General features: G+C 42.6%; 2 protein-coding genes and 1 long non-coding RNA gene across 3 annotated transcripts in view; 2 read left to right on the forward strand and 1 right to left on the reverse strand.

Moving 5' to 3' along the window:
- Positions 1 to 695: 695 nt before the first annotated feature.
- LOC119733954 (WD repeat-containing protein 17-like) lies at positions 696 to 44,483 on the reverse strand. Its single transcript, XM_038207320.1, has 25 exons — positions 44,307 to 44,483; positions 32,169 to 33,070; positions 24,124 to 24,535; positions 23,458 to 23,709; positions 22,060 to 22,370; positions 21,456 to 21,624; positions 19,652 to 19,743; positions 18,920 to 19,002; positions 17,189 to 17,275; positions 16,882 to 17,046; positions 16,149 to 16,301; positions 15,428 to 15,627; positions 14,343 to 14,476; positions 13,641 to 13,766; positions 12,521 to 12,679; positions 12,349 to 12,413; positions 11,230 to 11,569; positions 10,675 to 10,817; positions 9,276 to 9,387; positions 8,521 to 8,659; positions 6,822 to 6,924; positions 5,189 to 5,290; positions 3,653 to 3,763; positions 2,025 to 2,208; positions 696 to 1,528 (listed from the first exon to the last, which is right to left on the reverse strand). The coding sequence occupies exons 2-25, from the start codon at positions 32,280 to 32,282 to the stop codon at positions 1,409 to 1,411; spliced, it is 3,876 nt and encodes a 1,291-aa protein (XP_038063248.1). The 5' UTR covers positions 32,283 to 33,070; positions 44,307 to 44,483; the 3' UTR covers positions 696 to 1,408.
- Positions 44,484 to 55,698: 11,215 nt separating this feature from the next.
- LOC119734062 lies at positions 55,699 to 57,836 on the forward strand. The gene is made up of 2 exons (XR_005272023.1): positions 55,699 to 55,888; positions 56,463 to 57,836. It is a non-coding gene; the product is annotated as an uncharacterized LOC119734062 (long non-coding RNA).
- Positions 57,837 to 65,262: 7,426 nt separating this feature from the next.
- The window catches only part of LOC119733928 (retinoschisin-like), an 11,099-nt gene continuing 4,272 nt past the window's right edge, over positions 65,263 to 72,089 (forward strand). The window contains exon 1 of the mRNA XM_038207289.1: positions 65,263 to 65,308. Coding sequence (XP_038063217.1) covers positions 65,263 to 65,308 — 46 coding nt within the window. The remainder of the gene's footprint in view (positions 65,309 to 72,089) is intronic.

Raw genomic sequence — 72,089 nt, forward strand, 5'->3', positions numbered from 1 at the left:
TTCCTTGACTGTTAGTGAATAATAGTCTCAAGCATCCTGTGAAATCATGGCACCTGGGGTGCTGTCATTTTCAAGAAAAGTGGAATTTTTGTAGTCGGATGACCATCGTTGGGAAAAAGACTGACCGTTTAAAAAAAAACACTGCCCCCAAATTACCAAATTAAGTAAGTCCACAATTTGTTTGCAATCGGTTACACATCCATGAACGGCTGCAAGCCAGCCAGTCTGGTTCCCTGACCCGGCAATTCCTTAACATCTATAAATTGCTCCATTTCGTCTGAAGTAGGGTCAGGAAACCAGACTACAAGAACAGCACTTTTTTTCTTGGTTTTTCCAGCATCTATGAACACAAAACTTTAAACGTGTCGGTGTAACAATATTTCTATAAAACACTAACCCCTAAATTCATCAATTTCTAAAAAATACAGCAAATGTTGTATCCTTAAGGCTCTACTCGTTACTAAATCAGGGGTGTGAGTGACCACTGTTAAAAATAGCTGAAAACAGCTGAAAAAAAGGTATAAAAAAGCTTAACTTTGGAAATCTCCTATACTTTTGTACACAGCAAGTGAGGAAAAAAGCTGAAAAAAAGCTCAAATCCAAAACAAAAGAAAGCTGAAATCAGCTTTAAAGCTGAGATTTCACGCCCCTGTAAATGAATGTTGAACAAAGTCAAGTGAAGAAATTTGCTTTTCCACTGTGAGCTTCCACAGATGGGCCAAGCCTGGGCTGATTTCATGGGCCCCTAGCTGCTTATAATTAGGAGAAAATTTTGCTTTTTAACAAATTTTCTTATTGATCAAAAACTTAGCCTGGAACCAGTAACGACCAATGCATATTAAGGTAATCCATTTTGCCCCTGATCGACTGGTACCCATCAAAATGGATTAATATTTTCACCGGTTCTGAGCAAACTGACAATATAGACCGGTACAGGTCAGAGTGGGTTGCCAGTTGGACCGGTTCGTAGCAGATTGACTTCATTGCCCGGTACCCAAAAGAACAGATTGTTGGTTGCATTGGTTGATAGACTGGTACCCAACAGAACGGATTGCTGGTTGCATTGATTCTCAGCAGACTGCCTTGATAGACTGGTATCCTTCAGAATGGATTGATAGTTGCACCAGTTCCCAGCAGACTAAATTACTGACTGGTACCCATCAGAATAGATTGATAGTTGCATCGGTTCCCAGCAGACTGACGTTATTGACTGGTACCCATCAGAATGGATTGATAGTTGCACCGGTTCTCAGCAGACTGACCTGAATGACTGGTACCCATCAGAATGAATTGATTGTTGCACTGGTTCCCATGTTCCCTCACTGACTTGATTGAGCGGTACCCTTCACAATAGATTGATACCTGCGTCGGTTCCCATCAGCAGATTCACCATATTGACTGGTACCCATCAGAATGGATTGATAGTTGCACCGGTACCCAGCGGTGAGAAGGGATTGACCTTTGCCCACATCAAGGCATCGTTGAGAGCGATGGCGGACTTGCCATCCTCCAGGAAAAATACGGGACCCTAAAATAGAAAAAACAAACAAATTGAAGTAAAACAAAAACCAAATTAATTCTGAATGGCAGCACAATACATTGAGAAGTGTGACGTCACCTCCTCCCTAGTCAGACTCACTTTCCTTGACAATGGTTCACGCGCATCCCGTAACAACAAATTTCACGTAAAATACACACACAGGCATACTGGAATTTGTATCCTTGTGGTGTCATTTCTTTGTTCTCGTGTACTAAAGTTTAGAGTTTGGAAGTGTAGTTTCAAAATGCTCCTATTTTAACCAGAATTAATTTCCTGGGCTGGAATTCGGACTTAATATCCCTTACATAAAATATTTTCAATTTGCGACGGATAAACACACCTTGGAAATTCCTAGATTTTGAGTAAAATCACATCCATCCAATCCCCAATATAATTTACATAGAAAATCACATTCAAGTGCTATTGGCTGAATGGATATGCATATTCATATTATGTATTACATATTCATTACATTTGTACTGACCTGAATCCTGGCGCCCGTCAGGAGGGATGTGTGGACGTCTGAATGGCAGGGTAGCCGGGAGCCGGCCACCAGGTCGACGCCGCATTCCAGCTCAGTCTCCTCGGACCCGGCACGCTGCATCAGCGCACTGTAGATGGCCGCCTGTGCTTCGCTGGGTGGACTGGCGTCAGGGGAACCCAGTTTCCTGTGGAGTGAGAAGTGGACATTTGTTAAACATTGATTAAACTAGTGAAGTGGTTGTCTAAAATGTGCCTGTTTGGAAAGCACAAATTGCTTTGCCGCTGGTATTTGTTGCATGATTGCAGAGTTTTTGAGAACTTCTGGTGCAAACAACGCATGCGATTCAATGGTGTTGTTTTCACAGGTTGAACGCACACTCACGTCAAAGTTTGTGCCAAGTTTGAAGTTGTTTGGGCGAGTGGTTCTCAAAAAAAATGCAAAAAATAGCGCAGATATTCACCCCTACTGGAGAACGGTATCGCCCTGCAGTAAGGTTGCTCAGTCGACCGCCTACAATGGTCGCTCAGTCGACTGCAAAAATAATGTGCCCGTGCAGCCACCCCGTACGTGTACATACGGAAACATGGTATGCAGTGCTATTCAGCCATACTGGACAATGCTATCGCCCTACAATGCGCGTGCCCGTCCTTTTTGCATTGTTTGTGTCATATTGAGCACGCGCGCTTAAGCCTAAACATGACGTAAACAATATTGAAAAGAACATCAGTGCGCAGTGGTCTAGGCTATATACTGGCACGTTTGCCTCAGAAAATATTACTTTTTTGCAGCTTTTTCGAGAACCGCTCGTCCAAACCACTTCAAACTTAACACTGCACATTATGTGGTCCCGAGCAATACACCCGCCGAGTTTCAACTTCACCCGGTTTTGGAGATAATCGACGTACAGACAGCCAGACAGACAGAGATTCCTGGAATTATAGTAAGGATGGTTGGCTCACAGTGGGTCGTTCCATAAATTTGGGGTCCAATTATTTTTGTGGCCCTGTTAACACTGATAACAGATTGTTATAAATTCAGGACACATTGATAGAGTGATAATGATGTAAAGCAAAGTACCTGTCGAACATATAAAAAATAGTTTTGAAGTCAATTTTAATGATACTTGCACGGCAAATTACACAAGTCAGGTGTGACAGGGACACAAAAAGATGTCACACTTTTGGACCCCAAATTAATGGAATAACCCAGTGTTTTAGACAAGTCATTTTCCCCTGAGAACAGTATGAATGGACTGTTCCAGATTTGGCCAAGCTGCATGTCCAAACATGGGCCAAGTTCGGGCAAGGACCATTAGTCGACTAGTGGTTGATTTGTGACGTACCTTACGCCTGCGCACTGATAGCGACGTGCGAACGTCTCTAGTCAAACGCTGGTCAAAATGTCATCGCAAAACTTCTGGATCCTGGCTCTCTGCTAGCGTTTTGAATGAGCGCGGCTATTGGTTACCAGCGAAGCAACCAACCCCAGTAGGCTGGTTCCAAATAGTCGACTAGCGTAGTCAACCACCGTCGACTAGACAGAGTTCGGGCAAACGTTAGTTAACCATTGGTCAACTATAGTCCTTGCGCGAACTTGGCCCAATTAAGCATGGTAGTCATAATTCGTACCTTTCTTCATACTGCCTTTGCGCTGTCCATGCCTCCAGCTCATTCTTCACTTGTTCCTCAGATAGCGGAACGGCAACCTCCGCGTCCAAGTCTTTCTTCGTCAACATGTGCCTAGAATGGAGTGGACAAAAATCCACAGAATTAAGGGATGTCGTGAACTTTCATTTAAAGTTGAACAAAATTTGACTGTTTTACTCTTCCTTGGTGCAAAATATTGCACAAGGTTTTTCCTTTAAACCATAGCCAAGTTCGCACAAGAACCACAGTTCGACCAAGTTAGCCGAACTCTGTCTAGTCGACGATGGTTGGAGTACTCTAATCAACTATTCAGGACCAGCCTACTGCGGCTGGTCACGCCACGATTTATAGCTGGTTATCAATAGCAATTTCCATAGCATAGTGCCAGGGGGACCAACTATCAACAAAAATGGCGGAAAACGAAACTGTGAGTGTGCAATTTAATTTTCATTGCACAGTTTTTCCATGTTAGTTTACGATTATGTCACTTTTGTCACCATTGTACAATAATACTGGCGATAGTATGTAAGATGTCCTAAACTATCCGCTCCGTTCACAAGTACCCCCTCACTGTCAAAGAAAGTACAGTAGGGGGTGACCAATGGACGCCATCTTGCCTGATTGCAATTTTGCCACGACGCGCGGCCGTACCACTGCGTGTACATAGTACAAATACCCTGGTGTACGTGCGTCACAAACAAGGAATGGTGCGAGTCAACCAGCTAAATGTCCTGCCCATGTGACGTTGTTGCTAGGTAAAAGGGCGCCCTCTTTGCTGGCGCACAGAGCCTCTACACAATCACTATTATTTGTGTAAATAAAGAGAAACAAGTGTTGAATAATTGTGCGACCATCATTTTCTGACAGTCGTTGACATGACAATAGTTAGACAAGAGTGGTTCGCACTTCAACTTCAGTGCGCATGCGCTAGGTACGTCACGAACCAACCACTAGTTAACCACTGGTCCTTGCTCGAACTTGCCCCATGCGCTTGCACATGTGATTATTACAACAGGGCCCCAACAGGGAAAATATTCACACACTTAAAGCTATAGTCCATCATTTGCAGCCATCCGAAAAAGTAACTGGCGTATTATTGTTGAAAAACATACTTGGTTGAAAGATAGTACATGGACTAAACTCCCTGTGAAATTAATATTTCTGGCAAGCTATCATTTTGAAGTAATCAACGAAAGAAGGCCTTTCCAACGGTGCGTCTTAAGACGCTGCAATTCAATAAAACATGATTCAGCAACTTTTGATTTGAAATTGAGATCCTAGAATGTGGTTTTTCTCGGAATATACAGCTGAAGCTGAGCTGAAACTTCATCAGGTTAGTTGTTCAGTATCCTTCATTAGATTTTGAACACTTTTGTTACTTCAAACGAACAAAATGCACAAATTACAAATGATGGACTATATCTTTAATACATGCAGAGCCCCCTCTATTGATTTCTATGGCAGAGTGGCAGTCAATTCTGCTGCCATTGGTTAAGTGGCGATGTTCTCCAGACTTACCTGGACTGCCGTAGGAGAGGCAGGACGATGCTGTTGTAGCCCCTGCGTATTGCTCTCAAGGCCCCGAGGTAGTGGCTCAAGAGCAGTAACTCAGTTCTCTCTCTGAAACAAAAGATATCCATAATCCCGGTGAGAAACCACACAACTACAGGGTTAGTTAAAAAAAACCGAAACCCAAATGTCGGGACCATTGTTTTAGTGAAGTTCTGCATGTAGCACTTTCAAAATCTAGGATATGAAAGCCCAATTCATAAGCTTTCTTTTAGTACAAGAATCATTCAAATCACTCCTGTGCTTTTCAAGTTACGGAATTTTAAACACAACCACCATTTTAAGGTTCTGTCCACGGATCACAAAAAAAAGGTGTGCGTTCTTTCAGTAAAATGAAAACAATTCACACACATCCTCATGTGATTTCTTTTCGTTTTGCTGAAAGAACACTGAACTTTTATGTGATCCGTGGACAGAACCTTAAAACAGTGCTTGTGTTTAAAATTCTGTAACTTGAAAAGAACAGAAGTGATTTGAATGATTCTTGTACTAAAAGAAAGCTTATGAATTGGGTTTTCATATCCTAGATTTTGAAAGTGCTACATGCAGAACTTCAATGAAACAATGGTCCCAACATTTGGGTTTCGGTTTTTTTACTCAACCTATGCAACAGTTCAATCATCTCTCCTGAATTAGGAATATCAACTATTTAGTGACAACCACAAAACTCAAGATCAGAAGTATTGACTCAGGATCAGAAGTTCAGTTAATTCTCAGGAATAAGGTGTATAATTGACAAACTAAACAATGATGAAAAAATGGAGTTACAAGACACAGACTAGACAAATAATCAATCGGTCAAACTCTGACATTATGGACCAAATTACAGCCTACAGTCTTTGTTTATGAAAAGTTTGTGAATGGAGGCAAAATATGCGCAGTAATGTTATAGTCACGTGGTATCAGGGGCGGCGGAACCTGGGGGGGGGGGCTGGGCATTTGCCCCCCCCCCAGATTTCCCCAAGTGCCCCTTTTGCGGCCATAAATGTGCCCCCTCGCCTCGAGCATAAAAGTGCCCCTTCGAGATAAAAAAAATGCCCTGAAAGTATCTTTGTATTTCTGAGAAGTAACAATTTCCCAATAATGGTATAGATAGTTTTGATATAAACGAGGAATATGAAAACAAAGCCCCAAAAACCCATACAATACGCCCTGAAAATGGGCACAGGGGCACATAATGCATAGTTAGCATATAATCAGTTTAGAAGAGCGCCCCCTATGTTGGAAGATGGTACCATCCCCCCCCCCCCCTCCCCCCCCCCCCCAACTATTTGATTTTACGGAGGGCAAGTGTCCGGTGAAAAACACGTGTCGACCTTTCAGCACGGATGTACCCAAAAAAAAATGCTGAGCAAGTGCCCCTTTTGGGTAATGCCCCCCCAGTTTCAAACCCGTTCCGCCGCCGCTGCGTGGTATTTATCACAAAGTATGGTGTTCCATATGTGCCATCGGCGTCGCATTTTTTGGGCGTCGCATTTTTAAGCTTTGGCTGGGATCGTTTTGATAGATTTCATGCAAGACTTTCATGCAAGACGGCAAGAGCTTATCGTGCACGCGCATTTGTTAGCGTATTACCACTCACTTGGTAGCACTCTTTTGCAGTAAGACATCATTGCGTATGTTGGTCAGTAGCGTGATCATTGGCAGCACGTCTTGTAACGTCCAATTTCTTTCACACATTTTATCTGCAACAGTGGAAATGTACACTTCTTTTACTGATCACATCACATCAAACTCGTGGAAAAAATCAGTCTTTAAAAACATTCAAATGCTTGAAGGTTCTTGCATTAACCCTAACTCCCCAGCCTAATTTACTAGGAACCATACCCATTCTGGCAAATTCCAACACCCACATGGGAAATTGTACACACAAATTGTTGGACTTAGTTTCTGGAGGTATGCCAACCCCAGTGTAAAAGACCATCAGTTTAGAGGTACTGTACCTATCCCAACAGATTTAAACAAAACCTGCTGTTGAACTTTGATGGGTTGAGTTCGGTTAGGGTTAATAATTATCCTCTTGAGTTTGACCATTTATCCAGAACTCATTGATCAGTTTTCTGTTCAAAGAACTTTGGTTTAACTTACTAAAAAATGCACATCATGTGTACAACTTATGAATGAATACAACAACTGCATACATTTCAAACAGCTTCTATATCTGCCATAACTTTTAAGTTTGTGATATGTATAATAATAATAATAATTTATATATTTACATTTTGCAAATTCCATATGAATATGATAAAATGCATCGCAATTATTATCTCTGTTCATCGGGCCATAAAGACCAGTTTTCTGCAGCAGCTCGAGATCAGCACAATTTGGTCTCTACTTTCACAGGTACCCATTTATACTCCTGGGTGGAGAGAGGCAATCGTAGTAAAGTACCTTGCCCAAGATCACAAGCATTATGCTCCCTGTCAGGGTTCGACTCAATGTACCACGGCACACAAGTCAAACACCAACGGACCACAGCACCCACATAATGCATATGATCTCAATATTGTCATACATAAACTGGAAAAAAAAATAATAACATTTTTTGACCACTTATAACAGCACAGTGGACTAGACACACTGAGTTTGTTTCTGCATTCAATAGGGGACACTGAACAATAGAGGACAATAGGGTCCCCAATTCCCGAGAGGTCCCCAATTTGGATTCGTGTACAAAACATATGGGAGGTTTTCCTAAAAAGTTAGAGTACAAACAAAAGAGGGACAATAGGGGGTCCACGATTGCAGGCAAATACACACTTTGTGTCTTACAGTCACTATGTGGACATGTGAACAAAAGATGTCCACATAATGCAGGTTGTGTTGACGTTATGTGGACTAAGCCGTGTCCACATAACGTTTCGCCCTCTCTGGAAAACAGGTTTAGAGGCATTTTCAGGTTAGGGTTATCCGTCGCAGAATGAAGAGAAACATTCAAGGAAATCAAAAAACAAAAATTGGGGGTTGAAAGAGTTTTCACAGTTTAGATAAAATTAATTTTTTGTACCAACTTTTCTTAACTACACGAAAACAAAGGAATGTCCACATAGCGTATGTAAAACAAACATGGGTGTGCATGCTTGTTTGCGCATGTATGGAGCAAAGTCCACAAGACTAAGTTTATTCTGAATGTGTACAAAGCCATAGCATGAGCGCCCGGCGTTGTCAGCAAAGCATTCGAATGTCCCTCCCAGCCCAGTGGTCTCCCCCAACTCTCCCTTTGTAACCGTTGAGGGGGTACTTGTGCACAGAGCCCATACACTCCTGGGTGCAATACGTACCAGTGATCTTGGTGATTCCCAGCTCCAGCGCCCTCTCTGGTGTCGTAGACAGGAGGTAGTACTTGACGCACTCCACGTCCCCATTAGCCTCCAACTCCTGGGCCTTCTGCGTGCATTCAGTGGTGCTGGGAAGGCCGGCCTGCGTCAGACAACATGCAAGAGAAAATTATAGCAATTATGGAACCAATTTACTGGATTTAACCTTAACTCTTCCAGGTAGGCCTACTACTAATTTCACCAAGAAGTAAATGCTGCTGAAGACAATGCTTCCAATTTGGCTGAATAACAAGTGGTCTGCGGACCGCATGTGTCGCCTTTTTCCGCGGTTCATCCCTATATGTTTTGAGTTCTTAAAAAAGTCAACGTTTGTGCATTTTTAAACAACGACCTCAAGTGACCCCTAGATGACCGTCCGGTCATACAGAATTTAGAACTGGTAGGTGTCTCCCAAAACTTTGTTTAGATCACACAAAAATGCTTCAAACCAAGTTAACATTACATTTGAAACTACATACGGAAAATGCTTCCAACATTTGTAGTCTCAAATATTTATACCTACTTACATTTAAATTTACCTAGGTTATGAAACAGCCAACATTTTTCACCTCTCATGCACACAAAAAAGTTATACTGCACCAAGGAAAATGCATGTGGTCGGTGATTACATTGAAGAGAACAGAAATCACAGTTTGGAATGCAGGTAGTCCTGTTTGGCAAATGATGGGTACTGTTAGCGTGGCTGTCCAATCTGGTACCTTTTGATGGAGGTAGTTGACCTCTGTAGAGCAGGACACGCAGCGTGCGCACAAACAAATCATCAAGTCTTCATGATTGGGAAGCGTTGACTGTAGGTCCAGTCCGAGATCCCTGAGAAATAACACAACAGGTGCAACTCAGAATACGTTATTTATTCTATTAACCCTTACGGAGCTCAACCCAAAACGAAAACCTTAGTGTCTTGCTACGATTCTGTTAAATTACTGAATCACACATAAGTGGCTTCACCCATCTACGGCAAACAAAATATGTGCGCAGTACGCCATTCGTCAGAAGCTGAATGGCGCGCCGTGCTCCATTCGAGCAAAATAATGGCGAGAAGAAATAATAGTGTGACATCACAGGAGGGTGTTAAATTGGGTTGGCACACATCCAGAATCATTACTGTTTCTGTGTAATGCCATACTTTTGCATTTCGTTACAAAACATACATACCTACATGGTAGTAAACTAAAAATTTACGGTATTTTGCACGTGTTACTGAGGCCGAGGCCTGGGGCATGTGATGTGTACTGCATACATTGTATACAGGTATAAACGCAATGTACATTGTATCACAGTCATGTGCACACAGTCGTGTTTTACTATACGCCTGAGGACAACCTATTGTGTTTCCCTTTGTCCCTGTACTTTAACACTTTCCCATAGACTAAGCACGTAAACGTACGATCGAGGACAGTTTCAAACAAAAGCATCGTCGTTCGAGGACTGAAAGGATCTTTTGTTATCCTTTTGTGGGTCTGTCCTCGAGCGTAATACAAGACAGAAACAAGTGTACGAGTTATACATAACCCCCGAGGACCGACACACAAAGGGAGAACAACAGATCCTTTCAGTCCTTGGGCGTTGGGTCTTTTGTTGGAAACAGTCCTCTATCGTACGGTTATGTGCTTAGCCTATGGGAGAGCTTACAGGGACAAAGGGAAACACAAAGCATTGTCCTCGAGAGTTTAGTAAAACACGACTGTCTGCAGAGTATAGTTGGTGCGTGCAGATCATGTAGCCTAAATGTTTCGTGTACGTTGGTAGACGAAAACTGGTAACCTATACATCCCCCAAAAAACTAAACTTCCCTTATCAAACATTAAAAAAATGTCCCTGATGACCTCTTTGTCTGACCTATAGTTATGGGGCCAAAGGTTAAAAATAGGTCACCTTGTAAAGAAAGCTCAAATGACAAAATTAGCGCTGTCAGCATGTTGGCCTTCGTCAAACACTAAAAAATGTCCATTGTGACCTCTCCGTCTGACCTACAGCTATGGGGTCAAAGGTACAAATAAGGTGAACACGCATTCGTTGGCCAGCAGTTTCCGAGATCCGATCGAGCTTGTTTTTTTTTTTAGGGACAGTGATTTTGAGATGCTGACAATCACTCACCATTTGCCCAACCTCTGACAGCGCCGAGTGAGATACTGCGTGGCCATGGCGATTAAATCCGGATGTCTGCTGCCCTCTAGTGCCCTACCCACACTTATTGCTAGCTCCAGCTCGTGTCCGCGGATCAGTTTAGACAGGGCACACTAAGGAGCAATGCAAAGAAAAAATAAACATGAATAGAACTTACTGCTTGATTTTGTGTACCAAAGTTTGTTCAAACTTGAATAATTAAACCGGAATACAAGACAATTATAGACCAGTTTCTGGCAATTTATTTTTTTTGCTGAGCAAATAGATTTTTGCCAGAAACTGGTATGTAACTGTCTTGTATTCCTGGTTAATTATTAAAGTTGAGTCTTTAGACACATCTTTTGTTTTCTTTAACATGACAGCATGCCAGAAAGAATAATGTCACAGGGAGACTATCTTTAAACCAAGTATGCATTTCAACAATTATTTTGTCAGTTACTTTTTGGATAGCTGCAAATGATGGAATGTACCTTTAAGTAACTATTTGTAGGACCCTATCACTCCCATAATGGCTATCCAACTCACCCTTGTATTTCCCACGGCAAGATGACAGCAAGCGGCCATGATAGGGTGGCCGTCCTGGAAGTACAGCTCAGCAAGCTTCCAGCTCACGTCATTCACACGTTGGACGTTTTCCTCCGTAGGCTCCGCTACGCCGTTCTGGTCCTCGTTTGGTATGCTCGGCCCTGCGCGCCCACTTGTCGTTGGAGCGATGCCCTCCTCGCACGCTACTTGTGCGACTAACATGGCATCTTTCAACTGGTTGTGCAAACTGAAGTAGTCGACCAGTCTTTGGATGTTTCCCGTTGCAATGTAATAAGGCACACAATCGTTGCTGCTCTCGGAGGCAAGAAAATTTGCATATCTAAATATAAAGAAGAAAATCACAAAAGTAACAATTAATGGTAGTTTTTTTATTTATTATTTTTTTTTTTTATTATTAATAGTAAAATATGATGAAACTGGTTACCTAAAATTATGTTTTAAAAAAAGGGAAGTTTTCTGACAATAATTTAATTTTATGCAGCACACTGAAATTCACTGTTGCATTTTTTTTTTACGCATTAAAGGTGTACCTGTACTGGTATGTCTACTTTTTCAAAGCCAAAACTGCTGCCTCTTTTCATGTGAAATTGAATGGTGAAATGGTCTAATCAGGAGAGTGACCTAATCAGGATAATAACCTAATTATGAAATTATCTCAAATTTCCTGTCCAATCTGGAAAATACCTCGGTTAATCCATACCCGATCATCTCCAGTTGGTTTGTACCCAAATCAAGGAAATTTATCACTTAGGTTTCTACCCCAATCGGGGAAATACCGGTATGTCAATTGGGTTTCTACCCCATCTTGGAAATATATCAACTGGGTTTCTATCCCAATCGTAGGAATGTCTCAGATGGGTTTCTACCCAATCTGGGGAATATCTCAATCGGGGTTTAAACCCCAATTTGGTTTCCATAAAAAAAAGAGACAATAATTTGGGAACACTTCTTCTATCCAACTCAGGGATCAGTGATTTAGATAGACCGATGTGAATCAAGCAACCTTTCATTACGCTTTAATAACAGAATGTAAAGGCAAAAAATAATCTGGTTAGAAGAAATCTGTCCGTGTCTAAAATACACTGAATACAAACTCACCTTTCTGTGAGTTTTTTCCAGTAGTCCATTGATACAGCGGGCGCGACGGACAAGGCTTTCTCCCACTGAATTGAATGCAAATTGAAAGCAAATTAGCAAGACAGAATTTGGAGTTGGTATAAAAATTTCCTATGTTGCTATCAAAAAAGAAAAAAACAAAAAAATGACTAACCTCGTGTATTTCCACCATGAGTTCACAGTAGCGCTGGACCTGGCCCAGTCTGATGTGGACGTTGGCCGCCTCCCGGAGTTTGTCCTCGCGACCTTTGACACCGGTCCCTGACGAGGTAGGGCGGGTCATCTTGACCATCTCCAACTCCTGGGCTTCTGACTAGAGGTCACGGAGAAATGTCAAAGGTCAAAGTTCAGAGAATGAAGGCATGCAGTGGGATTTATTTTAAATAATATCAAGGGTAAGCTAAGACAGGGGTTACACACGATAATATAACGGTATGGTAATGCTATAGTTGGGTGCAACCTTTTTTTTTTCTATTTGAGAAATTCTATTTTAATCTTTTAACTCTAGTTCAACAAAAATGAATAACATCCTTACTATTTTTAGACTTTTGTTCCTGCACACCATCTGTTCCTGCACAAAGTTTATACAACTGAAACCAGGGTTCGAAATTAGCGGTAGCCCGCTAGCCAAATGCTAGTCAGAACTGCGACAGGCTAGTCAAACTATTCCTTAAGTAGCCCGGCTGGCAAGTCAAAAAATTGGGATACGGCAAAGTTGAAAGGACAGGAAGAAATAAGTCATTAAATTGAGAAAGCAAATCTGTATCAATTTGAGTCTCCTGTTTAAGTTTAATATAAGTTTTTACCCAATGACCGCCACAAAATTATTCTAAAAATTGTCATGCTTGAACGAGTGATCGAGTTTCACAAGTCCACACGGAAGTTCTCGGAAGTGAGAGGTCAATCTTTGGCACAATATTTATCTTTTTTTTTAGTTTCCATAAAATTCCGAGAGTAATTTTCTTAAGAAATCAATGTACCAAAACTACTTCCAAAAACTCTAGACTTTTACATGCTAATTTTCCTTTTCGAGGGTCCCTGAAGCGCACCACCAGGGGCCAACTTTCAGGCTCTATACACGTTTTACATGTATGCACATTGCCGTTTATGAAACGTTCTCTAAAAGAAAAAAACATGCGGGCTAGTGAAAATGCCCGCGAGCTAGTTAAGAGCCTGTTTCAGTAGCCCGGCTGGCTAGCGAACAAGAAAGTTAAGGTCGACACCCTCACTGAAACAAGTTTTAAGGAATGGTCCACTGTTGAATGCAAACTCACAGCTTTGAATTTGATGAGATGCTTAGCGTGCATGATTCCTTTGCTGTAGTCGTCAGGCAGCAAGCTGTCATCTTGACCATTCAGGACGGACACCAACTCCCACAGGATTCGGGAACCACCCGGTGGCTGCGAGAGAATCAAGAGAAACATTCTTTAATTCTTTCAAAAATGCTTTCGTTGCTTTTTGTGCGACTCAAATACTTAAGCTCGCCAGTGTGTGTCTTCACGAACCTACGACCTACTTTTCAGGAAACGCCTGATTTGAATTTCATATTGCAACAGGTTTCATGATTTTATGTGTCGAGAACTTTGTGAAGCCAATATAGAGGAAATTAGAAGAACAAGATGCTTAGCCCAGAGTGAATCCAATGTTTTTGGAATTAATTCCAATCTATACGGGAGTAGCGATTTTGTTGAGAATCACCAACAAATTTACCCGGCTAAAAATTAGGAAAACCTCAATAATATCAGTAATGAATTACTGTTGTGATTCACTTTGAAGCATCTCAATTTAAATCTTTGAGGAACAAGAATCAGCTGCAACATTGTGTACTGGGAGTCAATTCCTCCACAAAAAAAAAAGGAGTGGAGTTACGATCACGATTTTGGAATCAATTTCGTTAGATTCTTAAGTCACTTAAGCCTGGAGATTCATCAAGTAGAAACTGTCGTATCTCATTGTTAAAAAGATGTAAAACTTACTGCGAAGAGATGAGAGTACCATCGTAAGGCCACATTGTGATCCAGGTCCCCCTTGTACTGCTCCAACTTCAGCCTCAGTTCCCGCGACATGCGGCCCGCCATGACGGTTGATGTACTCATTGCCATGGAGTGCTCTACAAAATCACAGCCACAAAAAAAAAAAAAATTAGGGGAAAAAATAATTTTGAGAAAATTGGTTGATATTCATGTGACAATTACTGAAAAAACAATTTGGTAAACCACTTTAAAATGATGCATGTTCTGAAAAACACAGCTAGAGTATTTGGCAAAAAAAAATTAAGCTGACAAAAATTTTCTAAATATATTTAAAACAGAAAGCTCTGAATTTTGGGGAAAAAAATGTGATGCGAATTTTTTTTTTATTATTTACATAAAAAATTATATCATTTGAAAGAAAAAATTGGAAATGGTTGTCTCAGCTTACTTTTCAACTGCATCTTTAAAGTATACAGTGTTTAAACGTCACGTCGGTGAATGGCAAAACCTATAATTTGATTTATATCGCCCCGACGCAAAATTCCATCTTATAATGTGCATCTTTAAAGTCAGAATGATCAACTTAAAAAATTCGCAAAAAATTTCCCTTCCCTGCCTTCTAATGTCAAACTTCTCCCTTCTCTGGGCTTACTGGCGAAATATCTTGTAAATACATCACAAATTATATCAACTGATAAAAATCAAGAAAATTACATTAAAACCAATCAACCTCAGCTGAATTTCAAACTTATTCTTAACCAGTTCACGCCGGGAATAATTTGACAAGAACGGAACGAGGAGCAGGATTACTTTTCACTCAACCTCAAGCCAGGCGGGTTGAAGCCATCAACCTTGGGCAGTACACTCATATTTCCAGCCTCGCTCGCTGCGAGTGGGTTGCTGACAGATATTTCCGGCCTCACTCCCTGCATGTTTATCCGTCATCCGTTCTGAATACCGCAAAACCTTTGCAAGTATACACGTCATCCGGCATGAACTGGTTAAGGTTGGAATGATGGACCAAAGAGATTTTGCCAAAAATTCTCCCCCCCCCCTACAAACCCCTAACTCCTCCCCTCCAGGCCTACCTGCCGTGCCTATGACCTCCTCTAATGGCTTCCTAGCGATGATACTGAGTTGCAGTGTGGTGACCAGTGGGGCCAGGGACCAAATCCTCAGGGTGGAGTCCCGTGAGCAGGAGGCCAGGACAAACGGCCGGTTTGGGTGAGAGGTCAGACCGTAGACGTCGGCGCCGTGGTCTAGAATGTTGTCTAGGCAGGCTCCGTCCCTTAAGAAGAAGAAAAAAATTTGAAAAGAGAGGTTTACTAACTCTACAAATTGTCAGGTGACAGCAGGTAAGCTAGACTACCTCTATATTTTTAATCTTTAAGGCTTTCTGCCCTTCTGTTAATGTACACACGAATATTATATGGGTTTGTGTGCTACCAGAATGAATTTGACTTTGTGCTCAGATAAAAAATTTCGCTAAAAGTACATTAATTTTTTTTTAGTCATTTTTTTTTTTTGGGCGTTATTGCCTCAGGATTTGCCTTGTTTCCAATTTTGTGAGGAAAATGCACGAATACCAAAATTGTGACCTCTTCGATCTTCAGGAATAGTTTTAAAGGAGAAACATTGTACAAAGAGCATTTCTTTGAAAGACGGGAGTTCAGTGGTCAATCTTTAACAAATAAAGTGTGATTGGAATTTCTTTATTGAAAAGAATACACATTAAAAGGGAATGTCATATTTCAGCCCATATTGAAATATCATATACCCCACTGTGTAGCTGAATAGTCTGGTACCCACCTTGTATCCCAGACCCTTATTGTGTAATCCCAGCTTCCTGATATTAATAGGTACGGGATCTCTGGGTTCCAGAGCAGCCCTCGGACTGGTGCCCCGTGTCCTTCCAGTACTATGACACAGCTGTCTTGGGTGTAATCCCATACTCGTATCGTCCTGGTTCACAATGGAAGGAAAGACATCAAAGGGCAATCAAATTATCAATATGTTCTGGTTAAATGTGTCCATCAAACTGTGGTTTGAAGAACAGCAACACAACATGCACTAAAAACATTAAGTCTCTTTTGGAATCTATTAATGAGTCATTTTTTTTGCAATGTACCAGAAAACTTCCACGTACTTCAAACTGTCTTGCAATTTTTTTCAAAATGGGGGCATTCAAACAAGGATTACATCATTCGGTTTTCAAAAGATAAGGATGATGTTCGCTTATCGGAGAGCCCATCGATGTTATCTATACCCGTTCCTTCACGTACATGAAAGAACACCATCTTCTAGTTGTCGCATACGTTCGATGTCATGTGCAAGTCCTAAAAGTACCCACAAGAGGCAGGTATTTTTCAAGAGTTCTGATGCAAGACTTTCAAGAATTCGTATGAAAAACTGCAGCTGTAGCTTGTTGAGAATCTACGGTGTTTGGAGGATAATTTGAGAAGAAAAAAAAAATTGCCATGTTCTCAAAATTTAAGTCAGTAGCATGTACGAGGAGCACTTTCAGAAAGATAAAAATTCTTACCCATCATCCGACCCACTGCAAAGAATGCCCTCTCGAAGTGGGGACCATTTCACGTTGAAGACTTTTGCAGTGTGGCCCAGAAATGCCTTTAATGGTTGATCGGTTGCCGTGGCGATGTAGAAGACTCGGACTTTGCCATCCTCGCACCCTGTGGCAATCATATCCCTGAAAAAAATTTCAAATTAATTGATGTTTAATAATTCTACGAAATTTGCCCCTAATTAAGCACATTACTGACAAATGAGAAAATGAGAATAACCAGAAACTAATTCACAAAAGACTTTTTGCAATGAAGTGCTGGACTTACTTGTTATTGGGGCTCCAGTCACAGCCAAAGACCGAGGCAGGGTGTTTGTACTTCTGTAGCAACTTGCCGTCTGCTTCTCGAACGATACTAGGAATAGAACAATACAATTTTCAAATAACAAACGGCTTACGGGACTGCGTTTCACGAGATGAGTCTCAAGAGTACTTCTTTCATCCTTGCATTATTTTCTAAGACATGAAAAGGACGGTGTAAAATTTATGAGTCTTGTTGTCTGCCCCCATGGGGCCTTATTCTTGAGTTGGCCATTTTTGTCGAGTTCAATGGGATGGCGCCAGACTATTTTATTATGCAGGCACAATGCAGCCTTATTTTACTGTCTTTTTTTTTTTTATCTGGCTTTAAACATTAGGAAATTTTAATTACAAATTTGAAATTATTCATTGAAGCAGACTGGAATTAATTAGGAATTATCTTGCTTTCATTTCTCTTCACAAGTTCCAAAAAACTAAGATTTTACCTCACTTTCAATTCAATATACCGACTCGTGCATAAGGCCCAGACTATAATTCTTAGTTCTGCTGCTTTTACTTTGATTTTGTACCAGCATTTGGCATAGTGTGAAAAAAAATTGAAACTTGAAACCAGTCTAGAAGTGAGAGCACAATAGTGCCTCGCTAGTTCGCATGCAGATCTATCATCCAATACAGTAAATTCTGGCTAAACCGACATCGTACAACTCGTCAAATCGCTCAAGTCGGCCATCTGACTAAAGTTCGGATTGTCCGTAATGCATTTCCGTTGATTTTTTATTTCTAAGTCGGCTTTTATAAGTCGCCATTTCGCTCAAGTCGTCGTGTTACTCTCGGTCCCCTTTCCATAAAAAGCGTTACAAAATCCTTTGTGTATTAGTCGGCATTCAACAAATCATGCATTGGCATCGACTTCCTGTACTGCGGTTGGCAAAGTGTCGAGTAAAAAGTGGTTTCGCACGGCCCGTGATCGCTGCATGCATCAGTGTTGAAAAAGGGTGTCCTACTGTATACCACTACGGGGCGCTATTACGGATCTTTGCTGCATACATCGCATAATATGTGCATCGTGAGCATATCAGTACAAGTACCCCCTCTAGGCTGTACGCATGCGCTCTATTAATTTTGGGGGTCGTCTTATTGAATGACTAGTGCTGCAGACAATGCGTGCGTGGTATATACCAGACCACGTATGCATTTAATTCGTTACTGTGCACGTACACATGTATTGTGGTCTCCACTATCAATACTCCGAACGTGATGATGCAATTTGAGGATTAATTTGCTGGATTCAACTCAAGCATTAAGGAGATAATCCAGGTTAAATCGAAGCCAATTAGTGCAATGAATCATGTGTGCAAAAAGACCATTCATATAAGTCGGCAAAATGACGACTTATAGCATATATCGGCATTCGCGTAAGTCGTCACAAATTCTCGGGTCCCGAGAGTGCCGGTTTAGCCGGAGTTTACTGTAGGTTACATGGTTCTAAGAACAAACTAGAAGTGGTAAAGAATGTAAACTCTGCTATAATCCTCAGTATACTCTGATATCCTGGAACTCAATTCTTATCATAATGATTTTCTTCTAGAGGTAATCACTTCACATGGTGAACTAGAAACGTCTCTAAAGTTGAGTGTCTACCAGGAAGTGAGAAAGTTAAAACGATAGACATTTTTCCAAAGAAAACCGTGCAATAATGAGGAAAATAGACCCATCGACATTCAACTGAATGGTTTACCAGTAGTTGTCCCCTCCACACGAGGCTATCCTCTTGGGATCCTTCTGGTTCCAGGCCACAGAGAACACGCTGTTCTTACCGTGCTGAAAATTCAGGGGAAAAACAACATAACAGACTGCTTTTGATGCCCAAAAGGGTCAAATTAACCCCTACGTTTTGAGAAATAAGATGCCTGTACAATTTATAGATTTTTTTTCAAAGGCAGAATGGCAGGAACCTTTTTTGGAGAGACCCCAGTAGAATTTTTAACTGTAAATAGAAACAGTCTCGCCACCCATTCTCATCTTCTGCCAAAGAGCTACTGCAGGATTTCTCAAAAGCAAACACGGCATCCTGGGTTGCAGACAAATGGGAGCACTCATGGCAAGGATCCACTACGCGCCTACATCAGTTCATCCAGGACCACACCAACATCAGTGGAATGGATCTAACACGCAAGGCTTGGACAAGATTAAACCGCCTTCGAACAGGCATGGGGCGCTTCAGAGCCAACAAATGGGGCCTCACGGACAGTACCAACTGTGAATGTGGGACTGCAGACCAAACTGTAGACCATATTCTATCTGACTGCCCCATCTACCAAATCGCCGCATGGTGCAGACGGTCTAACTAACTTGGACCAGGAGACCAAATTGTGGTTGACCCAAATGCAAGCTGATATCTGAACTGTCTCCCCGACAAATGAAAGAAGAAGCATAATATGAGTAGACATTTGTGAACTTATTCACCAACCTCCATAAACCTCTTGAGAATTCGCCCTTTTGTCAGGTCCCAAATAAAGGCTCCGTTCTTAGACGTGGCTGCCACAATGCAGTTCAGATCAGCTAGAAAATAAAAAGAACAGCATCTCCTAGAATGTGCTACTGTTAATCAATTAATTGGATATTCCAATGGTCTCGTGGTCTGGGTATCTGAATCTGAGATTCGATGGCTAATTCTGTAAATTGTGGATTTGAGTCATGTCTGTTTTAGGTAAGGCTTTTTTATGCAGTACCTCTTTGTGCTAAAATGACAGCATGGAGTTTTATACCAGGAGTTGCAGGTGGTCCAAGAAATGTTTGATGGGCACAATGAGCAGGGGTGGGCTTTGGGTGGGGTTTGGTTGAGTTGAGTTGGGTTGTTAGGTTTGGTTTGGTTTGAGTTGGGTTAGATTGAGTTTGTTTCTGCATTCAATAGGGGACGTTGAACAGTAGAGGACAATAGGGTCCCCAATTCCCAAGAGGTCCCCTATTCGGATTGTGTACAAAACATATCGGAGGTCTTCCTAAAAAGTTAGAGTACAAACAAAAGAGGGACAATAGGGGGTCCCGATTGCAGGCAAATACACACTTGCGTGGGTTGGGTTGGGTGTGTCGGACAGGGTTTGGTTGGGGTGGGTTGGGTCGGGTCATGTTGGGTTGGGTTGGGTTGGGTCGGGTTGGGTTGGGTTGGGTTGGGTGGGTTGGGTCGGGTCATGTTGGGTTGGGTTGGGTCGGGTTGGGTCGGGTTGGGTTGGGTTGGGTTGGGTTGGGTTGGGTCGGGTCATGTTGGGTTGGGTTGGGTCGGGTTGGGTTGGGTTGGGTTGGGTTGGGTTGGGTTGGGTTGGGCTGGGTTGGGTCGGGTCATGTTGGAGTTTGTTTCTGCATTCAGTAGGGGACACTGAACAATAAAGGACAATAGGGTCCCCAATTCCCGAGAGGTCCCCAATTTCCGATCCTGTACAAAACATATGGGAGGTCTTCCTAAAAAGTTAGGACAAACAAAAGAGGGACAATAGGGGGTCCCCGATTGCAGGCAAATACACACTTGCGTGGGTTGGGTTGGGTTGGTGGGTCGGGCTGGGTTTGGTTGGGGTGGGGTGGGTTGGGTCGGGTCATGTTGGGTTGGGTTGGGTTAGGTTGGGTTGGGTTGGGTTGGGTGGGTCAGGTCGGGTTGGGTTGGGTTGGGTTGGGTTGGGTGGGTCGGGTCGGGTCGGGTTGGGTTGGGTTGGGTTGGGTTGGGTTGGGTTGGGTTGGGTGGGTCGGGTCGGGTCGGGTTGGGTTGGGTTGGGTTGGGTGGGTCGGGTCGGGTTGGGTTGGTTTGGGTTGGGTTGGGTTGGGTCGGGTTGGGTTGGGTTGGGTTGGGTTGTGTTGGGTCATGTTGAGTTTGTTTCTGCATTCAATAGGGGACATTGAACAATGATAGAGGACAATAGGGTCCCCAGTTCCCAGGAGGTCCCCAATTTGGATTCGTGTACAAAACATATGGGAGGTCTTCCTAAAAAGTTGAGGTACAAACAAAATAGGGACATAGGGGGTCCACGATTGCAGGCAAATACACACTTGGGTGAATTGGGTTGAGTTAGGTTGGGTTGTGTTGTGTAGAGTTAGGTTGGGTGGAAATGGGTTGGATGGATAATAACTTTTCACAAAGTATCTCTGTTAAAAAGTGTCACACTAATACCCATTACTAAGCAGTTAGCCTTATTATCAAAACAAGAGACAATATTGTTAAAAAGAGAACTTTCTGTTTGAGCATTTATGACCTTTGACACTGCTCACTAGACCTGTGACCTCACCTGGTGCCCATGACAAGCAATAGATGACCCCTTCATTCCCGGGTGATGTTTGGACAGCAGTGAGTGTGTTGACGTCCCAGACTTTCATAGTTCCGTCAAACGAGGCAGTGGCAATCAGATTGGCGTCATCTGGCTTGAACTTGCAATCAAAGATCGTCTCTACGTGACCCTTCAGGAAATTGAAATGCAAAACTGTGTTGTTTATCCATTGGCCTTTATTTTGAGGTCATTTTAAGACGTTGCTCCCTGTACATTTTTTTATCTCACTAATAAAAAAAAAGCTGTGGAGAAAATTTTCCAGGCATTTTTTTTTTCCTAATAGAAACTTTACTCAGGGAAATCCAACGGGGAAACTTTATCGGCTACTGCTTGCCTGAATGGGACTGTTCACACAACAGAGCCTCCAGGTATCACTGAGATGAAATTAACCTTCCTCTAAATTTATTCTGAGATTATCGATTAACGAAATGGTGCAAGACTATTTCATATTGACTACAATGCTTGTCTCGTTTAAAAAAAAGTATTACTTGGGTTTAAACCACATCCTCCCATTGAAGTCTATGATATTCATAGTAAACAGACAGAATTAAAACAGTCTTCTTACCAGCTCCCTGAGAAAGTCCCACCTCCTCTTCCCAAAGTCGTACAACCCGACACCCCCGTCCAGGAATGTGCAGACCGCGTGGCCCGGTGGTAACGTATAGGAGTTCAGGGTGTTTGCACTCGGCGGCGGGGATGCCTGGCTGGTGGAGGAGACGTCTCTGTGGAGGGGCGTGTCCGATTGCTTGGAGGAGGTTATGTTAGGGGAAGTGCTGAAGACTTTGAGGGCGTGGAAGCCCATCTTCTTGAGACTGAGACTGAGGATCGGGGAGGATTTGGAGACGCTCCATAGTCGGAGTACTCCTGAGTTGGTATCTGATTGGAAATACACAGTCATACATGTTCAGTACATATGTGATGCTATCAAGCCAAATGAGTCGTTTGTTGGGAATTTTCATTTGGAGATACAGGCCGAAATAGGGCCACTTCATCACATCACTTCATCACATCTCTTGGTGTTCCGACTTCCATAATTTTTGAACTAAAGATGGTACCAGCATGCGGTTTTCACAGCAGTAATACTGAGATTGTGCTCTTTTCAAATCTGTAATAAAATTTTTTTTGACCAGGGTCGACAAACGACTCATGTAGCTTGATCGCATCACATATTTTATTAACCTTTCTAATTGGCAGTCAGTATTCAGAGCAATGTGTAAAACCCGTTAAAACCCCGCAGGTCAGTTTCGGGCGAAGAGATATGAAGTGCTGAAGTAAAGTCACACAGAGAGTCACAGCACAAACATCAGCACTGTGGGTGCGGAGAGTAAAGGCCAGTTCAGACTTCATGCAAATTATGCGAATGCGATGCGAATTTGACGTCACGAAGCATTCGCTGGGCAACTTCCCGAGAGTTGAAATGTGTTCAACTTTTGCGAATTCGCAGCGCGAAAACTTGCTCCGACGTCACAAATTCTTGTTCTCATTCGCAATGCGTGTGAACCAGCATTAACACTAACTCCCCAGCATAATTTACTAGGAACCATACCCATCCAGGCAAATTCCAACACCTACATGGGAAATCGTACACACACACTGTTGGACTTAGTTTCTGGAGGTATGCCAAACCCAGTGTAAAAGACCATCAGTTTAAGGGTACTGTACCTATCCCAACAGATTTCAACAACACCTGCTGTTGGACTTTGATGGGTTGAGTTCGGTTAGGGCTAATGACGCGTGACTGAATCTACCTGCTTACCCTGAGCTTAACCACCACAAAATAATTGTGCAGGGATTTGAGGTGTTATCCATATTCCACAGAAGATTACCTCTGGGTGCTAACTCTATGGGCAAAAGTTGCTTTGCAAAACGTGAAGGCTTGTGCAGTGTAGAAGACATGGGGGCCGCCTTTTTCAGACAAGAAATCTTTTTTTCTCTAGGCCTAAGGCTAAAACAAACTACACACCTCCTGTTACAAACATGCCCGGTGCAGAAGGCACCCACGCTAACGTCTTCACAGTCGCCATGGCACTAGGCAGCTCAAACTTCATGAACGCCGTCCGCGAGGCACCGTCGATCATCCGCACGCCAAGGCGCTTATTGGCCACCAGGAGGTAGTCGTCTGACAGGGGGTCCCACTCCAAATCTATCACGGGATCGTCCTCTTCCGAGCCATTGGTGGGCTCTGGTCTCATGACATGCTTGTAAAATTTACTACCTGAAGAATATAATAAATAAGTTAATCGACAAAAAAAAAAAATAGATAGAGTACAACCCATATTCATTCATTAACTCTGAACACATTTGGATCACCAAGTTGGGAAATTGATTGTAAAAAAATATTCAAATACAATAAGGCCAAAATTATCACTCCCTCTTTGGACAACAAAATTACTTCTACTCCAAAAGGCAGGATAGAGTTCCTGAATATTTCCCTAGCCAAACTTAGGGTCTCAAATTCAAATTTTAAACAGAGATTTCTTCTAACTTGAAATTGATTTATTTGATAATTCATCAACTACTACTGGACTATTGAGAATGTACATTATCAAGCCAAAAACTTAAGCATCAGTAACAAAATGCACTCTGAGACATCACTCTTTGAAATGACTACACATGCTTGTCTTCTCACCAGCATTGAGAAATGACAAGCTCCCGTCCGCGTGGCCAAACACGGCCTTCCCGATGCCCCTGTGGTGCCAGCGGAACTTGCAGACGTCCGAGGCGAACCCCTGAGCCTCGCGGTGCGGGGACAGCTCCCCTCCCCGGCTGAACGGCCACAACATGAGAGGCCCCCGGCCATGGATGAAAGTCAATGAGTCCTGCTCTAGCAGGCACCAGTCTATGCACTTTGGCGCGCATTTTGCGTACTCCACCATGGCTACCGTGCACTCTTGCGCCACGTCCCACAGGTAGAGGCGATTGTCGCAGCCCGCGCTGGCGAAGAGGTCGGGTCTGCGGGGGTGCCACCGGATGGCCGTGACCGTCTTCTTGTGCTCGGACATGATGGCGTGGAGCTTGAACTCGTTGAGATTACGGTCCAGCTAAGGACAAGAAGGAATAACGTCAATTACAGAGTGCTTCGAAACACCGGTATAAAGTGCTACATTATTACCAAGACTTGGGTAACCAAGTTGAGCTAGACCTAAAGTCTTAGTTTATTGAAGACATTATTTATACTTACATACTCCGCAACTCAGTCAGTCAGTCAGCATTAGCATTAATTTTTTCAAGATTGCTAGGGCAGTGCATTTATGAATAATTTACTATTCGATTATTCCAACTTGGACTTGATCGAGTATTTGAATATTCAATGTCACAATGCACTGATCAAGTTAAACATGCACCAGCCTACACTGGCCACCAATTGGGATTTGCGTGCACCTGCACTTGTCCACAAGTGATACGTTTATCGTGTGTGTTGCCTTTTTCCGCGGTCCCTATATGTTTTGTGTTCTTAAAAAAAGGCAAATTCTGTACATTTTTAAACGACCTCAAATGACCCCTGGATGAACTTTGACCTCCGATTTCGGGAGAGTTGTGCTGAACGCACACCCAAGGATCACTCCATCCAAGTCATTAAAATCCATCAAATTATGTAGACAAAGAAACATTTGAAGCATATTTGAAGCTAACATAAACACGAGCTGGGCGCTATGCACTCACTGTACTAAGAGCTAACAGCGACCTCACACGGCTCAGGTATAAACTATAATATGCATATCAGTTGGTGCCAACCGGACGTCTTCGGACAAGGGTCTCGTTATGGTTTTTCTTTATTTTTATCTGGATTTCCAGAATCTTTTTGCTTTATTTTGTCCCTGGATTATTTCCAGTGTTTTGAATGTAAATGTAGCCACACTATCAGGCTCTCTATCCATGTAAAAATATTGTCGTGTCAGTGCAACAAGGTCCATTGACTTTGTGTGTACATCCACATTATTTTAAGTGAGATATGACCTTTTGACATTCTGAAACTCGCGTTTCTTGTACAGCCCATTTTAGGAGATACGATCTTGTTGCACGGACACGACGATATGAGCGTCCATGATCAAGTACTGAATTAATCTCATATGTATAATTTGCATACGAGTCCGTGGCTGGAAACCCAGATAAAAATAAAGAAAAACCATAAGCCAGAATTGACGAACGCCCTGACCAAGGCTAGTACTTATGCTTAAAATTTGCGAAGGCAAAAAAAAGGGAAAAAAGAAAGAGTTGGTTGTTTGATTACATCTAATCACTGCCTGAAGCACAAGATAGAGACTGATCCCAGAAGATTGCCACAGTGACGAGACAATGTCGAAATAATAAAAATAGAATCCTTCTGCTTCCATTATTTTTACGAATCGACAACCTTCATTACTGTTTCCCTTTAATCAAGGCATGTTTTTTAAATTGTTTTTGAGGGCCAGTTTTGATAGATTTCGTGTCACAAATGAAAATAACTCGGGCCAAAAATACACATGTGTCAATACTCTATTTAATCCCCCTAATTAGTTTTTTGCAAAATAAACACAAAAAACCCAGACCTAACGACCCTATTTTTGAAAGGCAAGTAATTGGAAGCAGAAGTGCTCTTTTTCTGTTAGCCTAATCAGTAGCACAGCAAGAAATTCTTTCAGCATGTCAGGGGTTTTGTCAGGAAAATTCTTGAAATTTGTCTACCGGACAAGCAAAATTTAATAGGGGGGGGGGGGCTTTGACATTAATTAATGTTGCATGTAGGCGCACTTTAATTTATTCATGTGTGAGAAATGTGAACAAAACTGTACACTTACATACACGAACATACCAATATTTTTTAAGCCCCTTTCCAGCAAAATTTGTATGTACGTGTACTTCTATGTTTTGATTAACTTTTTGACAAACAATATTTAACATGTACAAGTGAATCTTCATGTACGGGTATGTATTAAAAACACTTATTGTCCTTAACATAATAAAAAGTGATTGTGTGTTAATGCATTTTCATTTTAATCTTCATAAACGTAAAATTTTTGTGTTTTTTTTTTCAAGTGTACCGGTACATTCCTGAGCCACAACTTGACACTGACTGCCACATCGTTCGCTCTTCTGACGTAAAAGCTCTAGGTGTTTGCTTGACGAACAAATAGACACTCGAGAAAATGATTTGCTCACCTTTGAAATGCAAGCTTGCTTTGGAATTGGCAAACAGATTGGGCTTTGGTCAGTCGAAAGAATTGCAGGGAAGATCCGTCTTTAGGTATTCGTGTGAAATAAAGGTAGAGTATATCATTTGCAGCCATCCAAAAAGTAACTGATGAAATTATTGCTGAAAAGCACACTTGGTTTAAAGATAGTAATGGCACTAAACTCCCTGTGAAATTATTCTTTCTGGCATGCTGTCATTTTGAAGAAAACACTAAAAGAAGGCCATTTCCAAAGCCGCGTCAATTAAGACGCATTTGGAAATTTCCTTTAGTGCTGGTAGTTCACGTTTAATTTGGCGAAGCCGTGAATGGTTGTGCGCAAGCATTGACACGATGCACATGCACGTTGTTGCTATTATTCGTCAGTTCAGCGTGTGACATCGCGTAGCTGCAATCAGCAGAATGAGAACGTGTCCCGGACGCTGAATTCGGGCGCAATTCAAAACATGACTAGGCAACTTTTCAATTGAAATCGAGATCCTAGAATATTGTTTACTCAGAATACACAGCATTCACTGAGCTAAAACTAGTTAGCTGTTGAGTACTCTTCTTAAGCTTTGAGCACTTGCTTGAAACCAAAAAAATGCACAGCTGACAATGATATCTTTAAGCCCAAATGCCTCATGAAATTGTACAAACGATTTTCTTATTTTTAATGAAATACTAAAAATACAAAATGTACGTACACATACTGGTATGTTTATGGTACATGTAGATCAATTAAGTTCAAGTATTTTTGTATAAACAAAAATACGCATTATCTTGCCAATAAAATATTTTAATTTCAGTGTTTTTGGTTAAAATTAAATATATTTTTCTTGCATCTACGTACGTGCACCATTAGCCCTTGTATCTTCTTTGTGCAAGGAGAGAAAAAAAAATGAAAAAAAAAAATGAAGGATTTTCGAGATAAGACGCTGATAAATGAAGCACTTGTTCCACAGAGCACACGCACGAAACTGCAGGCTTCATGCCGCCTACGATAGTGCAGCCTCTCATTTCAACTGCAGGCTCGCGCATCACAGGGCCCGAGTATTAAATTAAATCTGACCGATCATTCAAGCAAATAGGATTTCCTGAAATTAAAGGGTTGCGTGCTTTTTTTCTCATAATTTGTCATTGTGCTAAAAGCCAAGTCTATTTCATAAAAGACCTTGGATTTCATGGACTACAACATCCAAATGTCGTAAACAAATTAGTAACAAATTGGATACAAATTAGCATTCCGAATTTCAGGCAATGGAAAAAGAACTATTCATTTTGTTTTAAAAAACAATCTCATTTTGATGAACGGTTTATAGTCAATAATTCTTAATGTTAAACTTTGCACTACATGTTTATTTTTAATGTGCTAAAAGCTAAGTCTATTTCATATTAAGACCTTGGTTTTCATGGACTAGAATATTCAAATGTCATTAACAACTTATTAAAATATTTGATACAACTTTAATAAAATTCCCAATTTTAGAAAATGGAAAAACAAATTATGTTCAATCTTTTTGTTAATAATCACATTTTGTTGAACAGTGTGCCACAAGTCAATACTTCGTATTGTTTCATGTGCCTGTACATGTACAGATGTACGTACCGTACATTGTATCTTGACGCACATTACCATGACTTTACAATACATCAATTCCGTGTGCTCTAGAATGTGTGCAGGCAAAGAGTTCTGACGAAGTTTCCAAATCACTGAGGGAATTTGATGATGGGAATTTTAAAATAGAGCAGTGGCCCACCAAAGGGTGGGGGTGAGGGGGGGGGGGTGGGAGGGCTTGAGGACCCCCAGAGGTTATCAGTTTTTTTGGGGGGTCAATTTTTTTTGTGGTCCCACGATTTGACCGTGGAGAGGTATGTGGCCTATTTTCAAGTAGTAAAAAAGGGTGTAAATGGTGCCGCCATCGTTAAAATAGTCTGTTCCCCCCCCCCCCCAAACAAACACACACACACAAATTATTTTCTGCGGCCACAAATTTTCGGCAACATTTTTTGAAAAACTTCAAACTAAAAAAATTGGAAAAAATATATGTGCCCCCCCCCCCCCATAACAAATCCTGGGTGCGCCACTGAAATAGAGCACCTCTTTTGAGATTCAAACTGAGATGTCAATTTTTTTTCCAGACAAATGTACTTATGTTGGCAAAGGTACATGTAGATTATTGTGAAGTACCTAGTTATGTACACTGTACAATCGTAAACATTGCCAGCAGACTGTACAGAAAACGAACAAGAATATAACCCCTAGATCCTAGGGGGAGGTACATGTACATGTACTGAACAATTGTTACGTGTACAACATCAATTTCCCATCAACCCCGTTTCCATGGTTCACTCAAGCTTGTTTGCCCTCACAGAAAACCCTTCAAACACAAGCCCGCTATACTATTGGCCTTGATCGTACACAGTGATCAATAAATTTCATACAATACGCCAGTACATGTACATAGTCGGCTGTTCATATTTGTGTATGATGTTATTGAACACGCATCCCCTGTATGTTTGGCGTGTCCTAGCAACCACACATTTTGTGGCAGGGTAGGCAACGATTGTCCCTGACCCCAATTCTCGGGAGAATAAATCTGTCCAACAATAGATGTGGGCACACCTGGGAATCAAATACAAGGTCTGATGATAAGAACAAACAGGATTTTTTTTGCACTCACAAAGCCACAATCTATGTACATGTATGTATGTGTACCGGTACTTTACAGTACGTCTCATATGCATGTAAATTGTGTCTAATACATGTTATGTCCACGTGTTTACAACTAATTCCCAAGTGTATTGTGTGAGAAGAATGCGTATAGCTGAAACAAAAATACTTTTCCACCTATGTCATTGCATATATAAGTACCATACCTGTACATTATGTGCATGACATTACTGCATTCCATCATCATTAACCATTCATAAATACTGTACCTAAGAGAGTTTACCCATTGCTATTGGTCGAGAGCCCGGGGGTGGTTTTAAACCGCTGGTAAAGCACCGCTGTGTTCTGCTCCACATCGCCCAGGAGACTTTTAGCACTGCGCGTGCGAGGCACATACAGTACCATAGACATGACCAGAAGGGTGTTTCACAAAAACATGAAGCAAATGTGTTAAGACTTAGTTTGACTTTTTGACCGAAAAAGGTATTTATAAATGGGAATAAATACATGTATGCGCTTGGTCAGTTTTAAACAAGGACGTTTAAAACCGGCTAGGAGCATTGTGGTGGATAATGTACCGGAACCCCTCATGAAGAAAATGCGTTGAACTTATTTTGACTTTTTGACCGAAAAAGGTATTCATAAATGGGAATAAATATATGTGCTTGGTCAGTTTTAAACAAGGACGTTTAAAACCGGCTAGGAGCGTTGTGGTAGATAATGTCAATGTCCCTTGCCATTGGCTCCGGCCATTATCTGCGTCCAGGCCCCTAGCCGGTTTTAAACGTACATGTACTTGTTGTAAAACTGGCCGTGGGCCATTCTTTGGGCCATGCTGTGGAGTGCTGTGGCCTCGTGGTTAAGGGCACTGATTGGTGGTCTGTGGGTAAAGCTGCAGGCCATGGGTTCGAGTCCTGGCGGGGTCATGGTTTGTGTGCCCTTGAGCAAGGCACTTTGTCACTCATTGCTTCTCTCCACCCAGGAGTAAATGGGTACCTATGAGGGCAGTGATGGTTATTGCGATTGAATTAGCTTCCTTGCGCCTAACAGGCTGCATCGAGCTGTATACTCCCCAGTGCCCAGGGAGCTGAATTGGTATATGGAATGTTTAATTGGCCCAATGATTAGGGGTAATAATAATGTAAAGCGCTTTGATCTTAGTTAAAAGCGCTATATAAGAACCTGTTATTATTATTATTATTCTTTGGTCACTGTGTGATGTAAACTTGGGCTTGCCTGATTTTTAAAAGCTTTACCCCTAGTTTACTACATCTGAAATATTACTTTCACAGATTCATCATGTTAGTACTTTTTACTCCCTACCTCAGAGTATAGTTTTTACTTTCACAAATTGTGTCAAAATATAAGGAGGGGTCATCAAAGTCTGATCATGTGTGTGACATCAGACGTAAAACTGTTATCCGGCCCACACCGGAAAGTTCTACTTTGGAGTACATGTAAGACTACTCTTTTGTGATTTACAGAATGCATTAGCAATGTACACCCTCTGCTTTAGTTTTACTACATGTAAATGGGTATTGTTCTGTGGTAACGTGTGTGACATTTTGATCGGTCACGTGTGTGACATTTTGATCGGTCACGTGTGTGACGTTTTGATCGGTCACGTGTGTGACATTTGTAATTTACATTATGCTAGTTTATGCACGGAGAGACCAACTTATGAAACTTCTTAAGGAATCTGCATCTTTAGCAACACTTTAGTGAACAATAATCATTTGTACATCACATAAAAGACTTTTTTCCCCCAAAAAATTAATTAGGTTCAATTTCTGAAGAATCTCCCCAAGCACATGTTGAATCCCCTTAACAAATCAGACTTGATTTCATGACTTTTAAGCACAGCTTTAACAATCTTTTTTGTGGAATTGAGTACATGTAGGTTCGATGTGCATCAGACTTTGTTCCTGTTTGCTATTGAAGTTTGTTCCCACTTCAGTCAGTGCTATGTATGCCCGCTTCAAGAGAGTTCAAAGTACTGTACGTTGCAAGCTAAAAGTAATTATTGTTCACAAGTAATAAAGAGCTACTTGTACAGTGTTCTCCTGAGTTTGAAATTGGACACAAAAAGTGCTTGGACATACACGTAATCAAACAGCAAAGCTAATTATAATTTGTAGCAGCACACGTACAATGCACAATTTGATAGAGCGAATCTGTTATTTTGAACAAATAAGGAACATGTTGGTAAACGTCTGATGCACGTATAGTACATGTACATACTTCCAACCTTAACTATATTCCTTGATACTTAAAGAATAAAGGGTATTGTTTTCTCCTAATGAATTTCCAATTTGTGTGTTAAAAAATGCTTTATTCCCATTTGGGCGTCAGCAAACATCTGAAAAGGGGCTTTCATAAAAATAAACCCGCCCTGCGAGAGCCAATGTTTCTTGTCTGGCAGCCAATAATTTGATTTTTGGGAAGATATAATTCAATAAATAAATGTCAGTGGATTCTTTTGTTCCAAGTCTCAGTGAATAATAGCAAATGTAAAAAAAAACAAATCTATTTTTCGAGGTAAAATTAAAAAAAAAAAAAAAAACAACGCAGAACGCATATTCAAAATAGCTCCTTGGTTGGACTTAAACATTTTGGTGGAAATCTTAGTGCCGTGTCATACTTTCAAATTGTTTTTTTTTATAAACATCATTCTGTTTTTAAGAAAGCGAGTTTTGTTTGTTTAATGCTACATACATGTAGGTAAATGTAGTAATGTAGGTAAATGTAGTAATGTATTATAATTAAAGGATAGCATTTTGCAAACCTTAGGCCTATGGCAACCGTGTTCTTTTGCCGTCTTATTGCACACTGTTTACCATGTTTACCCACCTGGTACACATAAATTGCCAGCGTCGCACAATAGGCAAACCGGTCTCCGCTGGTAGCCACCACATCGCTGTTCCACGGCTGGCAGCCGGCCGACAACAGCCCCACTTGCTTCATTGTTGGCGCGACAAAGACGAGGTTACCGGTGATGCAACACGAGTGTTCCTGTTGCAACTTAATTGCTGCGCTTCATGCACTTTGTGTCGATGACGTAGAATTTTCAAGAAATACCCACACACAAATCCATTAAGTGTTCCCGCACGCGCGCCCGAGTGAAGACACGGCAAGGGTCTGTCGCTCGCACTCATCCATGCTTCTGCTTTTCTTGAATCGGTGCGCCTTCAGTCCGATTAAGCCTGATAACTGAAAATACATTCAAGCGCTGTGGAAATGCACCGAAAACAACCACGGCTCGTCTGGTTCGTTGGGTTCAGCAATTACAACAGGCTTTTTTCTTGTACTTGGGCGGACAATTTTTGGCTGCTGAAAATTGTTTGGCTTCCATCCAGGAAAGACCAGTTGAACCAATGTAATTAGATTATGTCCAACAGTTCGTTTAGATTGGAAAAATGGCAGAAATTCCGACAGAAAAATGTCAATCCACTGGAATGGTCAATCAGGCTTTGAGATTCCGTCTTAAAATCAAACTGATGTACTTCCAAAGCCTTGAGACATATGTCTCAGAGCTCAACAGCTGCGTGTTAAGGGCTACGGCTGAAATCTGTCGTGCTCATCAGTCTTCACAAGCCAGCTGACATAGCCATTAAAAGAAACTGGCTCCATTCCTTAATCAGTGCAGAGTACTACACAAATTCCCATAAGATTCACGATAGCCACACTTTAGGAGAGTAGGCGTACAGTGCTTTCCGGCAGTGGTACAATCTCCGGGAACAATCTTGGAACATCTGCAGAGCGAGAGAGAGACAGAAATTGAAAGACAAAAATAAAAATATCAAATTATAAACAGCAATGCGAGATGCACTCGAAGTGAAGTGTTCAATATTTCAATAAGCAAAGGATATCTCATAAAAGATTCAATGCGTGAAGTGCGATCCCTGAAATGGATTTTACTGTGGTCCGCAACGGTCTCGGTTTTTTTTCAAGTATAGGCAATGGTTTTCCCTTTCAAATAATTCCACTTTTGTGTGACATAATCCTGACTTCCGTTTCAAGCAACATCCTTTTGATAAAAATAAAATAGCTCTACATCGTACCTTAGGTGTGACATATAAACACCTGTCACAAAAAGAAATTAGGCAGTTTTTAAAATCATTCTTGTTTGCAACACACAATTGAATACGAGGCCTGCATCATTTTTGCATTCAATTGTGTGTTGCATTGCCCATTGAAAATCTCGCTAAGTGCAACTTTTACTTTTGAGGTTTCAGGAGCTTCAGCGCTTGCGCTCTCGTCATTTCTTACACAGTGTTCCCAAGTGAGGTAGCAAATTGAACTGGAAATTTTTGTGACAAAACGTATATTTGAGATTTTTTGTTTACCGAGAAATGTCCAAACTAGGATGAATATAAAAAATGCTTATATACATGTACTCTTTGTGTCCTTAGTTTCTTCTTGTTGTAGACCAACTTGTAAAGAACATTTCTCTATATTTCATCTCTTTGGTACAAAAGGGCTGCTCTTCCAATGCTCCATTATTTTGATCAGAAAGGGCAATCATAAATTCTGTCTGCTAAAAAAAAAAAAAAAAAATCCCCCCCCCCAATTAGAGCTACATGCACTTTGCGCAACATACTACATGTAGAGTGTGTGCAAACGTACACAACCCAAACATACATGTACAGTACATGTACATGAAGAAACTGTAAACTGAAATACGTGTGCAAGCACGCACTCCACAATGCATACCGGTACATGTACTGTACAATTTACATAGTACAATGCAAATTAACCTTTTTCTTTAGAATGCAACATTTTTCTCAGTGAAAAATAGAAGCATTCTTCAATTCATTGTTAATATAAAATGGTTCAGACATCAATTCAATGCTGTACTTAGGTCTCAAATAAAAACCTGGATATGCTTTGCTGAGTCATGTGTCTGTACATGTCTGTACGTGTATAACTTGTAATACGTGTATTGCATGTAAGTACATGTACGTGTTACGTGTAAGTACACAAAATGCTATACATTTCATAAGGTCAATTTTTAATCAACAGTATGTTTTCACCGTCGTGTAATTAAAAGTCTGTCAAATAAAAAGTACACAAAGTGATGTATAGGCACATATCGCCATTGCTTATCACTTACAATGATTAACAAAAGGAAGGAATGACAAATTTCCGGAAACTGCAGGCTTGAAAAAGTAGATTAAATTAGTGAATGATAGGGGAAATGTACACACGGCATATCACACAGGAATTTTGGTTAGGCCAAACAAAAAAATTGTTTTCACGGTAACGATTTCAAAATTATCCAAGTACATGTACATGAACTTAATGTTTGTCTTTCGGTCTTTTAAAGTTACACATATTCTTTGTTTACTTTAATAAAGTCAGGTTGGCGTAGCGGTACTTTCCTCGCCTTCCACCACTGTGACCTGGGTTCAAATCCCGCCTGGGCCAATATGTGGATTGGGTTTTCAGTCCCTGCCTAATTCCGTGGGTTTTTTTCAGAATATTCTTCTGTGCTTTTACTCCCACCTCTAAAACTGTAACTTCTTCTCATTGTCTTCTCTCCACAGGTTTCTTCAGGCTTGCGAGCTACAGTGCCTAGGGCGCTTTTGAGGAATCCTTGGTTTCATTACCAGAAATGATTAATAATAATAATAATAATAATAATAATAATAATAATAGCCTTAAGATACATGTACCTTTAACAATAGTGTGCTTAATTAACCTGTTTAATTGTCTAATTAACCAATAGCACACACACACACACACAGAGGGGCCTCGTAGCCGAGCGGTTAGAGCGTGGAGCTACGGAGTGGAAGGTTGGCGGTTCGAATCCCATTCGAACCAAAAACTGGAAAACTCTCTCTGACGACCCAACAGTAAAATGGGTAGGCCTACCTGATTCGTTCAGGGAAGGTAAGACGGCGAGAGGAGAGGACTGGGCCCCGCCACTCATATGCCGCGCCCAAGACACAGTGGACCTCTAACATCCCACTGCCCCTACGGCCAGTAATGGCTATGGGACCTTTACCTTACCTTTTACACACATACAAATTGCATCTAGGGAAATTCCAAATACTTTATTTGATATTTTGGCCAAATGTGGTGATAAAAATGTTTGAGTATCGTTTCGGTTTGCGGTAACACCATGTGGTAATAACTACTGCTTAGAAGATATTAGTTCTGAGAAGAACTTGTCAAAAATGTTTGAGGTTGACAATATGGCCACAAACAAATCCAGGTGCATGTAGGTCAGGTTACCTTAAACATAACATTTTTTTTCTTTGGCCTTAGCAATGACTCAAAACATGCACCCGGACTTTTTGAAGCCATCAATATTTGAACATCATAATTTATTAAATTTCGATTAGCATTTTCGGGCCATGGAACAGCTCAAAACAGGCGCTTGGATAAAAAGCTATATTTTCCATACCCCACCCCCTCCCCCCAACCCCAACATTATCAAATATTTAAGGGATCACAGCGTTGGGACTGATCCAATCAATCATCATCACTTACATGTAGTTTAATGGGTTTTTCTAATGATTTTGTTGAAAATCATTAACATTAAATACATACACGTACTAAGCAACTTGTAGATAGGATATGTACAAGGTACAAGTACATTGATGTGGTATTAATACAATACTTGAAGAAACAACTATCGATTTGGCAATTGTTTTTGTGACCAACCCAGGGTGGTGGGGCGTGACATGTTGTCTGTTGTTTCAATGTCAAAAATGAAAATGGCAGAAATGACGAATCTCGGTTTACTACATGTAGAGTGTAAGTTGACCTCGAAAAACTAAGAGATTTTACGAGAATACAGCACATCTGGGCACCGCGTTTAGGATCTACAGCGCCTGTACCGGTATTGTCCTATTTTTGGCCTTTATCTGTATCCTGACACTTCTGTTTTCGTAAGAACACAAACAACAACTCAATCCAACTATTCATCAACAAAGCCAGTAGGCCAGACTGCATGCATTTTAAGTGCATTCTGTCAAATCAGCACATTTGCCTAATTCATGTAAAATACAAACGATCCGACATATTGGAATAATTATGTGACCTCAATGGACAGAATTCCCGAAGGCTTAATGTACGTAAATCAATCTTAATGGCGTGAATGGAAGCCAGGATTGAGCGTTGAATGACTCACATTAGTTTTATCTCGTTAGCGGAGCCGACATCTGACATGATCAGGCTCCTAATTTTGCAAATGCACAAATCAGTCATAACGCAGTGACTAACAGCCCTGACAACCGTTCTACTCATTTTTCCAACTTTGACAAATTTCAACACAACTGTTATTTAAAAAACTTAGAAACCTCAGTATGACATTTTTCCTGTCCCTGTTACCTTGGTACTTTGTAATTTGCCATCGAATTCATTCTTTGTTTGAAGAATTATTTGTTTGAAGAATGACTTCAAACAATTTTTTGATTGTTGGGTACGTGTAGGTAGTTTGCTATTCATAATCACCCTTGGAAGTTGGAGGATGACTGCATTAATTAAGGAGTGCATCAGAACTATAAATTGTAGATGTCAAATGCAGCAGGGACAGGGGAAAAATGTGCGTTTTTCCAAAATAAAATTAAAAGAGGGGCTTTTAATGTTTGGAATGAGGTCCCTTTTTGGAAAAGTCAGAGACAGTAGTGCTTGACCATGTTGACAGCATAAACATGAAGACTATTTACCTCTGATTTACAAATTACCACTACTTACTACATGTAAGTGACCACCCAAAATTTGCTACAAATAAGCTGATCATTTGAAGTGCTATTAAGGAGAAAGTGTTTAAAAGAAACAACTGGAATGTTTCTAAAGAGCATCGACTAATTTTTGAAAATTTGATGAGAAATTTTGAACTGTATCTGTGCAAATAAGTAAAATACAGATTCCAGTCAAGGCAACACACAAAGATATGAATTTTATCACAGACCCTGAGTTATAGAAATTGTTTTAAGTTTCCTAAATTTCAGGGAGAAAGCGTTGTTGTACCAGTACATCATCTTTGGTCAATGGTATTGATATACAGCATGATGTGACATGCCAATAATAAAAAACCCTGAAAATGTTATGCAGTTGGATAGGTGAGTGGACAAAATGTTTTTCAGAGTTTGTTAACTTTAAAGAAATGTTAAATGTTCACTTGGTAATTTGTGAGATTTGTTAAAGTGCATGACGTTATTAGGAATACTCGGCCGATTTTGTGCCCAAATTTCCGGACGCCACCATTTTTGAATTTCAGACTAAATTTCTTGACACTAAAATTGTCCACAAGGATTCAGCAGCAAGCATTATCGAGGTTATAGTGTCAGTATTTAACTGAATGAATTTGAAGCTTGTCAACAAAGAGGTTTGGCAACAGTGCATGAGGACAGTCAAGGAAACGTCAAAGTGCGCCACGTACTTAGGGGACACTACAGGGTGGATTAAAAAAAAAAAAAAACGAAACCGAGATATTATTGCTAATTGGAACAGAAGTAGGGCACATGTGAATCAAAGGGAGATATCCTCTGTTAGTGTTGAATCTCCTCTTTAAAATGACACCCTGATCATGTCCTTACATTCACGGTTGACTGAGCAGTGACCAATTTAACGAAAGGGTCTATTTAGAGACTTGCGCCACTTTTCATGGTGATACATGTATCTCTTTTTTCCCCCCACCTGCCTTGATTGGCAACCATAGCCTTTCACTCTGTGACAAATGACACAACACGAGCCACAATTGAAAAGTGACGCAATTCTCTAAATAGACCCTTTCATAAAATTGGTCACTGCTCAGTCAATCATGAATGTAATGACATGATCAGGGTGTCACTCTAATTAAAGAGGAGATTCAACCCTAACAGAGGATAACTCCCTTTGATACACATGTGCCCTACTTCTGTTCCAAGTAGCAATAATCGGTTTCGTTTTTTTGATCCACCCTGTATACATGTACATGTAGCACACATCCATGTGTAATACATGTACAGTAGTAGTGCTGTGGCATTCTGTGATGGTGTCAGACAAGCGCTGGATCGCTCGTAATCATCCTCCGAGCGAAGAGCGCTGGCTAGATCAATGCATGTGCTTAGTGCTCCGGCGTGCATGCGATTGGGTCGGATACGTACATGTATACGTCAACGGTATCGGCTGCGCTGCGCTTTTGAATTAAAAAAACAAAACAACAGGAAACAAAAAAGGAAGTACTTTGGTTATTTCAATTTCCTCAAAATACTGCGTTGGGAGAAAACAGAAAATTGATTACAATCCTTAATATTTTTTTCCAATTATCAAAAATCTTGCGTCAGGAATAAAATAACCAAAATTTTCTCATTTTGTTTTGTTTTTTTCTCTAAAACTTAGAGGCGGCGGGTTCGTTACCCAACAAGTTAAAAATTGCTGGCCTTGGTGTTAAATTTTCACTACAGTACGTGTGATAATGCGTTCATGTACAATGTACATGTACACGTATGGCACCAGAATGGCCATACATGTACCTGCACAGATAAAGTTTGTACCGAGTTTGAAAAATTCGTCACCGTTTTCACGAACAGCCAACATATCTCAAAAATTACAATTTTTCGATTTTGATTTGTTTCACTATTTTGCTTTAAACATTGTACTTAACCATTTTGACATGTTTCCGTAAGCATTAATGCTTACATCATTAATTTCCAAATTAATGATGCAAGGGGCAGGTATTTCGAAAACTGAGTTTTGCATTTTCACAAAGAGCCACATACATTTTGGCCCCTTGAACGCGTACAAAACCTATTGAACAAAAAGGGCCAATATGTAGGAAACTTGAATTTTCGTTTTTACGAAGAGCCACATACATACATGTACATTGTATCTTTGTTACATTCTCAGCTGCACGCACGTACACACGCCTGTCCCTTCCATATGGAAAAACACAGCAAATTTTCTCCCAAAATTCCTAAACTTTTTCATTATATTCTCAATTTATCATTTTTCCGAGCGTGAGATGGGGAGCATTTGCCCTAACCCCCCCCCCTCCACCCCATCAAATTAACAGCAATATGGCACCTCTTTTTCCTTTTTATTTTTTTTCCCGTTTTTCGGGGGGGGGGGGAGGTAAGTGCCCCCCCCCCCTCGCAACGCCCATGCTGCAGTCCAATCACTCTAATAACAGTAAAAGAAATATCAGGGGGAAAAAGGGGCCGCCTCTTTCCTTTTTCCCGACGAGAAAATTTGGATGAGAAACCAACAAAAAAGTCGGATGAGAAATGCATTACTCTGCAGTCCAATCACTCTAATGGCAGTAAAAAATAACAGGGGAAAAAAGGCTGCCTCCTTCCTTTTTCCAACGAGAAAAGTCGGATGAAAACCTTTTTTTTTTACTTGGCCTCCAATATGGAGAAACATGCACAATGTACATGCAATTTGCATTATGTGTGTAAAAACTGCAAAAGTAACTTCAGCAAGACATAAAATTGAACACTTGCAACAGTTTGCAAAACAAATTAATAACCCCCTAGGCCCTTTTTGCTAGGAACCATCTCCAATCCTCTAAAATTCCTCCAAAAGTTTGCACTTAAAAGTTCAAATGAAGGATACCCAGCGCCTCAATCCTTCAAAACTGTCAGAATGCATTCATCCTCAATCCTCCAAAAGCCTCCTCTTCAAACACCATTCATCCTCAATCCTCCAAAATCCTCCTGTTTCTCAAACACCATTCATCCTCAAAGTTAAAAGTACACCAAAGTTATGGGGTTTTTTTTTTTAAATGTTGCAACCTGACGTCAGCAGTTGTGTACAAAGTCTAAGGAGAGTCAATATTTTTTTTAAAAGTATTTCCTAACGAAATTGGAAATGTTTCTCAGTCGCAGATTCATGTCTTACACCATTTTTGCAATGACTGACCTTCGTTGAGATGATATACATGTATGAAGAAAAAAGTGGCGTCAGGTTGCAACATTTTTTCCTTTTTTTTCCTTCACCTGTTTTTTTTTAATACATTCTGTTACAATAAAAATTTGCCAAATATGCAATCGGCCCCAATAAATTTACATGTACAGTGAAACGCTGCTATAACGAACACAATGGGGTACACAGAAAGTGTTCGTTATAGCGGTTGTTCATTATAGTGATTGTGCATTAAAATAGAATTCACTATTTCCGGAGCCCGTGGGGACGTTCGTTATAACCAAATGTTCGTTATAGTGGTGTTCGTTATAGCGGCATTTCACTGTATTTGGGAAATTGGGACAGTACTGGAAAACGTATTGGCACCACCAGGCTACATTCATGTTTGGGGCAAAAATGACAATATCAATTCATCTCTCTTATACATACCTAATTCCCAAATTACTTAAGGCTTTTGTAACATCGAGCAATTTTTTTTTCACTTAAATATTGACTCTAGTTTTATTATAACACCTCTCACACAGATTCTGTATCTTGATTGGCCGAGAGCAATTTGCATGGCATTCGCTTTTTTTGCTATTTTCGCTATAGAACTGCTGAAAAAGTACTATATGCGTAGCAACTTAAGTACATACACGCATGGCAACCAGTATGCATGGGTGCAAACGCATGTGTGTGCGTAGGGAGTTGTGCATAATTTCTTTTCAAGCGCTAGCACTACTACAGAACTGGGTTCAAACATTTCGTGAAGGGTTACTTTGGAAAAGTGTGGTACACTTTCAACTAATTTCATATTGAAATAACTATACGGTAGATAGTACATTTTAATTGTATTTAGATTAAATTAATCACTTATCTCTTATAATCAAGCAGAATATGTGAGTAAGGCGTTATAAAACAAAAATTGACTGCTTTCACTCGTGGTGTAGTAAAACTGGCTTCCCTTGGTGACCCATGGAGCATTTCGTTTCCTTCAGCTACGCCTCAGGAAACCAGAACGCTCCAGGGTTCACCTCGGGAGGCTAGTTTTACACCACTCGAAGCAGCCAATATTTGTATAATATTCAACAACATTTTGATACGATATTATGACTTTAATACACACCCATAATTCAATGCAGTTGTGTAGTACTGCAAACTTGTGTGCAAATGTAAAGGAAAAGAGTAGAAAAGTAGAAAAAGAGTAGCAAGGACTACTTTAAAGGGAATATACAACATTTGCAAACATCGAGAAAAAAAACTACCAAGTTTTTGCGAAATACCTTAATAGGATGTTGGTAAATGACAGCCTGAAGCATCCTGTAAAATTATGGCACCTGGTATACTGTCATTTTCAAGAAAAGTGGTATTTTTGTATCAATTTCCAACGCTGATCGGCCGATCAGCGTTGGAAACAACTGGCTTTTTTTTCAAATACTGGCCCCAATTGACCATTGCACTTGTTTGCAATCGATTACAAACCTATGAACGGGTACGAGCCAGCTAGACTGGTTCCCTGACCTTACAATTCCCCAATGTATGTAAACTGCTCTGTTTCTTCTTATATGGAGTCAGGGAACCAGACTACAGGAAAATGATCGTTTTTCTTGGTTTTTATAGCATTTTCGAACCCAAAACCTCCAAAAAGTCAGTGCAACTATATTTGCTTTATATTTCCAACCCCCCAATTCCATCCATTTCTGAAAATTACAGCAAAAGCAAATGATGTATATTCCCTTTAACAGACATTTTTTGGTGAGAAAACAAATGTCGATTTTGATCTTGTAACTTTCACAGTCAGAAATGTATTAAAAATATTTGGAGTTTCTAACAAACAGTACAAAGCTTTAAATGTACTTTTTTGAATTGTAAGGGTTCGGGATGTTTGCCCGCAAGTTTGCATTATTAGATGTACATTTGTATCATAAACAGCGCCCCCTAGTGGCATCTGGTGTTTATGAAATATTCTGCAATTAAATGTAGGATTCAATTTAAAACAATAAAGGAAGACAACTCTTACTTTTTTTTGGGGGGGGGGGGAAGGAATTCAAAATGAGGACACTGAAGGAGAATCGAACTTGGCGCATAAAAAAAGGGGACGAACCTGTGTTAACAGGAACGGAGTGCCCATCTCTCTTTCGTTAGCGATTGGGCCAGACTTATATGCTGCTGAGGGGGGATCGCCACACCTCCTCCACAGCGAGTCTGTTACCTTCCCGGCATTGAATAATGCCGGTACCCATTTAACACCTGGGTTGAGAGGAGTAATTGAGGTAAAGCGCCTTACTCAAGGGCACAACACGCATGTTCACGATGGGGCTCGAACCCACAATCTCACGATCATGAATCCTGTGCTCCACCGCTAGACCACACGTGTCCACAACTTGGAGCATCCTCGTGATTCCTTTTGGTCAAGGTGGTGCACGCTATCCACTAGACCCGTGAACGTGGACATGTTATGCTCCAGAGTTGTGTAGAAACACTTGACGCACGAGATGGTATGGGTACCCAGACGGCTCCTACCATTTTGCGCGTGCATGTGTACCACCATACCGTGCGTGACCTCAGAAAATCCAAGGTTTTGCTCATAACATGTACATTTGTTGTTGTGTCGAGGTCGTTTTTTCCCCTCAAATTTCTTGGCAATGCAAGATCCTACGCTCGAGTGAATTTACAGAAAGCGTTGTATGTACATGTAAGTACCTATAATACTGGCGAAATGACAATTTCGAGTGTATTTACGTGAGGCTGGAGCATGGCGTTGCTATTGACGCCCTGTTTACGAGTCTAGCTATCCACCAGTGTTGTAGTCGAGACTGGATAGTCCGAGATCGAGACAAAAACCAAGACCTGATGTTTTGAGACCGAGACCAGCCCCCTCAAGGCGGACCGAGACCAATATGGTCTGAGACCGAGACCGAGACCGCGGATGATAAATAACAATAATCTAAATAAAAACCAAGACACATAATTACAGCTGAGCAGTGTGTCCTTGAGATGATGATGTTGATGGGGATGTGAAGGAAGTGATTGAAAGCTAGGAATCACTTGTACAAGTCTGCTTGTGTCATGCGAGTGCTCTTCATGTTTGCTTCATACTTTAAATTACAACATGACATCAGAATTGTTATTGTTGGCACAATCAATTACACAATTTGAAACAACTCCATATCTCATTGCCACTTTAAAAAAAAAAAAAAAATTAATATTTTTTTAAAAATATTTTTAAAAATCTGATGGAGAACCTCTAACTTAGGAGTGCAATGTTTTAACATTGCAAAAGATTTATAAACATTTTTGCACTATGCGAAAATGTTTACTTATTTTTTGCAATGCTAAAACTTGACCAAAGTAAAAAATTAAAGGTGGATGTTTCATCTGTTATAGGAACTCCGATCCTAAACCCTTGGTTTCAACTATGCTATGACTACTATAAACAGATACAAAGATGCAATTTTAATTTTACATTGAGCCTCTTTTTTCTTAAATAATAATAGGACTTAACTTCTACCAAGACTTGTAAACCTGATTCTAAAAAATGGGAGATAGAAAATATTGAATTATCTTTTAAAACTTACGTCATGGATTATAGACTTGTACATGTAGACCCACAAGTTACGAGGTGGTAACCAAATAATATAAATAAATATGGAAATTTTTTTTCTGACCCGGATTTTGCTTTTTGAGAAATGGGGTACTAAATGAGCAGCTAAAAAATGAAGTCTCATCATACACTCTCATGGCAACAGTGAGTTGTAACTGTGTGATTGTGAATTCATTGCTGGAAAATCAGGTAGAAAAATTTACTTTTTCTCCAAAAGACTGTCCCAAATTAAAGAGAAGATTGTGTGGGGTCGAAAATGTCACCAAGTTGGAGCAGCTCATTCAAGAACAAAAAAATACAAGTGAATACGCCCACAGGGATGGGCTAAACCATTCCTTGCCTTGCTCTATGGCTAAACTACACAATCCCCGACCGAGTCGGTCACGGACCGAGTTGACCGGCACCCGTTGCACTGCCAAACTGCGGCGGCACCGGCGGCATGAACCCACGAGACGGGAGGCTCACGTAAATAAAATGAGTTTTGCTCCTGAAAAAAAAAAATCTTCTACTTTCACAGTAAATTACAACACAAAACTGGATAATCTTACCGTAACTGTAACAATGGCTGTGTTTACTTCTTCCGATCCTCGCAATTAATCGTGAAAAACCGTAAAAATATATACGAGAAAATAAACATGTCAGCACCGCTCAGCTAGCTTCGTCTGGCTCCCTACTCAAAAACGAATATAAAGCGTGCTGAAATCTAAGGGGGGCAGACGTTGTCTAGAACGCTATTTCGCTGCGCCAGTTTTCAAGCTTAAGGCCGTGTCCGAAACGGACTTCCAGAGCTACGGCTACGTCTATTGTCAGCGCGTCCCCGCGTATTTTCAATAGGCGCGGACCTAGACCTAGCTCTAGACAGTTGATTCGGATGCAGCCTCAGTGAACTTCATACTTGGTGGCGCTATTTACGCGTATCGGTCAACAACAAAAATTCCCCTGAGCTTGCGGATCAGAAAAAACACTCCTACTAGTAGAGTCCAAAACATGAGTTCCGTGACCATTCTCTGGCTAGGATGGTTTGACGATGGATTTGACTTCTATGGACCATTTTAAAAGAAATTAGCCCCCCGGTCCCTCCCAAAAATCCCGGCATTTTTCACAAGGGGGCCAAATCCAAGATGGCCGCCGGCGCCATCTTGAAAAATTAACTTTTGAACCAGAGCACCTAGAATCATGTATGAAGACACTTTTTCAGGTAAGTCGACCCATGAGGATTCCGATTCTGACATCAGTTTGACGCTATGGCATCATTTTGACCCAGAAATCCAAGATAACCCCCATTTGATAGAGCAAAAACATAACTTTTGAACGGGAGCACACCCCTAGGATCATGAATGAACACATTATTTTGGCAAAACCATTGCGCTGATGCAATTTAAGAAGGTCCTGGACCCATCCAACATAAGATGCAAGGTCCTAATGGGATCAAGGGCCATATTGGCTGGATTTTGTATAAACTTGTTTAGCACAATTAACGACGTTCTGAGTCGTTTTAACAAAGCACACTTCCTTTTTTAGGTTGTGTCCATAATGAGCTCGAGGCTACGGCAATCATCATAATCATCATCATAATCACTACATATATGTTGGCACCAAATTATTCTTTTTTTATATATTTTATATCACAAAACACTTCCGATATTCTTACTGTTATACGTTTCCTGGAATTGGTACGCGTACTGCAATGATGCTGTGGTTTTGGTGGTTTGAGATGAATTGGGAACATGCATGTATCTTACGACAATGTCCATCGTTCCATGTGTCCTCCAGTGTGGTAGGCTTTGCGACAAGGCCACCGCGATTCTATAACCTCAAATGAGAGGTTGGACAATTCCAAGAAAAAGGCCCTGTAATGGAGAGGTCTGGACAAGTTTGGAGATGTCCACGCAACTGACAATTCGGATAAAAGCCCGGTCGGACAATATCTGTCCATGATGCATGTAGGTTGACCTTATGAAATACCAAGAAACTTGAACAGGCCAACAAAAGACAAGAAAAACCACAGGTTGATGAATGTCAATCTCAGTCTTCGTCTATGTCTGTTGTCTAGTTCTGTTCCCCAGCTGCGGCTATCAGCTGCCAAGGAGCTGCAATTGAGTTTGGGGGTAATACATCATAAAACAAGGTGTTAATGGTGCTGTAAGACAGATTCAGCAAAGCACCCAGAATCAAAGCCAATCCTGATTTTGTACGATCACGCCAGCTTTCAAGAGACAGAGTGGCCTCGGAAGATCAGAGCCTGCAAGACAGAATCAACTGTCTGATCGATCCTGCAGCTGATCAGCCCAGCTACGCGCTTGAGATCAGATATCACCTCAAATGTCGTTTGAAATAATGCGTAGCTATCAGAGAATAAGTGAAGATGACAAACTCCCACGCATGCTCAATGTAACTCTCTATAAGGTTCAGACCATCTTCTTTGGTTATATAAGAACAGTAACCCTAACCCTAACCCTAATCCCAACATCCACGGTCAAGTCATCCTATATAAAAGATATCCTAACCCGGGAGTTTGAGGGCAAGATCGGCTTCCGCTCCAACCCTAGGAGGAACCAGAGTGATCTAATCCATGACACGTGGGGGGGGGGGGGGGTCTTGTAGAAGCAGCTCTGTCCTCTATCGGTGTCAGCATAGTAGTAAGCAAGTGGTGCGCAATGTGGCTAGCGGCTCAAAGATGTCATCAGTTCAATCCCACTCGTCCCAGAGCTAGAAAAGGGGGAGCAGCTCTCGCTTCTCATGGTGCAGCAGATATCTGCTTTGCGTGGGAAGAGGGGGTAGATCTGTCGCCAAACACACTCTCTCTCACCTCTCTCATCACACAGTACGTCATAAAGCGACCAACCACATCCGCCATCAATGCCACCGCACCCTTCGCGGGATGACTTACATGCAGCAACCCAGGTAGCAAGCCCATATGGGGCCCATATGGGAAGTATCTGGGCAACCTGGGTATGGGCAAACCTCTATGTATCCCATATGGGACCCATATGGGTTATCCCATATGGGGGTCTACCTGGGCTTTCCCATATGGGTGTCATATGGGAAGAAACTGGGCAAGCCCATTCGGGCAGAATATGGGCTGGCCCATATGGGTGTCATTAGGGGAAAAGCTGTGCAAGCCCATGTGGGGAAAATACGGGCTGACCCATTTGGGCGTCATATGGGATAAATCTGGGCACGCTCATATGGGCAAAATACGGACTGGCCCATATGGGTGTCATTGGGGAAAAAGCTGGGCAAGCCCATGTGGGGAAAATACGGGCTGACCCATGTGGGCGTCATATGGGATAAACCTGGGCACGCTCTTTTTAGCAAAATATGGGCTGGCCCATATGGGTGTCATAAGGGGAAAAACTGGGCAAGCCCATGTGGGGAAAATACGGGCTGACCCATGTGGGCGTCATATGGGATAAACCTGGGCACGCTCGGCTCATAATGGGCAAAATACGGGCTGGCCCATATGGGTGTCATTGGGGAAAAACGTGGGTAAAGCCATGTAAGCGGAATACTTGTACTGGCTGGCCCATGTGGGTGTCATAATGGAAAAAAACCTGGGCAAGCCCGTGTGGGCAAAATACGGGCTGGCCCATATGGGTGTCATTAGGGGAAAAGCTGGGCAAGCCCTTGTGGGGAAAATATGGGCTGACCCATTTGGGCGTCATATGGGATAAACCTGGGCACGCTCTTATTAGCAAAATATGGGCTGGCCCATATGGGTGTCATAAGGGGAAAAACTGGGCAAGCCCATGTGGGGAAAATACGGGCTGACCCATGTGGGCGTCATATGGGATAAACCTGGGCACGCTCGGCTCATAATGGGCAAAATACGGGCTGGCCCATATGGGTGTCATTGGGGAAAAACGTGGGTAAAGCCATGTAAGCGGAATACTTGTACTGGCTGGCCCATGTGGGTGTCATAATGGAAAAAAACCTGGGCAAGCCCGTGTGGGCAAAATACGGGCTGGCCCATATGGGTGTCATAATACTGGGCAACTCCACGTAGGCAGAATACAGACTGACCCATATGGGGGTAAATGGTAAAAACCGGGTGTGTGGGCAAAATACGGGCTAGCCCATGGGTGTCATTAGGGAAAAAGCTGGGCAAACCCATGTTCGCGGAATACTGGCCGGCCTATAAGGGTATCACATGGGAAAACCGTGGGGAAAACCAAGTGGGCAGAACACCGCCTGGCCCATTATGGGTGTCATATGGGGAAAAGCGGCAATCCAATGTGGGTTGAATACGGGCGGGCTCATGTGGGTGTCACGTGGGAAAAACCTGGGCAAACTTATGTGGGCCGAATATGGGCCGGCCCATATGGGTGTTACATGGGGAAAAGCTGATCTAAGTTTGAACTTCCGGTCGAGCCGGAAGTAAATGTCGAAGGAGGTCATGTACAGTTCGCAAATGTTGATCTATGAGTGTAGCATCGCATTGCAAAGTACGAACACGATTGGTGATATTGCTGAACAGTTATAAGAGAAATAATTGATCATATTTCGAACATCCGGTAGAGCCGGAAGTTAAGGTCAAACGAGGTTGTGCACACTGCCAAGTTGTTGTTCAGTAAATTGTCTATGGAATGGGAAAATATTCACAAGATCGACGGCGTTGGTAAAGAGTTATAAGCTAAAGAAGTTGTTTAGAAAATGTCTTGTTGATCATTAAGAGTTGGTATGCAAATAGTCATGAATATTTATTACGTAACTGAGCATGCTCACTTGTGAAACAAAGCTGTGGGAGGAGCTTGAAAATTTGCTAACTGTGATTTAGAAAATGGAAATTATTGGGCATATATATAGGAAGTGTGCACACAAAAGATGTAATTAGAAAGGACAGAGAGGAAGGGATGATTATGGGGGATGTGATTACGGGTATAGGGGATGTGATTACGGGGTATATTATGGTTGTAGATGTTATTTGGGAGGATTAAGGGATTAATTAGGGGAAGTAAAGTTGGAAAGTTGGATGGAGCATTGTGAGATGTATTAGCGGGGAATGTGACTAGGGTATGCAAGTGATTTAATGGAAATATAATGTGATTTGGACATTATGGTGGATGAGAATGCTATAAGGTAAGATTGAGGATTAAGATTAGGATTAATATATTTTGGACAACCCACATTTTACCCAGATGGGCCCCACAGCTAACCCATATGGGTTATCTGGGCTGGCCAATATGGGTCCCATATTAAAGATCGTGGGTGCAAAATTATCTGGGGCCCATATGGGTCCGCCCATATGGGACCCATATCTTGGCCCAGATGGGACCCATTAGAGCTTCCCCATATTTTACCCAGATGTTTGCCCAGGTGGGCCCCAGACATAACCCATATATGGGTTTATCTGGGCTGGCCCATATGGGTCCCATAAGAATCTGCTCGGGATTTTATCCTTGAGCCTGAGTCTTTCAGAGGCGTACTTTCCATAAAGCTGGCCTCCCTCCCAGCTCCGTCTGGGAAGACCTCCACTCTAGTGAACTCTTTCGAGAGGGACAAAACAGCCGTGTCTCGGGCCGTCTCGTCATCTGACGGGGCGGTTACAGGGGTCTCTGGTGGGGGGTTTGCTGGATTTACCGGTGTGTCTTTGGGAGCTGGTGGGCTCCCAGTCACTACCAGTTCTGCTGAAGAGTTAGACTGGTACCAGGCCTTCTTCATGGCTGGAGATGAGATGCCTGGTGGAACATCGTTGGGTAACAGCTCAGGGTGGCACATCTATATATGCCTCTGCAGGGCCGCACTGTTTGCATGGCCGTCTGGACATTCCATCAGCATTTCCATGCTTCTTTCCGCTTCTGTGCTCTACGACTAAGTCATATTGAGACAGGACTTCCATCCACCTTGCCAGCTGACCCTCTGGGTTCTTAAAATTAAGTACCCACCGCAATGCGGCATGGTCAGTTCTGTCGGTCACTTTTCGGCCATACAAGTATTGTTTGAAATACTTCATATATACCACCACAGCCAACAACTCTTTGCGAGTGACACAGTAGTTTCGCTCAGGTTTGCTGAGGTTCCGGCTTGCATAAGCAAGCACCTTCTCGTCACCATCTTGGACCTGGGATAGCACCGCCCCGATACTGTCACCACTGGCATCGGTGTCCAAGATAAAGTCACCCTCAGACACTGGGTATGACAGAACCGGAGTGGCCTGGAGCCTGCTCTTCGGCTCGTCAAATGCCTGTTGACAACTGTCAGTCCATACGAACTCCTTTGACTTCTCGGTCAGGGCATGGAGTGGGCTCGCAATTTTTGCAAATCCCTGTATTAACTTCCGGTAGTACGAGGCGAGACCCCTAAAGCTTCTCACATCTCGTACACACCTTGGAATTGGCCGGTTTGCCACTGCTTCAACCTTTTGGGGGTCTGTGGCCACCACGCCTTCTGATGACACAATGTACCCCAGGTAAGCGACAGACTCCTGAAACAAATGGCACTTGCAGGGCTTTAACTTCAGCCCGACGTGTCTCAGCCGATCAGCATGCACCTCCATCGATACAACCCGTTTCTTACAACAAATGTGGACTTTTGACAGGCGTCCTCGTCAAGAGCGACTTGCCAGTACCCCGACGTTAAGTCGAATGTACAGAACCACTTTGCCCCTCGCAATGCATCGAATGTTTCATCGATGAGCGGGACAAGGTACGCATCTTTGACAGTGGCTGAATTCAGCTTTCTGTAGTCAACACAGAAGCGCTTCTTACCGTCTTTCTTGTCAACCAGGACAACATTAGCTGCCCAGGGACTATCGGAGGGTGCTATTACTCCCCGCTTCTCCAGATCGCTTATTTGCTCCTGGATTTCCTGCTGATGCAGGTACGGATGACGCCTCACCCGCTCTTTAATCGGCCTAGCATCACCGTGTTTATGTGATGCTTGACCACGTCCGTGCGACTGATGTCATGGTCACCCTTGGACAACACATCCTGGAAGTCTATTCGACATTCCCGGACATCACCATGGTACTTGGCCTCTACTTTGGCTGTACCCTTTTCATATAAGTCTTGCAAATGCAGGGGCAACTCCTTCCCTGTGTTTGCCTCCGCGTTCAATTCATCATGAATAGAACTTGCCTCAACTTGGGAGATAACCCCCTCTGTTGTTCCCTCACGGGCAACTCGTTTCTCCCTTCCGGGATTGAAGACCCGCAGCTTCAGTCTCAACCAGAGATCTGGCCAACAACAAGCCTTTCTTTGCTAAGTCACCACCACCTTCCACCGGTTCTACCATGGCTGGCCCGAGCAAGTCGGGACCCTTCCCAGCAATTTTGCCGGGAACCACTGCTTCATGACCTGGTGGGATTACCGTAGTTTTACAAACTACAACGCGTCCCACGAAGGGCTCGGCTGCATCATTTGTGCTCTTGATTCTCTCACCATTGAGCCTCCACTCCCTTAATTGGAAGTCCATGATTCCACCTGTTGGCACGAGAAAATCCATGCCCAGGATACCACTGTATTTGATCTAATAAGCAAATACAGCCTTCACTTGGTGCGTGGTCCTACCAACTTGCACCTCAACCAGAGCCATGCCAAGCACAGCTAACTGGCTTCCGTCCACCTGTTTTACCTGGACGTCTACCGTCTCCAAGACGGGTCTTTTCTCTTTTGGGATTTGGTAATACACTGCCCCACTTATTAGAGTGTCGGTGGACCCCGTGTCAATCGAGAATCGACACTTGGTTGCTCCTATCAACCCATACACAAACAACCTATACCGAGGACAACAGCTTGGATCAGACAGAGTTATTACTCGTTGCCCATCCTCACATTTTTGGACCTCCCATTTCCATTTTTGGTTTCATCACCGAGTCTACTTTTGGACCCTCTCGACCACTCAGCCTTCCCGCAGGTCCTCCGGGGATGACCGTTGTTTCCCTGCTTTGGAGTTCCTATACACTCCCGGGCGAAAAGCCCTCTCTCACCACATTTGAAACACTTAAGGGTTCCAGGTTCGGCTTTCCCGGGCTTTTGTACGTCTTCTTGCCTTGTCCATGGCCTTTGCTCTTGTCGGACAATGACTTGACCAACTCAGCCACAGATTTCAATGTCTTGTCCTGCTCATTGAGACTTTCCTGTAGTGTCTCTAATCTCTGGTCTGTTACAGAGTCCATAGTCCTCGCCAATTTGGCAGGCCTTCGGTCCAGCAATCTATTCTGTTCGACCTTCTCAAAATTCTCAGTCTCCAGGGCAGCCTGGACTGCTTTGTCCAAGGATTTTGGATGGGCCCTGTTGATGCCCTCTCTAATTGAGTGGCTGTCAACGGCATCTACGAAGTGTTTCTCTGCCAACTTCTCTCGAGCCTCTTCCTGTATTTCAGGGTATGCTCGCACCGTTAACTCGTGGATTGCTTGCCCTAATTCTAGCAATCCCTCTTTCTGCTTTTGGCGCCGGTGTTTAAGCTCAACGAGATAATTCTCACTCTGTCGAGCTGACCCAAACCTACGCTCAAGCAACTCGACCAGCGCACTGTACGTGTGCTTTTGACCTGAGTCGCACAACAACCGTAGAGCATCCCCTTGCAAGCTTGCGGATAACACTTCGCAGCTTGCTCTTCGCTCCACTGGTTTACCTCACGGCATGACTCAGCATGGCAGAAGTACGCCTTCCAGAGCACTTTCCCACTATACCGGTCAGGGGTTATATTTGGCCTACGATTTGGTGGCCCTACACATCCCTTCAGATCTAAGTCGCCATGGACACGTGCCTCTCGTGCCAGTGGCCAAGGACCTACTGACGAGCTGTCCACTCTTTCACCCGAACTGCTGTCTTTCGCCAAGACTGGTCTAGTTGCGAAACTTAGCAGATCGCTGTACACTTGTGTAGGGTTCACATTTTCCATATCACGAACGAACGGGTTAGTACTTGGCTTGCCCTGTTCCGCGCCATCTTGCCCGGACAGGAACAGCGTCAAGTCGTCTATGACTTGACTCTCGCGTTCCAAGGCGATTGGCGTCGACCCTGCCTGGGGTTTTATCATTGATCCTGAGTCTTTCAGAGGCGTACTTTCCATAAAGCTGGGCTCCCTTCCACGTTTGTGGGCCCAGTCAGTCACCATCTTTGTGTCTGACTCTCGTCTCCCCGTTGCTCCAGAGACATACCCAGTAGTCTCTTCGGGCATCCTCAGCTCAACATCGGTATCTACCTGATGGAATATACGCCGGCTCCCACCTGGCGTGATGGTGTTCCCTCCCTTTGGAGAACCACCCGACTGCATCTCCACGGCAGCTTCTAACTTCTTTGCAATGACATCTTTTTCCCACTGCAGAAATTGAGCTTCCATTCGCAGTCGCTGCACCTCGGCCTCAGCACTTGAGGTGCCCGTTTGACCCTGCGAGCCTTTGCTCATAATTAAAAACAACCACAACAATCACACTCGAAAACAACAACAAACAACCGATTAAAGCACAGTACAATTAGCAATACAAGTCAAAACACAATGTGCAATCAAATAATTTAACAGCGAAATCACTTAATCAATTATAATCATCCCACTTCTGACACCATTTGTGGCGGGGATCTTCCCTGGCCAAACCTAAGTTCGTTGGGACCTAGTCTGACACCTATTAAAGTGTAGCTGATCTTCCCGTACCCAAGCTTTCCCAAGACGAGAGACCACTCACAGCGACCTCAAGGCTTACGGAGCAGGTCCGTTTTGGAGGAAATATACCGCCGATTATGATGATTGTGATAACCCTCTGTTAATTGCACAATAAACCAACAACAAATACACCTGGACAACAGGAATGTCGGCACCACAAATATAATCGTAATTTATTAAACAATAATCAAGAAATGTGCAGTAGTGTTTTTGTCTTAATGAGGTTGTTAATTATCAGGGCCACTTAATTACACTTGGGAGTTAACTGACAGCTCACCTAAGCAGCAACGTGCACAGCCTGAACAATGCGTCCAATGTAAACAATGCACACTAAGTCAACAATGTACACTAATGTAAGCAATGCAACGCTAAGTCAACAACGTACACTAATGTAAACAACACACACCAATGTAAGTAATACACACCAATGTAAGTAATGCACGCCGATGTAAGTAATACACGCTGTTCGGCCTTAACCTGATTTACGCTTTACCCATGCAAGCTAGCGTCAGCATCGTTCGGTACATTCACTTGTACGGCTGCGCGTCAGCATCACACAGCGCAATTTCAGCACAGTTATGACCAGCGCCTTTATTTACACAGTGCGACAGCATTACCCAAAACACAGAGCGCGAGCAATACACAACCTCACCGTCCGCTGTCCACAGCACAAATCCTCCGCGCGATCACGTGAATAGCCCGCCCTCACGTGAACATGCATACGCCGTACAAACACATATGCATGTACTTAACCTATGGGCCTTTGACAACCAAAAGCGTACGTGCATTTTGGTCACTGGGCTCTTACGCTCCCCCCAGTCACCGACACACAGTGAATTTACGTTATTGCAATACGAATGACGAAGTAAATAAACTAGCTATACGTCCCTACACTTTCCGATACACTATCCTCACCTAATATTTATCAGACAAAGTCAGAATCGTTTGGTGTGGGAACCAGACTAAAGCGGGGGTGGCGTGGTGATCACCATTCGACTATAGAGAGCGCTGTTCGTCATTTGTGTATGTGCAGACACACCCATACGGGCACTTTATTCGTCAATTATATTTTGCGATTTCAATGAGAACAGTTGTTCAAACACTGTGAAAAACAATGCATATTAGTTTACATTAGGTTACATTAGGCATCATTGGCTTTCATCTGTGTTTTTCTTTCAATTTATTCCAAAGTGTTATTGATTGGTGTGGAGAGCCAGCAGAGGGTGTGTTACTCCGGTCCCCAACCGGAACCTGATCCTGATAATCCGGATGACTGGATGAAGCAAGTCATGCAAGAGATACGGAAGCGTTTCCCGGGAAGGAGGCAACCTACTCCAGCTGCTGGTACGATGTCCCATACGGGAGGTTCGACTAATAAGCATGAGGATTTGTTCTATAGGTTATACATTTATTGCATTGGGATTGAACATTCTATTTTGAATGATGTTAATTGCGATGCTGCAATTGACATTAAACACCTGCTGATGTGCGAAATGAGGAGATATGCTTGTCGTGCTTATTTTGTTTCACGTTTGATTTTTGGCCTCAAAAATGTTTTACGTTCGACTCCTCCCATTTTATGCGAGTCCCCAGAGTAAAACCAGAAAAAGATCAACAACGGAAAAATCCGTTGGTGCATGGTCATGCTCCATGTATTTTCATCCAAATTCAAAACGTTACTTAATGCCAATTTTGGGAGGGGGATTGTTCATTTTGCAATCATGTTGGCCCTGCTATCATTCTGATTTATGTGAGGTAAAATTTGAAGTTATTATTAAGCGTTTTACACCCAATCACGGTTTAGGATCAAATGATCTTTCCCACGATATAAGTGTTTTTAATTATTAATAATTATGAATAAATATTCCGCAACCCCTTGGTATGGAGGACGGGACAATACAAGATAATCGCATCACGGCGTCCAATATTCACATCTGTTGCCCTGCAAGTGAGGCACGCCTAAACAATAACAACGGATGGCAAACCCCGACGTAGGTATCCGAAGGGAAATGCAACACCTGACGCGTTACTCTCATATCTATATTCCCTCTGTATCATTACAATGCCACAAAACGCCCCTGAATGTATTTAATTAATGAACATCTAACTGAATCAATGTTTTTTTTGTTATGTTTTGTTTTATTTTGTTCAACAATCTTTTTCTTGTTTGATTCTCTTTTTCATTTTAAAAATTAATATTATCCTGGCCAAAGCCCAACCCAGATGCGCATTTGAATTACGCATTGTAACGAGTTTCCATAATTGTGTTCAAATTTCAAATCCATTCCACAAGCGGATTTGCGGAGTATAGTTATGTCATTGTTCCTCATCCTCTCTTCCCTCTGTGTACAGTGACGATGCCAATCCCTGGATCGAGGTGGACCTCGTTGAGCCTACAGTGGTGAGCGGGGTCATCACACAAGGCTACGCCTTTCGCCTTTGTCATGTGAAGAAGTACAAGGTGGCATATAAGAAACAGCCCTCATCTGACTATGAATACGTAACAGATGGAAACGGAAATATCAAGGTGAGTATCAATCGTGACTAAGTCTTGCTGTAAGCTAAATTTAACTGTTATACGTTGGACAGTTTAAAAAAAAAAAAACCACAATATTGTAAACATAACCTTTTCTTTAAATTATAATTTAGTTTCGGCTTTTTTCGAATTTTGATAGCTTTATTCTGTACGACGTTATTCGGTTCCATGCAAATGCAATCATTTAACCATTCTGAAATCGTGTCTAATTAGCAACCAAAGAAGCAACGACAGAAAATATTGATGCTACATTCTCCTATAGAAAGGTTATTCATGAGAAAATTGCTCTTGTTAAAAATAAGGTAAAATGCTCTGAAGCTGAAGTAAAGACCCAAGCAGCCCAGTCACGAGAAGTCCATAATGGCTGAATACGAACTCGAGTCCCCAACCAGGACAAACAGTTTACTTTTTATACATATTTTCGGTTTGTTCAAATTCTGTTTCGAATGACGACTCCCTCCGTTTAGATTGCCCGCTCTTTTAATAATAGTCTTGGTCTGAGATGTTACTGGAAGGAGGCTACTTTTGTTGCTAACGTGCGTTATTGCATTGGGATTCATTTCAGGTGTTCATCGGTAACACTGATGGCCACACCCCGGTCACTAACCTGTTTGATGGGAGTGTGGTGGCTACGGTAGTGCGCATTGTGCCTACTGAATGGCAAGATGGCGTTGGTCAGCGATTGGAGCTGGTTGAATGTCGCCATGATTAATTCAGTTGAAGCATTCAGGTGATTCTGTTCGACACCGCTGACATTTCTTTCAATGCCATATAAATTCGACATCTATATTGAATATTGATTATTATTTTATTTTTTTAAGTATATTTGGTAAGAGGAATATTTTTCAGAAAGTAATAACAAACTGAGGATTTGGAATAATCACTAAGGGCCCTTGCGTGAATTTGTGTCTTGAGAAAAGTGAAAGCGAAGTACGTGTGAAAACTTGGCCTTGTGTATCTCTTGAAAAGTTATAGCGGTTTTCTTTTTTCTTTTTTTTCATAGTATTTTCGCTTTAAGCAGAAACGTCTAAATTATAATTGAGGTACTTTGTTGTAGAGTAAAAACAAAATGTATATTAAGCTGTGCTGCTATCTTCAATCTTCAATACAATGTATTATGTTCATACATTGTCCGAATTTTAAAAAAATTCTATGAAATGTTAAAAACGCAATACATAATTGACCAAAACATAAACCCACAAAATCAAAGTGAATTGTGGGAACTGGGAACCTCTCGATAATTGAAATATTTTAGGAATCAAACTGTTTGAATAAGGGCCGGTTCATACTTCACTCGAATTCGATTGCGAAGCGCATCTGACGTCAGGATCATTTGCCGCGAAATTTGCCCGAGTTGAAAAGTGTGGTTTTTCTTTTGCCAACTCACAGCGCGGAATATTCCCGTGACAACACAGACTCGCGTTCGCGTTCGCTTTTGTGCCGAGTATGATGGGGCTTTTGCTTCTAGATGTTATTCACTGTGGTATTTTGCTGTAAATATAAGACAATTTAAGTCACGATATTAAATCATTGTACAATAATTTAGGTGTACATTTTGGTGTTAGATGTATAGTGTATTGTTACGGCAAAGTAACATTTTATTGCCAATATATTGTAATATTGTTAGTACAGTGTTGGACAATTTTATCAATGTGATGCCTTATTGCTGTGGATGTACAGCTTTATCAGAATTCCAAAATTACAAACATGTAAAGGTCAAATACAGTGGAAATTAGCTTTTGTGAATGAGGAACCTTAAGAGAATAAAAGAGAATATTTCCCAAATATTCGTAGTTCCGTGTGAATATCGACGAGTTGTCATAAAGAGAAGCTAAGAGGCAGCCATCTTGATCTCATTGAAGGATATACCAATATTGTACATATATAATTCAAATGCTGTTATGTTCCTATTTGTGAAATAAAAATGCCTATAAATAAACCATGTATTTGGTCTTGCTTGTTTTGTATTTGCTTGATTTGTTCAATGATCGAATCACAATTCAAATCAGATCGACTGATTTGCGGCCAGTGCACATTTGATGGTCTGTAAAAGTGACCACTATTCCGTCAGCAAGGAAATATGTATATTGTATAGTTTTTTTCTCTTCATTTTATGTTTCTTTCTTTCTTCATTTCATTTTTGTCAAGGGAAAGAAGAAAATTCCCTTGGTCCCCCTCCCCGTGACTCCCATGTTACATAATGGTACATGCTGTCTGACAAAAAGAAGTGCACCATGAATAGATGACGCGATGAACGACCCATTTATTTGATATTTAATTAGTTTCCTCCTGAAACGTCCTCTAGGGATCTTGAAAACATTATCTAGGGATGTTGACATTTACCGCGTCATTTGTTGAAATGCCGTCAAATGGCTCGGAGCGTTACTAAACAGTGGAACCTTGCGCCATACTATCGTGGCTTTGGTGAAGCTGCGAAGCCACGAAGCGGAGCGGAGGCGAACTCGGCGCGAAACATTGGCGAAGCCGCGAGACCTTTTTCTAACATTTTGTAAGGCCTTGGTTGAATTATTTATAAGGTTGCAAACATGAGTCATTGTTATTTTTAAGCGCATGCGCATACGATTTAAAAGCTCCTGTGCCAAGTTCTCGGATAACCTCATATGTTAGTATTGAACATCCAGGTCATCATTAAACATCGCGATTGTAGATGGAATTTCGACTTCAGACTCAGTACACAGAGAGACCGACAAATCAGGTGTCAAGCTACGTCACATTAAAGGTGTATTTTTGAAAGCCCTATATCTCCTGAAGACAAATCCAATTGGGTTGAATCATTACAGACAGGAACGTGTTATAAATGTAAATTTAAGCCGTTATGACGTGTCATGTTACCTCACATTTAAGGCGTAATTTGCTTAGGTCTCGCGAGAAGTAAAGGTCTGATTCAGTTGTACTTTGTCTATAGTGTTGTGTATTATTCATGTATATAACATTTATGACCTCACAGAGCCATTTCAAAAACAGACAAACAGCTTGTTTTCGTACACAAACACATTTCTAGCTTAATTTGTATTTCATCGGCTGATGTGCTTTGTGTAAAGATGAGATGAATGAAACGACCTGCTGCCCGTCCAAGTTTGATTGCCAAAAAATAAAAATGCATGAAAAGTGAACAAACTACCCACTTTGTATTTCTTTCCGTCTGTTAAGCAAAGTCTCGAAATCAAGTTAACGTCATCATCTGTACCGTTATTTTACCAACAGAGAGCGCCCAGAAACACTGACACATTTCTCGTACCCAACGCCCCACCCCTACAATTCTTTCGGTTTTGGTTCGGTTTACTAAGTTGTATACAATTTACAGACAAAAAGACCATTATAATCGCCGAACAAAGTGATTTTGGGTCATCAGGTTGCCCCGAAGTAGCAACCAGAAGGGCAAAAATAGCCCAAAGGTCAATGTGTACCTACATATTTTCGCCACTACAGTTTTCCCTTCACCTCTGTATATTCAAAAACGAAACCACACTGATACAAGGTCACATCCATTCAAAAATGTAAACGCGCATCCTTAGGCCAAAAAAGAAAAATAGTCGGTCTCTGGTCAGACCGAAGTTCCGGAATTGATGCGGCGACGCGGTTTTTTTTTTTTTTTTTTTTGGTGGCTTTTTTTTTCTTTCAAGCTTGTATTGTACAGACAAGGTGGGTACTATTTTGCTTTTTTGTGTCCTCATTATACATTGGTGTCCTCCATAATTTGCCTTGGTGCCTTTTATCATTTGCCTTGGTGCAATTTCCCCTTTCCTTGGTGCTCCTTGGTACAAAAATTTGAGAAGGCGCGGCAATAGAGGGCGCTGTTGTAGCTTCCGTGTTAATTTGAAGAAAAAAAAGGTTGACGCGCATGATTAAAAAATCGACGCGCGTGCTGACCAGAGACCGCGTATTTTTTTTTTTTGGCCTTACAATACGTGACCTTTTTTTTTTTATCATACCCTCCTTATCTTCCAATTATCTCTAGTTTTAGGTCTCTCACTTTGAAAATTGTGCCCTTCCGTTTAAACGAAAAATCACCAGATCTTTACCACTATTATGCACAATTGAAGCGATATTACATTCATCGATACTTGTTTTCCTTAAAATTTTCCAAACCACATTTCCAAACTACAAAAGAAAATGCCCTAAACTGCTGTATAAATAACATTTTTAGGGGAACGAAATTAAACAAATAATGAATGAAAAGAAAAGCAATGACAGTTCATGTAGCATCCGCTAGACTACATCAGTGACTCCTTCCGCTGAGTTGTTATATTCATTATATTATTGCATGTACATGTATTGCGCCACACGCGGCAATCATCCATGTAGGACCGACTTTGTGTTATTGAAAAAGCTTGCCTCTGGTCAATGCAGTCCTCGGCATGACCGGGGATAGGGCGCCCTCATTCGAGCGGTGCTTCACTGCATTTTTTTTGTTTTCACTTTTACCCACCGCCCTTTATAATATTCACAGGGTCCTGATTCCGATAAGTGTTGCAATTGCACTCAGTGTGGCAATTGCACTCTCTGAAGGGATTCCTTCATAGAGTGCAAAACATAATGACATTGAAAAGTCACCGGTGAGAGTAATTAGAGCCCAAAGTAGAGGATGAAATAAATCAGATTTCATAGGACGCCAAAATGTTATGACAACAAACTTTCAGAGTTTACCGGACAAAATTGGGTTAGGGAAAATCGGATTCCTGGTGTCCAATTCTGTTCAAATCCAATCTTACTTTCATGAGAGAATGCTTCTAAATACGGCTGCATTGTCACATTACGTGGTAAAGTTAAGATTGTCTTCCACATTATCAGCAATGTAGACATACATGTAAATTAAACAAAATCCTCCATCGGCCGTCGGACACAATGGTTCGGACATAATCGGCCGTCGGACACAATGGGTCGGACATAATCGGACGTCGGACACAATGGGTCGAACATAATCGGCCGTCGGACACAATGAGTCGGACATAATCGGCCGTCGGACATAATCGGCAGTCGGACATGATCGGCCGTCGGACACAATGGGTTGGACATTATCGGCAGTCGGACATAACCTCATATGTTAGTCTGTTAGTATTAAACACCCAGGTCCTTATTAAACCTCGCGATTGTAGATGGAATGTCTTGGAAAAGGCTTCGCCACTCGAAAGTGTGGTCAGATTCGCTGATCTAAGCCCAGTCTGTGGCCTTGGTGAAAGGCTACCAAACAGTGAAGCCGCTGAATGTTGATGTCGTACAGTGGAGGAACAATTGGATTCGAGTTAAACAATGGTATAGACTGGTTCCTCGTCCCTCCATTGTCCTTCGGATCTTTAATGTGGGGACAGGTAGCTATTAGTGAGTTCCGAATGCATTAGGAAGTTTTCTTCCTATAATGTATGAAAATTAGGTTTCAGCCCTACGTGTGATTCCCTCCCCCTGACTTCAAAATCACAATGATGATGTTTGCGCGGAACGACACCAGGTTCAGTATACTAATAGTGCAATTTTTGTGGTGATGAGTTTCGATTTTTGCTGAATTTGAATGTGTCTATGGCAACTATCGATACAGAGAGGGGCATTACTTTTCAGTAGACCTATTTGAAACCTATGATACAGTTAAAATGCTTGAAGTTGCCTTCGTGGAGACACTGGCAATCTTGACTACTGGTTCTGATAAGAGGGCGTTTTTTTTGACAACTGTGTTTTCTAGTGTCATCCATGCACAAGCGGCGAAACTACGGGGGAGGGGGAAGGGGGGGGGGGGAGGAGGGATCCGTTGGGGGCGCACGCATCCATTATCGTTGCCCCAGAAGCCCTCCCCCTCCGCTAGAAATTTGGCAACCTGAAAAATAGTCACAGTCCTATAAGTTGACATGCAGAGCGGGTTTAACATAAGGTGCCTTGTTTTCACGTTTATGATTGTTAATCACAAAAACCTTTGTTTTTGCGATTTGCTGTAACTTCTAATGTCCAGTGGAAATCGACTAGCGCCACCTATTGTCTGACATTTTACCACGATGTCGGATTTAAACAGCGTGAAGATGGTGTCTAACACCCCCTCCCCCTTTTGATTTTATGGGGCCGGGTGTCCGGTGAAAAAAGAAACCTGTGTAAATGATGGGACCCTTGGCTGTGCTGCTGCCATAATCTACACGAAGCTGTGAACATCATTTAAAAAATGCTTCGAATGCGCAGAGATGATCCAATAAATGACTGTAAATGCTAGCTAGCTACCAGTCCCCATACTTGGGGGGGGGGCAGTCTAGACAGCTGCGAACATTTAGTAGTCTTGGTTTCAAGACGTCCTCAGCGGTGCGATGTTTCAGAAACGACGTGTTGCCCGTCCAAATTTGATTGCAAAACTTATAAAAAATACATGTTTAGCAAAGTCTTGTTATCAAGTTAAAGTCATCGTCTGTACCAATTCCTACTTTAGTTTACCACCAGAGGGCGCCCTGCAATACTGACACATTTCTCGTATCCAATTCTGTCGTTTTTGGTTCTGTTTGCTAACTGTGTGTATATAATTGAAAGACAGTATCATAATCACCGACCCAAGTGTGCACATCGGATCGACGCTCCGTTATGTTGCATCTGTACCGTGTATAAGATATATTTATGCATGGAGTCTATGGGCAAAATACAATGTACTAATTTAGGCTTCACCGCCATTGTGACGAAGAGGTTTGATTTAATATTCGTATTTCAATGCCATCTGACTCATTCGGCGTATCCTATCAACATCCAAGGCACAATATCTTAATTGCATTATCTGTATTATATCTGCCCTCTCGCTGCGTATCGTTTTCTAAAGGTTCGTTGTTTACACGGTTGTGTAATTATCTAGACCAACCTTGATTGCTGCTGAGGATTCTGTTTGTTACTGGAAGCCGCTTCCGCTCGTACGCGGTGCCGCAGCGTTTCATATCGATTCGTTACTGTTTATGACCACGATGGTTTTTATTGTTCAATTTCAAGACGACATTTTGTCAATTTCGAGATGCTATTTTGTTAAAACTGGAAATTGTAATTACAATGTACAACGTGATACACATTGGCTGTTACGTTACCCCCTTCTTGCGTTTTAGCTTCGCCCATACAGTAACATTCAACAAATCCGAAAAGTTTCTGCCTTCGTGGTGAGTGCAGGCCCGTTTCTGATTGGCTAGACTTGCTGTTACGTCAGCCTGTTCGTAGTCTGCGGCTGCTTAGCTGCTGAGGCGAGCTAGTGACATTTCTGTATCCAATAAATGGCTTTAAATGCTAGCTAGCTACCGGTTTCAATATTTGTAGGGGGCTGGACACCAGACTAGAACAACGACAGCTGCGAATATTTAGTAGTCTGGGTTTCAAGACGTCCTCAGCGGGTCGATGTTTCAGCGTGATATGTACAGGCGGATTCACAGAAGCAGGCGCTCTTTACACACGCATACATATTCACGCTAACAGGCCGTTCAAGCGTGTAAAATGATAAATAAAAGCAAATATCGAATGTACAAGCATAACATTCACAAAAGATGTCCACATAAACCAGTTTTTCAAATACGCTGTGAGGACTTGCCCACGCCAACAAGGTTTTCCCACTCTAGAAAACAGGTTTAGAGGCAATTCTGGGTTAGGTTTATGTGTCGCAAAAATGAAAAGAAACACTACAGGGAACCTTAGTTTAAAAAAATGGGTTAAAAGGGTTTTGACAGTGTGAGTATATATTAAGTTATTTTCACATTTTTTTTAACTATAAAAAAACAAAGGAATGTCCACGCTATGTAACGTAAACTTGGGGGCAAGTTCGCGCAAGAACTATTGTTGACCGTTGGTTAACCATAGTTCGACTAAAGTTAGCCCGAACTCTGTCTAGTCTACGGTGGTTGACTACGCTAGTCGACTATTTGGAACCATCCTACTAGTGCGGGGTTGCATCGCTGGTAACCAATAGCCGCGCGCATTGATATCGTGCAGCGGGAGCCAGGGGCCAGAAGTTTTGCGATGACATTTTGACCAGCGTTTGACTAGAGACGTTTGCACGCTGCTGTTAGTGCGCAGGCGTAAGGTACGTCACAAATCAACCACTAGTCGACTAATGGTCCTTGCCCGACTTGGCCACGGGTGCAAGCTTGTTTTAGTGTTTATTTGCTCGGCTGATGTACTTTGCGTTAAAATGAAATGAACAGAACGACCTGCTACCAGTCCAAATTCGACTGCAAAAATTATAAAATACATAAAACGTGAACAAATACACATTTACAAATACACATTCCGAATGTTAAGCGAAGTCTCGTAATCAAGTTAACGAAACCGTCTGTGTCAACTTTATTTTACCAACAGAGAGCGCCTCCAGCAACACGTACACATTCCTCGTATCAAATAACCCATCCCTTCAATTCGTTCGTTTTTGGCTCTGTTTACTAGCTGTTTGTATATAATGTAAAGGCAATAAGACCCTGAGACAAGGAGCTTAAAGATCGCAGTTTCAGTATCATAATCACCGAGCCAAGTGTACAAATCGGATCGCAACGCTCCGTTAAGTTGTATCTGTACCGGCTAGGGTGTATTTATGCATGTAGTCTATGGGCAAATGACTCTTTAGGCTTCCTAACCATTGGGACGAAGACGTTTGATCTAATATATTTCGTATTTCAATGCCTTCTGACTCGTTCGGCGTATCCTATCAACACTGCCTTCAAAATCAAAGGCAAAATATCTTAATGCCGAGGATTCTGTGTTTATTACCGGCAGCTGCTTCTGCTCGTACGCGGTGCCGCACCGTTTCATATCGATTCGGGACTGTATATGACCACGATGGTCGTCATTGTTCAATTTCAAGACGACATTTTGTTAATTTCAAGACGCTATTTTGTTAAAACTGGAAACTGTAATTACAACGTACTACCCATTGGCTGTTACGTTACCCGCTTCCAGCATTAGCTCCAACCACACTGTAAATTAAACAAATCAGAAAATTTTGTGCATTCGTGGTAAGTTCAGGCTCGTCCCTGATTGGCTATAGGCATGCTATGACGTCAGCCTGTTCGTGGTCTGCGGCTGCTTAGCTACTGAGGGAGCGAGTGGCAGTTATGTACTCGGTGATGTACGATCAACACTCACGGAGCGGAGCCTCGATCATTGCGCCAATTAGTTTTGGTCTCAGTAAGTCAGGCTCTTTCCTGCAGATCGTCGTTCAGTACTCTACAAGCATAGCTGGTGTGGTGTGTGTGTCGTTCATTGCATCAATCAGCGAAAGTTTCCAGTAAGGTTTTACGTTGATTCTGTTGTCCAGTAGTCAACGTGGGTATAGTTACCCTTTTATAATTCGCGTCAGTGTGTGAGCCGTTAAATACATCTCAGCAGATTGTGCTCAGAATTCACCTGCATCTTTGACAATGGACGGAGCAGTAGCTTTGGTTCTGATGTTGTCAGCAATGGCAGGTAAGATTGAATAATGTATCACCTGTGGCATGTCGATCCTCTGACTGGTTGGTTGGCAAAAGTAGAAAAGCTATATAGCCTCATCAGGAGCGGCGACACAATATGCATCCCTCCCATTTATTTCCAACATGAAACCCTTAAAGTCCAGGCACAAAATTGAAAAGATTAGTTTTGCACCACATTCCTAGGTCACCAGACTGACATACTAAAAGTCTTTAAAAATCCAATTGGTGGAAATCGTGCCAAATTTGCATAAATTGTAAATACCTGTCATGTAATAAATTGGTAGAAATTTTATTTTTTGTTTTTTTTGTTTTGGAGAGATTTATATTGGTGAATCTACTTTAATACTCATCCTTACTTCAATAACATTTTCTAAGGCATAGAAGTGACTGAATAACTATAAGGACATAGTAACGATCCAAAATGGCTACTATTATACCTTAAATTGAGCGCAGTTACTTTGTCTCCGTTATTATCGAGTATCTTGCCAAACCTCAGCATGAGTTTCAAACCTTCAAACCTCAGGTGAGCTTCGAATTCACCAAGTAGCTTACTGGCACAGTTACCCTACTAAAACTTTATGGAAAGTCAAGTGAACTATGACAACATTTTTATATCAGGTGCAGAAAACAAAAACGGGGAAAAAACGAGGTGTCGGTAAATTGGGCAAAAAAGTAGGCGAAGGGTTGCCTGGCGTGGGGGACTTGAACAAGTTCCGTAACAGAAAGTACCGCTTTGACTTTATCATTAAAAGCTTTTAATGTTCCGTTCAAATACAAAAAACCTTGCTTCATATATAACAGCAAGATATTTCTGTAAGAAAATATTGAGGAATGTTGAGCTGTAATCTTCAAGTTAGGGACCCAAGTAGCAGTCGAAGCCGAAATGCGTACGACGCCGAGTTTTGGAATACACCTAGGTAACCCTCGTCGGATTCCAAAACAAAATGACGCAGCAAAGCTCGCCCCTCGTACTATCCGAGTGCACGAACTATACGACATGCAGCAAAGCTTGCTCCTCGTATCATCAGAGTGCACAAACTATACTAGATCCATCAAAGCTTGCTTCTCGTACTGTCCAGGTGCACAAACTAAACGAGATGCAGTAAAGCTCGCCTTTCGTACTATCCGAGTGCACAAACTAAACGAGATGCAGCAATGCTCGCCCCTCGTACTATCCGATGCACAAACTAAATGTGATGCTGCAAAGCTCGTCCCTCGTACTATCCGAATGCACAAACTGCAAAGATCACCCCTCGTTTTAACAAGTGCACAAACTGTGCGAGATACAGCAAAGCTCGCCCCTCGTACTATACGAGTGCACAAACTATTCGAGATGCATCAAAGCTCGCCCCTCGTACTATCCGAGTGCACAAACTATACTAGATGCAGCAAAGCTCACCCATCGTACCATCCGGGTGCACAAACTATACGAGATGCAGCAAAGCTCGCCCCTCGTACTATCCGAGTGCACAAACTATACGAGATGCAGCAAAGCTTGCCCCTCGTTCTATCCGAGTGCACAAACTAAACGAGATGCAGCAAAGCTTGCCCCTGGTACTATCCGAGTGCACAAACTATAGGAAATGCAGCAAAGCTCGTCCCTCGTACTATCCGAGTGCACAAACTATACGAGATGCAGCAAAGCTTGCCCCTCGTTCTATCCGAGTGCACAAACTAAACGAGATGCAGCAAAGCTTGCCCCTGGTACTATCCGAGTGCACAAACTATAGGAAATGCAGCAAAGCTCGTCCCTCGTACTATCCGAGTGCACAAACTATACGAGATGCAGCAAAGCTTGCCCCTCGTTCTATCCGAGTGCACAAACTAAACGAGATGCAGCAAAGCTTGCCCCTGGTACTATCCGAGTGCACAAACTATAGAAAATGCAGCAAAGCTCGCCCCTCGTACTATCCGAGTGCACAAACTATACTAGATGCAGCAAAGCTCACCCCTCGTACGATCTGAGTGCACAAACTATACGAAATGCAGCAAAGCTCGCCCCTTACTATTGTGACGGGGATCTCCCCGGTCCAAACCTATGGACACGTGCCTCTCGTTTCAGTGGCTAAGGACCTACTGACGAGCTGTCCACTCTTTCAGCCGAACTGCTGTCTTTCGCCAAGTCTGGTCTAGTTGCGAAACTTAGCAGATCGCTGTGCACTTGTGTAGGGTTCACATTTTCCCTATCACGAACGAACGGGTTAGTACTTGGCTTACCCTGTTTCGCGCCATCTTGCCGGACAGGAACAGCGTCAAATCGTCTATGACTTGACTCTCGCGTTCTAAGGCGATTGGCGTTGACCCTGCTCGGGATTTTATCCTTGAGCCTGAGTCTTTAACAGGCGTACTTTCCATAAAACTGGCCTCCCTCCCAGCTCCGTCTAGGAAGACCTCCACTCTAGTGAACTCTTTCACCTGGGCCATGCGCGTCCTTGTGGGCGAGGCCGTAGACCTGGGCGTCTCCATGGACATCTCGCTGCCGAAGTCCTGGCCTTCCAAGGAGGGCATGGATGATGCCGGGCTATATGGGGTGGGGACGCCTCCACCGTCTTCATCAGCTGGAGCATAGCTCGGGGCTTACCTCGCTGTCCATAGGGGGAATCGGCAGGCCGTGAAGACCGGACTGGACCCAGCAGGGGGGGGGACAGGCGGGGTTGCGGGGGGGGGGGGGGTTGGGAGAGAGGGACAAAACAGCCGTGTCTGGGGCCGTCTCGTCATCTGACGGGGCGGTTACAGGGGTCTCTGGTGGGGGGTTTGCTGGATTTACCGGTGTGTCTTTGGGAGCTGGTGGGTTCCCTTTCACTACCAGTTCTGCCGAAGAGTTAGACTGGTACCTGACCTTCTTCATGGCTGGAGATGAGATGCCTGGTGGAACATCGTTGGCTAACAGCTCAGGGTGGCACATCTATATATGCCTCTGCAGGGCCGTAGTGTTTGCATGGCCGTCTGGACATCCCATCAGCATTTCCATGCTTCTTTCCGCTTCTGTGCTCTACGACTAAGTCATATTGAGACAGGACTTCCATCCACCTTGCCAGCTGACCCTCTGGGTTCTTAAAATTAAGTACCCACCGCAATGCGGCATGGTCAGTTCTGACGGTCACTTTTCGGCCTTACAGGTATTGTTTGAAATACTTCAAATATACCACCACAGCCAACAACTCTTTGCGAGTGACACAGTAGTTTCGCTCAGGTTTGCTGAGGTACCGTCTTGCATAAGCAAGCACCTTCTCGTCACCATCTTGGACCTGGGATAGCACCGCCCCGAAACTGTCACCACTGGCATCGGTGTCCAAGATAAAGTCACCCTCTGGGTATGACAGAACCGGAGTGGCCTGGAGCCTGCTCTTCAGCTCGTCAAATGCCTGTTAACAACTGTCAGTCCATACGAACTCCTGTGACTTTTCGGTCAGGGCATGGAAAGGGCTCGCAATTTTTGCAAATCCCTGTATTAACTTCCGGTAGTACGAGGCGAGATTAAAAGCTTCTCAAATCTCGTACACACCTTGGAATTGGCCAGTTTGCCACTGCTTCAACCTTTTGGGGTCTGTGTCCACGCCTTCTGATGACACGATGTGCCCCAGGTAAGCGACAGACTCCTGAAACAAAATGGCACTTGCTGGGCTTTAACTTCAGCCCGGCGTGTCTCAGCCGATCAAACACCACTCGGACGTTCTAAGGTCTCCGGCACTGTTCTACCGAACACAATGATGTCATCCAAATATATCAGTAGGATTTCCCACTGTAAGCCGGCCATGACTTTTTCCATGAGCCGCTCAAAGGTTGCCGGGGCGTTGCAAAGCCCAAATTTAAAGGACATGCACCTCCATCGATACAACCCGTTTCTCACAACAAATTTGGACTTTTGACAGGCGTCCTCGTCAAGAGCGACTTGCCAGTACCCCGACGTTAAGTCGAGTGTACAGAACCACTTTGCCCCTCGCAATGCATCGAATGTTTCATCGATGCGCGGGACAGGGTACGCATCTTTGACAGTGACTGAATTCAGCTTTCTGTAGTCAACACAGAAGCGCTTCTTACCGTCTTTCATGTCAACCAGGACAACATTAGCTGCCCAGGGACTATCAGAGGGTTCTATTACTCCCCGCTTCTCCAGATCGCTTATTTGCCCCTGGATTTCCTGCTGGTGCAGGTATGGATGACGCCTCACCCGCTCTTTAATCGGCCTAGCATCACCATTGTTTATGTGATGCTTGACCACGTCCGTGCGACTGATGTCATGGTCACCCTTGGACAACACATCCTGGAAGTCTATCCGACATTCCCGGACAACACCATGGTACTTGGCCTCTACTTTGGCTGTACCCTTTTCATATAAGTCTTGCAAATGCAGGGGCAACTCCTTCCCTGTGTTTGCTTCCGCGTTCAATTCATCATGAATAGAACTTACCTCAACTTGGGAGATAACCCCCGCTGTTGTTCCTTCACGGGCAACTCTTTTCTCCCTTCCCGGATTGAAGACCCGTAGCGGAACAACATCAGCTTCAGTCTCAACCAGAGATCTGGCCAACAACAAGCCTTTCTTTGCTAGGTCACCACCACCTTCCACCGGTTCTACCATGGCTGGCCCGAGCAATTCGGGACCCTTCCCAGTAATTTTGCCGGGAACCACTGCTTCATGACCTGGTGGGATTACCGTAGTTTTACAAACTACAACGCCTCCCACGAAGGGCTCGCCTGCATCATTTGTGTACTTGATTTTCTCACCATTGAGCCTCCACTCCCTTAATTGGAAGTCCACGATTCCACCTGTTGGCATGAGAAAATCCATGCCCAGGATACCACTGTATTTGATCTAAGCAAAAACAGCCTTCACTACCAACTTGCACCTCAACCAGAGCCATGCCAAGCACAGCTAACTGGCTTCCCTCCACCTGTTTTGAAACACTTAAATGTTCCAGGTTTGGCTTTCCCGGGCTTTTGTACGTCTTCTGAGACACCACGCCCTTGCCTTGTCCATGGCCTTTGCTCTTGTCGGACTTGACCAACTCAGCCACAGATTTCAATGTCTTTGCCTGCTCATTGAGACTTTCCTGTAGAGTCTCTAATCTCTGCTCTGTTACAGAGTCCATAGCCCTCGCCAATTTGGCAGGTGTTCGGTCCAGCAATCTATTCTGTTCGACCTTCTCAAAATTCTCAGTCTCCAGGGCAGCCTGGACTGCTTCGTCCAGGGTATGCGCGCACCGTTAACTCGTGGATTGCTTGACTTAATTCTAGCAATCCCTCTTTCTGCTTTTGGCGCCGGTGTTTAAGCTCAACGAGATAATTCTCACTCTGTCGAGCTGACCCAAACATACGCTCAAACAACTCGACCAGCGCACTTTACGTGTGCTTTTGACCTGAGTCGCACAACAACCGTAGAGCATCCCCTTGCAAGCTTGCGGATAACCACTTTGCAGCTTGCTCTTCGCTCCACTGGTTTACCTCACGGCATGACTCAGAATGGCGGAAGTACGCCTTCAAGAGCACTTTCCCACTATACCGGTCAGGGATTATATTTGGCCTACAATTTGGTGGTCCTACACTTCCCTTCAGATCTATGTCGCCATGGACACGTGCCTCTCGTTTCAGTGGCCAAGGACCTACTGACGAGCTGTCCACTCTTTCAGCCGAACTGCTGTCTTTCGCCAAGACTGGTCTAGTTGCGAAACTTAGCAGATCGCTGTACACTTGTGTAGGGTTCACATTTTCCATATCACGAACGAACGGGTTAGTACTTGGCTTACCCTGTTCCGCGCTATCTTGCCCGGACAGGAACAGCGTCAAGTCGTCTATGACTTGACTCTCGCGTTCCAAGGCGATTGGCGTCGACCCTGCCTGAGTCTTTCAGAGGCGTACTTTTCATAAAGCTGGCCTCCCTCCCACGTTTGTGGGCCCAGTCAGTCACCATCTTTGTGTCTGACTCTCGTCTCCCCGTTGCTCCAGAGACATACCCAGTAGTCTCTTCGGGCAACCTCAGCTCAACATCGGCATCTACCTGATGGAATATACGCCGGCTCTCACCTGACGTGATTGTGTTCCCTCCCTTTGGAGAACCACCCGCCTGCATCTCCATGGCAGCCTCTAACTTCTTTGCAATGAGATCTTTTTCCCACTGCAGAAATTGAGCTTCCATTCGCAGTCGCTGCACCTCGGCTTCAGCACTTGAGGTGCCCGCTTGACCCTGCGAGCTTTTGCTCATAATTGAAAACAACCACAACAATCACACTCGAAAACAAACAACAAACAACCGATTAAACCACAGTACAATTAGCAATACAAGTCAAAACACAATGTGCAACCAAATAATTTAACAGCGAAATCACTTAATCAATTATAATCATCCCACTTCTGACATCATTTGTGGCGGGGATCTTCCCTGGCCAAACCTAAGTTCGCTGGGACCAAGTCTGACACCTATTAAAGTGTAGCTGATCTTCCCGTACCCAAGCTTTCCCAAGACGAGAGACCACTCAGAGCGACCTCAAGGCTTAGGGAGCAGGTCCATTTTGGAGGAAATATACTGCCGATTATGATGATTGTGATAACCCTCTGTTAATTGCACAATAAACCAACAACAAATACACCTGGACAACAGGAATGTCGGCACCACAAATATAATCGTAATTTATTAAACAATAATCAAGAAATGTGTAGTAGTGTTTTTGTCTTAATGAGGTTGTTAATTATCAGGGCCACTTAATTACACTTGGGAGATAACTGACAGCTCACCTAAGCAGCACTGTGCACAGCCTGAACAATGCGTCCAATATAAA

Source organism: Patiria miniata, unplaced genomic scaffold, assembly GCF_015706575.1.
Source record: "Patiria miniata isolate m_02_andy unplaced genomic scaffold, ASM1570657v1 HiC_scaffold_26, whole genome shotgun sequence".
NCBI lineage: Eukaryota > Metazoa > Echinodermata > Asteroidea > Valvatida > Asterinidae > Patiria > Patiria miniata.

Coding starts and splice junctions, on each gene's coding strand:
- LOC119733954 (XM_038207320.1), bottom strand. CDS start 32,282: ATGAAGCAAGTGGGGCTGTTGTCGGCCGGCTGCCAGCCGTGGAACAGC. Junction 12,414..12,520: donor TCATGGTGGAAATACACGAG/GTTAGTCATTTT, acceptor CATTCAATTCAG/TGGGAGAAAGCCTTGTCCGT. Junction 11,570..12,348: donor TGGAAAAAACTCACAGAAAG/GTGAGTTTGTAT, acceptor CTTTATATTTAG/ATATGCAAATTTTCTTGCCT.